The 72,089-nt window shown below is 43.6% G+C and overlaps 2 long non-coding RNA genes across 2 annotated transcripts; both read left to right on the top strand.

Annotated features, from left to right (window-relative positions):
• Positions 1 to 13,010: 13,010 nt before the first annotated feature.
• On the top strand, positions 13,011 to 45,018 carry LOC308593982. The gene is made up of 3 exons (XR_014011184.1): positions 13,011 to 13,116; positions 23,591 to 23,692; positions 44,824 to 45,018. It is a non-coding gene; the product is annotated as an uncharacterized lncRNA (long non-coding RNA).
• A 12,878-nt stretch (positions 45,019 to 57,896) lies between these two features.
• On the top strand, positions 57,897 to 59,563 carry LOC308594085. The gene is made up of 2 exons (XR_014011304.1): positions 57,897 to 57,932; positions 59,370 to 59,563. It is a non-coding gene; the product is annotated as an uncharacterized lncRNA (long non-coding RNA).
• Positions 59,564 to 72,089: the final 12,526 nt, after the last annotated feature.

The following is a 72,089-nucleotide window of genomic DNA, read 5'->3' as shown; positions in this document are numbered from 1 at the left end:
TCGCAAGACGAAAAGACTCGCGGAACGAATTCTTTTCGTCTTGCGAAGCACCACTGTATCTTTGCAGAGTATTGCCCCATCATATAATATACATAGAGGAAAGTCGGGGGGGTTGAAGTCTTCCCTCTGGTCCACTCCTCAGGTAATGTCCCCAAGCTGGCTACAATCACAGGGGAACGCCAGCAGTAAGTATGGCCAGTGGAAGAGGAAGTGGCATCCTCACCGTACCAAATCTGGATGTGTGCAAGAGCCCACACCAGAGCACAACCACCACCTGCCCAGAGCTGCAAGCAGGAGTGTCAGCTTGGCCCTGACTTGTTGGGAAACTGTGTATGTGCAGCTACTCACACAGAGTCAATTAAGGTTTGGCAGACAGCCAGAAGGCAATCTGAAGGAGTATGTCTGCCTGGTGATAACAGAAACATGGAGACCGCTCCCTAATTGGTCAAGCTCTCTCAAGGGAGTGATAATTAATGGCCTACTAACTGGAAAGTGTGAGTTCAGAGGTTCAGAGTTCTGTGTCAGTGTAGGAGTTGTGAGTCGTGTCAGAGAGAGCTAGCTAAAGATCTGTGTTCTGTTCCTGTAAATAGTTCACTGTATATACTAAACACCTAACTACAAGTTCCTGGTTCCTGCTTCATCTATCCTGTCTGCAGCCAAGTTGCCAATTGCTTCCGTGGATTCTGCATGTACTCTGCTAGGTCTGGCTAAGGTCCTGCAACTAGTCAGAAAGTTGCAAAACACCAAATAGGTTTTGCCAATATGACTGTGGGTTCCTGGGGCCATGGGTGCCATGCAGTGTGCATGGCCCTGGCGCTGAAATTTGTCGATGCCTGGTCCCTTCGTGGGAAATTTTGTGGGTGCTCAGGTGCCACAGGGAGCCAGCACCAATGGCCGCAAGCTTAGTGGCCATTCTCGCCTTGTTTCTTTCCTCTTGGACATGTAGTAATACAAAATGCTAAAAACAAAAGAAAGAAAGGTAGCGTGGGAACCAACTTTGCCTTGTAGCAGTACAGGGCGGATTAGACGATATCACAGTGGTGTGCTGATGGGGGAGCAATGCTTTTAAAATGAAAGTTTGCGGTATAATATACGGCAAACAACAGGGCCCCCGTCCGCCGCCAGCAGAACTGTTTGAATACCTCTGCAATTTAACTATACAAAGTTGATAAGGAAACAGCAGCATCACTGAGAGGGTTTTTTTTTTCCTTTTTGCACTTGCATGTTTCATGTTTGTTTGGAATCTTTTTAGAAATCTCCTTGCCTCTCGAAAGAGCAAAGGAAACCACACGGCGCTGGTCCCAGGCTGAGACTCTGAACTGCAAAGCATTCGCGGGGGAAGAGCTCAGCCGCTCCAATCTTTGATCTAACTACACACATCTATTGTAGAATGATAAAAAATCATTTCTGTCCTTAGGCAGGAGAACAATGTAGCCTTAGGAAGAGGCTCTGCCTTTTTCTTTCCCTCTTTCCCTGGGAGATGAAGCCTTGCATCTTTCAAGGTGAAAGAAGATTTCCCGTGCTTATCATGCATTATGAAAGCCACTGATGAAATACCCTTTTAAACTGTATTTGAAATTGGGTGTGGGGTTTGACAATGTGGATTGGATTTTTCTTCCTGATGCTATTTTTGTGCTCTGAAGGGTTTAACCAGCGGTTATCAATATCCAATCTATAGGGTCTAAGGGATGTATTATTTTTATGCTTACTCACAAATATTTTCCTACTAAATAAGGCTTCCTAGGACAACTCTTTGGAACATTTAAATTACAGGATTACAGTGGATTTAGTTGTTGTTGGCAAATTCCTTATCCCACACAGTTAAACTATTGAATTCAATTCCCCAACTAGTGATGGGGGAGAAATATGTTTTGATGTGCATTTAAAAGGCAAGTCTACCAAATTTCTAACATGATGTAAGAACCTAAACGCAGCCATCCTTCGAAAGTAACACAAATCCCAATTTTGCGATGTGTTCTCTGATGAAACCAAGTTTGACAAATTCTATACATCCCATAAAAGCGTGCATAAGAATTATATGCTAGTGAAAATAACATAAACGTGTGCATATTTTAGATGAAACTGTTTGCAGAAATGTGCACATTAATCCAAATTACATACAGAAATGTGTTTATTGGGAGAAATTCGCACCAAAGTGCTGAAGAATTTTATTTATTCATTTAGCAAGTTGCTTTAAAAATATGACCTGAATTTAAGATGGTATTCAACTCCGAGTAGGCTTGCTAAGATGTATAAGATGAATCAGATAAGTGCTGGAGATGCAAAGAGGTCAAGGGAACGTTCTTTCACGTGTGGTGGACTTGTAAAAGAGTAAAAGAGTATTGGGAAATAATCCATTATGAATTGGAAAAAAAAATGTTTAAAAGTACTTTCCCCAAAAAACCAGAGTCCTTTTTGTTGGGGATAATTCAGGCTGAAATTCCCAGGTGTCAAAAAAAGAAAAGAAAGGTTATTTATGTATGCTACTACTGCGGCCAATGTTTTGTTAGCCCCCAAAGGAAAAATGAGTGAGGTCCCAACCCAAGAGGAATGGCAACTTAAGCTGACAGAATATGCACAGAATAAGAGAACAAGAGGAACATACGTGTGTGATTCGAGGACCCGATCTCCACTTGGGGAATAAAGACACGTGGACATAGAATGTAAGGTTAATGGGTAAGGTAAAGGCCACAAGTTTATTGATTACAGCATGTGAGAAGGTATTGGCTTAGGCATTGGACCACGGAACATTAGACTCCACCCACTCGTAGAGGGGTGAGTCTGAGGAGGGGTTAACCACCAGTAGGGGAAGCCTGTTGATGCTAATCCAACTATAGGCTGTCTTCCTGATGTCACCGAGGGTCATGCCATGGCCCCCCGCCACACGGGCATCGGACAGGATCCACGACTGCCGGATTCCTTTAGCGGAATATCCCAAAATTGTTGGTGAAGGCGATGGCCACACCTTGCCCCCCGAAACACCAACAACACATTCCAATGCCTAACCGCCAAATACCACGAAAGTTGTGATGGTTGCTATGAGGTAGGCGAAAAAAACCAAGAGGCCGGGCCAATTTAGCCAATTGGAAAAACAGGGCGGCCAACCAGAGGTCCATAGCAAAGTCTCAGGAACAGCTAATCTGAAGGGAGTGGAGGGTGGGTGACTCGAAGAAAATGTGTGTGCAATGGTGGTGATGGCTGGCGTGGCTGCGTTTGAGCAGTAAGCCACGCCCCCACTGATCTTCCTTATTGGGTGTCCAACTGGGGAGGGGCGTGGCGCCAGCCCTGGAGTTGAAGCAGGGGGCGGAGCGCCCCCTGCATGACGTGGAAATCGTCTCCCGCTCACAACCCCTGCCCTCCTGGGAGGAGGAAAGGCTTCAGAGAAGATTGGAAAATGTTTATTGAATATATGGGGGAAAATTGTGTACAGCTGAAAACATTGGCAGCATTAAGATAAATTCAACAGTGCAAATAAGTTTCAATGGATGCAATAATGGAATACTGAATGGTATCGTTTTTGTAAAATATGCAGGGATTTATGATATGCAAAATGAACCATGGAACCATGGAAAGAGAAGAAGGGAAGTTATCAATATCTTAAGGATTGTAAAATGAGTATTTGAAATTGTAAAACAGAAAATTTAATAAATATGTATATATGACCTGAATTTAGTACTGGTAAAATGAGGAACTGAGAGAACTGGCACGGTCAGATCCTTCTACCGTACCACAAGAGGTAGTGATGGCCATGGACTTGGATGACTTTCAAAGAAGACTAGAGAAATTATTAGAGGATAAGGCCGTCAGTTGCTACTAGTCATGACGACTCTGTTCTGTCTTAATTGTCAGAGGCAGTATGTCTCTGAATGCCAGTTTCTGGCAACTACAAGTGGGAAAGAGTGTCGTGGCCCACAGATCTTGCTCTTGGACTTCCCCCATAAAACTGTTTATCCTTCCACAAATCTTACATTTCCCCTGAGCCTGCTAATATCTCCTTCTTCAGCACGGGTGGTTCTGTTTGGCTACAGAAGAAATGGGACTTGCACCCTGAACTTTGGAAACAGAGGCGATGTTTTTATCTATTAGACAATATTGTTCTTCCAAGAACAATTTCTGCATATTTCTCATATCTGGGCTGTTTACATGACCACGATCTACTTAGCTTCATCTGGTATGTGCCTTCGAACCATTTTCTGGGCCTTCTGTGCAAGAAAGTGCCCACTTGTCTGCCTTGAAATGAGAATTAAGTAAGTTGGTTAGCCTAAATTTATCTGGAAATCTATTTACTTCTTATGTACTCAAGTTTTAATAGCTTCACATAAGGGGGAGGGGGAGGACATGGAATCTAGAAAATACTTTCAAAGAAAATTTCTTGGGTCTTTTTATAGTCTCTTATTTTTAAAGAAAAGCCCTGCTATTGTCATTCAGAGGCAGTTCAGGAGGTCTGGAAACCTAATAGTTTTAGGGGTGTAAGATGGGAGTCTTATTCAGGAAGCAATAACAGAAGCAATGTAAAACCTGTTTCAGGACTCCAAACAGCCCTTAAAGCAATCATCATTTCAATGACTTATTGATTTCTGGGATGGTTAAAAGTGCAGTGCACATTCTTAGACTTGAGCAGCAAATCAACATAAAAGATGTCCCGTCTTTTGATTATGAACAAACACTAGATAGCCTAACAAGATAACTAATCTGCAATGAAGGCAATGGTCTGAAACAAGTTTGAACATGGCAAAGGAGAGCTTTTTCTGGACATTTTTAGATTATTTCATAGGTTTTCCAAACACCACACAGTTGAAGTCTGTGATGTGCCTTACGTACATAAAATGGGTTGTTGTCTGCATGCTTGTTCAAGCAGGACGGGCAGAAAATACCCAGAGAACCCTCAGGAAAAAAATAATCTGAACTTCCCATTCAACTGCTTGCTTTGTTGTTGTTGTTTAGTCATTTAGTTGTGTCCGACTCTTCGTGACCCCATGGACCAGAGCACGCCAGGCACTCCTGTCTTTCACTGCCTCCTGCAGATTGGTCAAACTCATGTTAGTAGCTTTGCGAACACTGTCCAACCATCTCGTCCTCTGTTGTCCCCTTCTCCTTGTGCCCTCCATCTTTCCCAACATCAGGTTCTTTTCCAGGGAGTCTTCTCTTCTCATGAGGTGGCCAAAGAATTGGAGTCTCAGCTTCAGGATCTGTCCTTCCAGTGAGCACTCAGGGCTGATTTCCTTAAGAATGGATAGGTTTGATCTTCTTGCAGTCCATGGGACTCTCAAGAGTCTCCTCCAGCACCATAATTCAAAAGCAACTGCTTGCTTAGTGCTGGCTAAACGCTTAGGACAGCTTTCACTAACCAGATGTTTTAGTCTGTATCTTCCATCAGCTCCAGCCAGAGTAGCCATTTTCTGTAATGTACTGAATTTCGGGTATGCTGTCCTCAGGGATATAAAAAGTCACCTGGTGTCATTGTGATATCAGATGGCTGACAGGTGGGTGCCAAACCTGGCCAGATCCAATTGCCCACTCCTGTTTAATCAGACACTGCCAGTTCAAACCCCATGATAATAATAATAATAATAATTTATTATTTGTACCCTGCCCATCTGGCTGGGTTTCCCCAGCCACTCTGGGCGGCTTCCACAAAGACAAAAAATACACTAAGATGCCACACATTAAAAACTTCCCTGAACATGTCTTCTGAATGTCAGGTAGTTGTTTATCTCTTTGACATTTGATGGGAGGGTGTTCCACAGGGCGGGCGCCACTACTGAGAAGGCCCTCTGCCTGGCTCCCTGTAACTTGGCTTCTCGCAGCGAGGGAACTGCCAGAAGGCCCTCGGCGCTGGACCTCAGTGTCCGGGCTGAACGATGGGGGTGGAGATGCTCCTTCAGGTATACAGGACCGAGGCTGTTTAGCGCTTTAAAGGTCAACACCAACACTTTGAATTGTGCTCAGAAACGTACTCGGAGCCAATGTAGGTCTTATTATGTGGTGTTATGTGGTCTCGGCGGCCGCCCCTCATAAGTGCATATGTGAAATTAAGGGATTTTATATGAATTTATATGTGGCCGATTTGCACATTAACAGCCATGAGCCACCCTTGGTGTTGGTCTTCCTAAACCTTTTGTCATTAAAATAACATTAAAATAAACAATTTTAATGTTTGGATCCCGTTTTTATCAGTAATAAATAAATACGAGCCAATTTTTTATTGATAACAATGGGATCCAAACATGCATTCAAAATTAACTCCCCCCCAAAGCAAATGAATAAATCATAGGTCTGCTTACTTAAATTTTAAGAAACCAGTGTGCAAAACCTTGATGTGCTCTTCAATCCACTTGTAGACAGTCAAACACAGAGGCAAACTTAGACCAGTCCAAGTAATGTTTGCTATCTAGGGAACTGTCTTCAGCTCCCGATAAAGATCCCCTGGGCACTCAGGGATCTTCTGTAGCCTGGGGCCTTTGTGCTGCCTGTCTCCAAAGGCAATCTCTTTCATCTTCATTCATAACAGTATTCAGTAATTGATCACAGGAAAATTCATAGCAAACATGCTGATTGTTTTATATTCAAAGTCTGCCTGTCAGACTTCTCCAAGAGATTTTCCTCTGCACCCATATTCCCCAAGTCCAGGGGTGAGGAAACTCAGGCCTGCAGGGGTCAAACACATCCCTCCAGCTCTATCTATTTGGACCCTGGGATTTTGTCAGGCCAAACCCCTCATCAGCTTCCTTGACTGTTCCCCCCCACCTGCTATAATGGGCTCTTGAATGCTGATAATCGTTCTTGTTTGCCTGGGTGGTGGATAGAGATGGTTGCAAAAAAGCAGTCTGCGTAAAAACTAGCCTACTGTGCAAAGGGAAAAATAATTTCATTGTCCTGCCCGCTTTTTACCTCTGGATCTGCTTACCATGAGCATGTGGTCCCTGAAAGGTTGCCTGGAATGGAATCTGGCCCTTCATTTGAAAAAGGCTCCCCACTCCTGCCCTACTTAAAATCCTATTTCTAGTTTTGCTATTCTATGATTCCCTAGTGCACAAAACCCAAGAGCAGGGCTGGGGGTAAATTCTTTTGAATGCCAGTGGGGTTAAATTTCTTAATTTGGCCAACCATTTCAGTGCCATCTCGTGTAAATAGGTCATTTGTTCTTTCTGACTGTTCTCCTTTTGGATCATTCTTGAACACAAGCAGTTAATCTCGAGGTAATACAGGACATTGATAGATTACTATTGCTTCTCAAAATGAGCATCTAAAACTGAGCTTGTGACTTGGACTCATGCTGTAAGTCAACCAAGATCAGCAGATGTTTCTCATCTTGATATTTCTAGTGTAATGAATCACTAGCCAATCGTAACAAAAGTTTGAGCTCCCCAAACATCTTCAGTCTGTAATCCTCAGATAATCATGGGGATCAGATTTGAAGGGAGGTCCCCCAATGGGTGAAGGTTCTGACGCAGTTGAGGTTGGAATGAAAACGGCACTTGAAGCATCAAAGAACGTGGAGCTTGTAGAGAAATTGATAAGTGAGGAAAGGGATCGACTGAAAATCCAGCATTTGGATCAGTGCTGAGGATCAGCTAGTATGTGTTAGTTTGGAATAACGTCTATGACATTTCCCTTGTATTGCCATTTCAAACTTCCCAATGCCCCTTTGGAATATGCCATTGAAATTCAGATAGTTGCTGTTGCGAGTGCTTTGTTAGTGTTTGATTTGTGATTTAGTGACCTTTCTCCCCTCCTGTTCCTAGAATCCCTTTGTAGCTTCATATCCGTCCTTTGTAAACAAGCTGCAATAAGAGCCTGGCTACATGTTACACTCACCATCCAAAAGGAAAGAGAGTCTTATGGCTTCTTAAAGGTTAACAAATTTATTATGACATCAGTTTTCCTAGACCAGACTTTTCATTGTTTTGGCTGCAGCAGACTAACATGGCTACCCTCCTAGAAATTGTCACAACTACAAAAGCGCCTTCACTTCTGTCAGTCAACACTGGGGGAAAGTTTGGTGGTATTCATCTTGGTGTCATGCTGGGAAGGAAGGAACAGCTGCTGGCCTATGGGCTTTTATCTACAGCTAACATGCATTGTTAATTTCCCCTGTTTCTCAATAGCTGGGGGAAATTAGCAGAGCGAGATAAGAGATAGGCCAGCAGCTTTTCCTTCTCTCTCAGTGTGACATCAAGGCAAACACCTCCAAGCTTTCCTCAAGAGCTGACTGTTCAGGGGGCACCTTTAGAATTCCAAACCGTCAAAGCCTGGAGATGCCAAATGTGATAGATGCCATGTGTAGCTAGGCTCCTCTATGGTTACCAGAGGTTCCACATCATAAGAATTGAGAAGGGGTGAGGGGGAGGGCTGAGATACGCAGGAGGGTGAAAAATGAGGCCGCGGGACCCCAAGCTGCTGAAAACCAGTGCTTAAATAGCTGGCAAGGTTCCTTCAACTACACCTTTCCATTAGAATTTAAATTGTTTTGCTCCAGTTCATGAAGCCATCCATTTCCGCCTGCAGAATGTTCTGGTCATTTAGGAAAAAAGGAGAAAGAAAGCAGACTCTAGAAAGGGGATTTGATCAGTTTCCAATTCGTTATATGTCAATCTTGATTGATTGGAAGAGTTGGGAATTTCCATTAAAACCGAGACACAAATTAGAAAGTGGCTCAGTATCACTGCAACTTCTGGATCTTCTGTGGTGTGGCCAAGTGGGCACATAATGTAGTGGGAGGTGGGATTTATCTTCTCTGATCGCTGTCCAAACGTGTAAATACAATGACCAATGACTGGTAGGGTTGTCAGGTAGCCACCTAGACTGCCCTATCTTCCCTTGGATGTTAGCAGCACAGCAAGAAAATTTATATAAGCATCACTGGCAGCCTTCTGGTTAATTCCTTTTCTGGTCCATCTCTATTGCTCTTCTCTTGCACCTAAAGCAGGCTGGGAAGGAAGGTGAGTAGATGGATTGGGGGAAGCATTAGGAGATATATGTGCAACCGATCTCAATCTTCTCTTCCATTGTTAAGGTCAGAGATAAACCTTCACTTGGGACGCGGGTGGCGCTGTGGGTTAAACCACAGAGCCTAGGACTTGCTGATCAGAAGGTCGGCGGTTCGAATCCCCGCGATGGGGTGAGCTCCCATTGCTCGGTCCCAGCTCCTGCCAACGTAGCAGTTCGAAAGCACATCAAAGTGCAAGTAGATAAATAGGTACTGCTCTGGCGGGAAGGTAAATGGTGTTTCCATGCGCTGTTCTGGTTCACCAGAAGTGGCTTAGTCATGCTGGCCACATGACCCGGAAGCTGTCTGCGGACAAACACCGGCTCCCTTGGCCAATAAAGCGAGATGAGTGCCGCAACCCCAGAGTCGGTGACAACTGGATATAATGGTCAGGGGTCCCTTTACCTTTACCCAAACCTTCACTTCCCAGGTCCCTTGGATGAATGTATCTGGACACAGTCCTTTAATCAATGGGAGGAATCCTATCATCCTGATGTTTGCCTGTCCATCCAGCTGTGGCACATTTCATAAAGGATCAGGAAATTTTCCACTGTCTAGTGGTTATTTCACTTTTACTGGGGAAAAATAGTATTTTTTAAAATATATGGTTTTTTTGCCCTGGATACACACAGACAGATTGCATTCGGCTTGTTTGGCTCTGACCTTTGTACACTGCAGCTGTTCTACCCGGGTTAGTTGAACTGTAAACAAGGGAGAGCATGGATGGTTCTCCAAATTACAGAATAATGAAAAGGTCAGAATCTCTTTTACAGACTGCCTTGCATTTCTCCAGCCAGAAGGCATTAAAAAGCCACAATGCTATGCCTCGTTTGGGTGTCTTAAGGGTTCTAATGAGAGCAGAAAATGGCTCTGCATGAATCTATGCTTCTGACAGAGACTGTAATGAGAAGAGCAAATGGTGATAAATGTAACCATTCATAGACCTTCTATGGCGGTTTTGCCGTGTAGCGTTTTTTTTGCTTGTCATGCAAGGAGGAAAGGGTTGCCTGGAAATACACCATTCTTTTTAGCTATCACTGGTTAACTAGTTCATACCAAATGATGTTTTCAGTTCACCGCAACATGTTTTTTAAGACGGACTCTGAGAGGAATTGTTAGAGAGGCCAGGAATTAGTTTTATGAGTCAATGTTGCAGGAATCCTGACTTCTGTGCTTAAGATCACTAATGGGATTTCATCCACACATAACTGTATACAGTGGTACCTCTGGTTAAGTACTTAATTCGTTCTGGAGGTCCGTTCTTAACCTGAAACTGTTCTTAACCTGATGTACCACTTTAGCTAATGGGGCTTCCTGATGCCGCCGCGCTGCCAAAGCACGATTTCTGTTCTCACCCTGAAGCAAAGTTCTTAACCTGAAGGACTATTTCTGGGTTAGCAGAGTCTGTAACCTGAAACGTATGTAACTTGAAGTGTATGTAACCTGAGGTACCACTGTATATTGAGAAGGAAGGGAAAATCATGTCACTTTTGCCACCTCTTTTTGTTCTCAGGATGGTTGAGAAATGGCTTCTTGGGTTAAAGGATCTAGATTATAAGTCCCTTGTATGCTCAAATATGAATTGCATCTGCATGAGACCAGAGGTTCTGTACATTCTCATATTATTTAAGATTATGCTCTTGGGTGCAGCTCCTAGATATCTGCATAGGAGAACATCCTGGTGGGTTGTGACTGGTGGGGACTGGTAAGTATGGTCTGTTTCCCATTACAGTAGCCTTAATAGCATCCCAGATCTGCCAGCAGAGGGGGCCTACCTATGTTTAGAGCTTCCAGAAGCACCACTGAAGATAGGTTCAGTTATCAGCCATGAGGATCTGTTTTTTTTCTCTTGGAAACAAGGAAGTTCGAGACTGGTAAATTCTAATCAGCCAATCATGTTTATTAAGTTCAAAACAGCTCACGGAACATTGTGGTCTAAGATAAAAAAATAATTATTGTAGCTTTTTCACATATAGAAAATGTACGATTGCATTGCTCTTCCTCCATCTGTACCAACACAATTGTTTTAAAATGGCGGTGGCAATCCATTCTACTCGAAGCTGTTTTTGTATCAAGACAGAAGGCCCTTATTTTGTTTTCCTTATGGAAAGTTTGTTTTTCAGTGAAATATTCTGAAATGAGGTTTTAATATCAAAGCATTGGGAAAATAGTTGAAGAAGATACTCCAATGATGAGATGAACTGCAGAGTCTACCACTCCTTCCTGCCTGCCTTCCTTCCTTTCATGTGAAATAAAGCAATTTCAGGTGTGCACCAGGATGTGAACAGTGCCATAGAGTTTCTCTTTGAAAACATTTTTTTAAATAACAATTTTTATTAAATTTTCAATTTTACAACTTCAAATAACATTTCATAAACTTTAAAATATCCAGTGACTTTCCTTCTTCTCTTTCCATGGTTCATTTTACATATCATAAAGGTAAAGGGACCCCTGACCGTTAGGTCCAGTCACGGATGACTCTGGGGTTGTGGCGCTCATCTGACTTTACTGGCTGAGGGAGCCTGCGTTTGTCCGCAGACAGCTTCCGGGTCATGTGGCCAGCATGACAAAGCTGCTTCTGGCTAACCAGAGCAGTGCACAGGAAATGCCATTAACCTTCCCACCGGAGGGGTACCCGTTTATCTACTTGCACTTGATGTGCTTTCGAACTGCTAGGTTGGCAGGAGCAGGGACCGAGCAACAGGAGCTCACCCCATCACGGGGTTTGAACTGCTAACCTTCTGATCGGCAAGCCCTAGGCTCTGTGGTTTAGACCACAACGCCACCTGTGTCCCACGTACATATCATACATCTCTGAATATTTTACTATAACCATTCGAATCATTTTTCCACTTTTACATCCATCAAAAATTATTTACTCTGTTGAATTTATCTTAATGCTACTGGCATTTTCAGCTGTATACAGTTACTTTCCATATATTCAATAAAAGTTTTCCAGTCTTCTTTAAATATATGCTTTTCTTGCTCTCTTATTCTATATGTTAAATGTGCAAGTTGTCCATATTCTGTCATCTTAAATTGCCAATCCTCTTTAGTTGGGACCTCGCTCACTTTCCATTTTGGGGCTAACAAAACATGGGCCACAGCTGTTGCATACATAAATAACTTTTTCTGAAAACTGGGAATTTCAGTCTGGGTTATCCCCAGCAAAAAGGACTCTGGGTTGTGTGTTTTTTTTTGGGGGGGGGAGTAGTTTTGAACATTTTTTTCAGTTCATTATAAATCGTTTCCCAACACTTTTACCTTTTTACATGTCCACCACATGTGGAAGAATGTTCCCTCCACTTCCTTACACTTCCAACACATATCTGATTCTGTTTCATAAATCTTAGCCACCTACTCGGAGTTAAATACCATCTACGAATCATTTTCAAACCACTTGTTACATATTTTACACTGCTAGATGTTCCTTAACCAATAGCCAGTCTTTGAGCCTTCTGTTTCATTCTTGGAGAGAACGAGCTTTTCAGTCCTACATTTGCCTGTTCAACATAAAACCCATGGGGCTTACTCCTAGGTGCATACAGGACAGAAGCCTAAAACTGTCAACACAATGCACTGAAAGTGAAACAAGACCAGTCAACTCTTTTTGCTCTGGGTGTCTTGAAATTCCTACTCAACCACACCAGGGGAACACCACCAAATTCCTTATTGCCTACAACAGATACTCTCCATCTTAGAACACAAAATCTTCCTCATAAATATCACTTATTTATTCTTTACCAAGGCAGGATGCTTTGCCATAGGGAAGTAATTTCCTCCACCATCCCAATGGCCTCCAAAACATGTGCTTTGTCTCATTTTATATTTCAGTTAATAATATATGACCATATACTGTTATACTGCTGCAGTTAAGGTGGGGCAGAGCTGAAAAGATGAGCCTTTGATTTTTCAATTGAGCACTGCTGAGATGAGGTCGCAGTGACCTCACAATGAGGCTATAGTGACCTCACAATAAGCCTAGCCTCAATGACACACACAGTGAAAGTGTTTATATGAACTATAACTCATACAGAGTTTTACAGATCTCAGTATCTACAGCTAAGATACTGGCAGATCTCAACAATGACAATTAAGAGAAGAATAATTCTGTTTACCTTGGGTAAGTGAGTTATATGATGGCGGCAATGGGATGGTTGTTGTCTAATAGCAATTGGACTCCATTAGATCTTATTTCCTTTCGGGAAATTGTCTGCATATACCGGTAATTTGTTTATTAAAAAACATTTCAAGGCTGCCTTTATGAGTAAAACTTACTCAAGACTGCTTATGTAAAAATAACAGATAAAATACAGCTCCAATGGTAAGAGAATACAATACAAAACCTCTCATAAAACTCGCATTAAGAAAACCAACAGTAAGAGCATATCAATTTCCCCATGGCTACCAATCCAAAAGACCTCAATAGCAGGATAGAGTCAGTGAAAATAAGTAGGTCTTCAGTACTGTTCTGAAAAGTTGTAGTAGCACTACACTTCAGTTACATGATCCAAACGAAGACAATCATTTGCACTCCTATTGAATTTAATTGGTTTTAGACACTGAGCTGTTCCCTTTCAGTGTGGATATGTCTTGGTATTACTGTCCATTACTATGACGCTCGTCAGACTAATTTAAGTCCATGGACAATAGCCATTGATTTCACTGGATCTATTCTCCCCATCCCCCAACTTTTATAGGTTTTATTTATTTTTCCCAATAAAAATAAGACCAAAAAACTCCAGGCTCCCAGGGGAGTCCCCCCTTTTTTAGTATCAACTACATTTTACACCTGACTATCTGCCACTAGGGACGTGGGTGGCGCTGTGGGTTAAACCACAGAGCCTAGGACTTGCCGACCAGAAGGTCGGCGGTTCGATTCCCCGCAACGGGGTGAGCTCCCGTTGCTCGGTCCCTGCTCCTGCCAACCTAGCAGTTTGAAAGCACGTCAAAGTGCAAGTAGATAAATAGGTACCACTCCGGTGGGAAGGGAAACGGCATTTCCGTGCACTGCTCTGGCTTGCCAGAAGCGGCTTAGTCATGCTGGCTACATGACCCGGAAGCTGTACACCGGCTCCCTCGGCCAATAAAGCAAGATGAGCACCACAACCCCAGAGTCGGTCACGACTGGACCTAATGGTCAGGGGTCCCTTTACTTTTACCTTACAAACAGCCCAGGGATCAATCAGTACCCCCTCCCTGCCTTCCTTGCACCAATCTGAACAAATGCCTTTTGGGGTGGGTCAGGAGTGAGAAGGCAAAAGATGCTTTGACAGATAGTACCAGCACAGGAATGTGTGTGTAGAATTCATCCATCCACGAAAGTGGGGTGGAAGGTCGACATGTGTCTAAAAAATGGGAGATTGCAACACTGTGCATCTGAGAAATCCATCATTTGAACCTAAAGGCAAGTCACTGGATCTATTCTGAGCAGCGCTTGGTTAGCTATCACCCTAATTCTGCTGAAATTTGTAATAGGAATAAATTCCTGCGTTGCAACTTGTGGATATCCTCATTTGTACATCTTGCAAGTATTAAACAGAGTAGCTAGAATAGGGATGGGGAACCCAACAACCCCCCTCCCCCCCACTTTGTTGGAGGCCATGTTTCACTGGCCCAGCCAACATGGTCAGGAGTGAGGAATTATGGGAGTTGCGTGTTGAGTTCCACAGTGCCACCCCCCAAATAATTACACACTTCACACATCAATTTTGTTTAAGGTTTTTGGCATAATTTTGGCCACAACTTTATTCAAATACAAAAAATGTGAGTGGTTGCTTAGGCATTGGTGACTATCTGTCCTTGCCCCCACAGGACAGAGCTGGCACTTCCGGACTCCACCGGAAGCCAGCGTGGGAAACAAGTATTGGGTGAGAAATGAGGCTGGGAATCAATCCAACACTTCTGACCCTCATGTTCCGGTGGGGCTTGCACGGCCCAAGCCCGGCTCCACGGACAGGACGAAAGAATGGCAAGCCCCTGGATTCCTTTAACGGAATTCCCTTTCCGCATCATTTGGAGGGGTAGGCACTTACCCCTCCAAGCACCAATTAACCAATGCCTAACCGCCAACCTTACAAGTTGTGACGATTTGCTACGCAGTAGGCAAAAACCAAATGGCACCAGCCAATCAGCCAGATGGCAAAATTCCTACCGTGCCCCCGCACCAAGGCGAACGACACCATGACAGGCATAGCAAGGTCAAGCGATCAGCTTAAATAAAAAACCCCCCTATTAAAGGGAGGGAGGGCGGGTGATCCGATGCAAAACGGCCAAGAGGACGTCCCTACGTCTGGCCCTTCTATTTATAACTTCTGACTCCTCCTCCAAACTGGTAACAATCATATTTCCCCAGCAACCCGATTAACCCTAAAGGCCAGGGTTGCAGATTAATTTGCCTAGTCATGGCTGGGCGGCCTGTTCCCCAACCGCAACACGTGCTCTCTGTTAGGGAGAACACGCTTTGCGTGTTGAGTTCCACAGTGCCACCCCCCAAATAATTACACACTTCACACATCAATTTTGTTTAAGGTTTTTGGCATAATTTTGGCCACAACTTTATTCAAATACAAAAAATGTGAGTGGTTGCTTAGGCATTGGTGACTATCTGTCCTTGCCCCCACAGGACAGAGCTGGCACTTCCGGACTCCACCGGAAGCCAGCGTGGGAAACAAGTATTGGGTGAGAAATGAGGCTGGGAATCAATCCAACACTTCTGACCCTCATGTTCCGGTGGGGCTTGCACGGCCCAAGCCCGGCTCCACGGACAGGACGAAAGAATGGCAAGCCCCTGGATTCCTTTAACGGAATTCCCTTTCCGCATCATTTGGAGGGGTAGGCACTTACCCCTCCAAGCACCAATTAACCAATGCCTAACCGCCATGGAGCCTCCAGCTCACCGCCAAACCACTCACAGCCCCAACCAAGACCTCAGCTTGGCAGCCACCGCACCTAACCAAGCCTCATTCCCTGAAGCAGAAAGGTGCACGCCATCATCTCGGAAAAAGGATGGCATCTTAAAAAGAATCGCAGGGTGAGAAATCACATCTCCACCCAGTTCAGCAATCCGGTGTGTCACAGCAGAATTGATGCGCTTTCTGGCCCTTTCTGTGGCGACTGGGCAACGACTGCCCCTCCAGACGCATCGTTGCAAAAGCTGAGACCAAAATATCATTGCTGTAGGCACCATTGCCCGCAATGTCCCCAAGTCCGTCCAAATTGCAGCACGCAGTGAAGAACGGCCCATAGCCACCAGGTCGTTCTCTCCCAGCTGTATTAAACCAAGACCTCAGCTTGGCCACCACCACACCAATCCAAGCCTCATTCCCTGAAGCAGAAAGGTGCACGCCATCAGCTCGGAAAAAGGATGGCCTCTCAAAAAGAATCTCGGGGTGGGAAATCACATCTCCACCCAGCTCAAAAATCTTTTTTGAAACAGCAGAATTGATGAGTTTTCTGGCCCTTTCAGTGGCAGCTGGGCAACGACTGCCCCTCCAAATGCGTCGTTGCAAAAGCTTTGACCAGAAATTTTTTTGCTGTTGGCACCATTGCCCACAGCGTCTCCAGGTCACCCAAAATCGCAGCACATAGCGAAAAACAGTCCATGGCCACACAGGTCATTCTCACCCAGCTGCACCCCAACAGCAGTGGGCGGCCCTTCCAGCAGCACCTGCCTCCGAATCAGCGGCAGGAATTCTGGCCGGTGCATTCCCCGTCTGGACAGCCAAGGCAACTGCACATGGAGGAAGGCCGAGACCCGGTCCCAATCCGGACTGCCGTGCACTGATGCCAGCCCAATGCATGATGCTGTGCCCCACCATCCAGATGCGGACAGCTGCTAAACCTAAGATAAAACAAGCAAAAATTGTAAGACACCAATAATGTTAACGAACATAACCCTTGAATGCATTCGATTTCCAACGACCTGTATTTTATTTCCACTGCCTTATTAACATGCTTTCCGGCCTTCTTGGTGGTAGTTTGTCTAGGCATTGGTTCCCGACTAGCTGCACCTGACCTCAGCAGGGCAGCACTGACGACTGGGCCCCACCATATCATCAGTACCAGCAACATTGTGGGGGAGCAATGAATCCCAAGGCAATCGCATCCCGCCTGGTGTTGTTCCCCATAGGGGAAAGATGCACCCCATCTGCCCTAAAGAGGGCAACAGCCTTGAAGAAAATTAGGAGGGTGCAATATTACAGAACCACCTAAAGCAAGGACCTATTTTATTTTATTTGTTATTTTATTAACTTTATTTATTTTCTTTATTTTATTCTATTATCCACCGCCTTATTAACATGCTTTCTGGCCTGCTCGGTGGTAGTTTGTCTAGGCATTGGGTCCCAACTAGCTGCACCTGACCTCAGCAGGGCAGCACTGACGACTGGGCCCCACCATATCGTCAGTTCCAGTAAACAGCATGGGGGAGCAATGAACCAGGATCAGACTCAAGCTCACCCCAAATGCTCCCAGGGACTCTTGCATGGCCCTACCCCTCAAAAGGGGTCGACAAAAGCATGGCGAATCCTTGGATTCCCTTAATGGAACATCTTTGCGCATTGGAGGGGACAGGTGCTCCAATCCCCCCTCCAGACCACCTTGAACCAATGCCTTAAATTATTTTGAGTCCAGGGAGAGCTGCCATCAACTCAATCCAAGCCCTCTTGCATGCAGGAATGCAAACTTATGCTGGAGGAAGACAGCAAACATTCTCGCCCAGCTGTACCACCAGCACTGCGGGAGGACCTGCACAGGTCACACTCGACCGCACCAAAGGAAGGATCTCCTCCCAAAGCATTCCCCATCTAGACATCCTGTATATGTTCACATGGGCAGGAAGACTGAGATGGCGCCCCAGTCCAAACTCGTCAACATGCTTGCCAGCCTAGTGTACAATGCTGTGGCCCAAATGTGCACAGCTGCTCCTATGAAAAAAGGAAATAACAGACAAGCATCAGCACAGACATCATTGTGACACTTCCTGATATAACCCTTGTCAGCGTCAGACTTCCAATGACCCGTATTCACAATCCTGTCTACTGGCAGGCCCCCAGTGTGCAGCCTTTGCAGCAGCACCTAATCGTAAGGAATGAGGAGTGTTCAGCGGTAAGCAAGCCGCAGGCTGTAATAACTGGTGCACGACGTAAGCACATTGATGCCTGGCTAACGGGAACCCATTTTCATGCACTAGGAGCGGGCAAGCCCCCAGGGAATAAAAAGCCAAATATTCTGTTATCCGGGCAAGGGCCCTCCTCACCTGTGGCGGGAAGCCTGATTGTGGCACTCCTGTCCACTAAGTCTGTTTTAGAGTTACCAACTCTAATGACAAGCTCCAAAGGATAAGGAAAAGTCCAGAAGCAATAAGCCTCCAGACTCTCAGCCCCGTGCTGGCTCCAACAACCATTTTCCCAACCCTCAGTGCGAAAATGCAATGGACTGCTGAAAGGAGTCTCACCTTGATCTTTAACCAGCAGACAAGTTTTAACTTGTTGCAGATACTGCATAGGTAAAAATTGACCGACTTCCCGCCCACTGTCCTATGAGGTTGGAGGTTCCAACCTTCCAAGGCCCTGCGCACTGCAAACTTTATACAAGGGTCTCTGAAAAATAAAGCTTCAATGTAACAGACATTGCAGCGGACTGAATTCGGATAGTTATAACTGCATGCCCAATCTGCAGCAGGTGGACCAAATACTGCAGGATCTGCTCAGAGGATGGGGGCCAATTCTTCTGAATGGCCGAGAACTGCCAGCTTAAGGCTAAGAAATCCATCCAGGCCTTCCCATAAGAGGTAAAAGCAAAAGGGGAAATGGAAACTGCCGCTCTCTGTAATTACTAATTGTTGTCAAAATGCCACAGGTGGTCTGGAAAAGTCTGGCAATAGCTGAGTCTGGAGCCCAGGATCTGAAGCGCTTCATCTGAAAATCGGATAGTGTTTCAGTGTAATTTGGAGCGTAGAAAGCACAATATTAAACCTTAAGTGGCGCAGCTTGAAAGCATGAGCGGAGGGGCGGAGACTGTGCTAGAGTGTGAGGACTGTTTAGCCAAGACCTCACCACTACCTGGTTATCAGACCAAAAGCAGATCCGATGGTCACTGAACTCCTCGGACCACATGTGAACTGCTACTACAATGGGGAAAACTCAAGAAAGTTATGTCACATGATTGCCTCACCACACCTGGCTTGAGGCCATAGCTTTGCACACCAGCAGCCCTTGAAATAAAAACCAAAGGGCAAAGATCCAGCAGCACCAGCATGAACCTGAAAATCCCTGTGCGGGTTCAAGGTATCCTGCCATGGCGAACTACTATTGCATACATTCAGGAATTGCTACCATCGCCTGATATCTGCCTTCACCATGCTTGGTAGGCATACACAAAGGTAAGGGGACCTCTGTCAGCATCGCCCTTGAGCCAGTGCCACCAACTGGACTCATCCACTTCAGCCCCAACTGGGCTAGGCGAGCTGGGTAGCACTTCCAGAGACCACCTTCTGCACAGGAACAGGTCAAAGTGCTATGGACTCACAGCTTAGAGTTGTGAGCACCGGATTCACTCCAACAAGACAGTCGTCGCACAGCAGAGTACAGCAGAACATATAAACAACTCGGAGAGCAGCTCTGTAGAATATCTTCTTTATTCTATCTACAACTATACAAACTATATACAGAGCTTAATAGGTCTAAGCATAAATAAATGCTGCACTGCACTGAGTGTCTGCAGCTGCCCTTAGCAGCAACCTTATCTCTACACATGATCTCTAGCACTCAGTCTCTCTCTCTCTCTGACACTGACTGACTGACTGACTGATTTTGGTGCTGGAGCAGAATAAGTAGAGACCAAAACACGCCTCCTCCTCTCTGGAAAATCAGCAGACTCCTCAGGAGATTCTTGGATATGGGAGGGGTGAAATCTAGGCAGCCTGGCCTAGTGGGAAGATTAGTTAAGTGACCCAGCAAGATCGGATCTGGTAAAGCATCACTTGCTACAGAGGAAGTATTACAAAATAACTTCCTTCAAGGCAGACAGCTTCTCCATAGGCAAGTGGTATGTTTTAGCAACGATATCCAACTGGATCCCTAAATAAAATGGGAATATGGGCAAAAGGTATTGAGCTATTGCTTGCCAGCTTCCAGCCCCCGCTTGGGCAGGGGGCATCTTGTGCTGCCATCATGATATGTAAATTTACAGGGCCGACGCTGGCCAGAACCCCTAAAGAAGTCCCAACCAAGCTGCCGCCAAGCCAGCTTCCTTTTCAGACACACACTCTGTGCAATGCAAAAAACACACTCCGTGCAGTGCACACACTCTCCATGCAATGCAACTACACACTCCGTGCAATGCAAAAAACACGCTCTGTGCAGTGCAACTACACACTCCGTGCAATGCACACACAAACCCTCCGTGCAATGCAACTACACACTCCGTTCAATGCAACTACACACTCCGTGCAATGCAAAACACACTCCCTGCAATGCACACACCCTTTATGCAATGCAACTACACTCCATGCAATGTAACTACACACTCCGTGCACTGCACACACCCTCCGTTCAATGCAACTACATACTCCGTGCAATGCACACACACTCCGTGCAATGCAAAAAACACACTCTGTGCAATGCAACAACACACTCCATGCAATGCAACTACACACTCCGTGCAATGCACACACACCCTCCATGCAATGCACACGCTCGGTGCAATGCAACTGCAAATCTCCTAGCAATGCAATGCAATTGCAGCCCGTGCTCTGCAACGCAAACTGCAATGCGGGCACGCAAGGTGCTTTCTCCCAGTTGCATATTGCAAACGTGGCGCCCGTTACATCCCTTGCAGTGAGGTAACCACCAAAAGGACCTAAGTGTCCAGGTAGAGCAATGGGGGAGCATGCAGCTGTCCCATACAGGGACCAATCCTGCAACCTAGGCATTACCGGCACTATCCGCTGACCCAGTGAAACCAATGCTTCATGGACCACATGGGGACACTATTGAGGCCGGAAACACTTCCAGGCCATCGAATTCTAGGGCAAAGCCCTAGGATCACCTGCTAGGCCAGGCATAAATGTTTCCAGTGAAATATCAGAGTTGAGGTAGCCCCCAGCTTGTCCAGGTACCCCTGCTTGCCCTTTTAGAGGGAAGCACCCCTTCAAGAAACCCAAAGTTCTTTTATCACAAATGGGCCGCTTAAGGAAAATAAACTTGTTCAGAAACAGCATAGTTCAAGAGCATATACAGAGTGCTCATAGTCCTTGGAGGCACAGAGAGCCATAAAGCCAACCTTCGGGGATACTATAAACGAAAGTGATACCAGCTAAGCTGGGAACAGCCCTGACTAGCCCCACAATTTCAACAAGAGAAATGGGGGAAACCTTTTTGCGAAAGAAAGCCCCTAACGGGGGGCTCTCTCACTATTGGGAAAGGCAAGCCACAGATACAGGGAGAATCTTCCCACAGGGCAGGGTAAGGGGTGGGGTGGGAAATCGAACAGGAAAAGGGGGGAATTAAATTATTTAAGGGACTAGAGAGGATTAAAAAGAAAGGGGAAATAAAGGGGGGAATTAAATTATTTAAGGGACTAGAGAGGATTAAAAGAAAGGGGAAATAAAAAATAAAGAAATGTAACCAGACAATGAGAAGATTGTCCAAGTGCTCCATGTGATCCGATGCAAAACGGCCAAGAGGACGTCCCTACGTCTGGCCCTTCTATTTATAACTTCTGACTCCTCCTCCAAATTGGTAACAATCATATTTCCCCAGCAACCCGATTAACCCTAAAGGCCAGGGTTGCAGATTAATTTGCCTAGTCATGGCTGGGCGGCCTGTTCCCCAACCGCAACACGTGCTCTCTGTTAGGGAGAACACGCTTTGTAGTCCAAAGATCACCTGTTTCCCCACCTTAATCTAGAAGACCCTGATAAAAGTATGTGCATATGCCTCTTTAATATTAGTCTTTGCATTTTTGTTTTTGCTCATAGGCCATGTAGAAGGTTGCTGGAGCTCCGGCCAGTGAGGTGGGCCCTTCCTCTCTAATCTTAGATGTGTTGGGATTGGTTGTACTCACTTTATAGCTGCAGGGGGAGAACTTGGCACATGCCCAGGAACAAGACAGACCTCTGGTACTGAAAAGGTGTTGTAGCACTGGGTTTGGGGATAAATTAAGCCATGAATGGTGTTTTTATAAACAAAAAACAAACAAAAAACCCCCAAAGAAAATTCTGAACTCAACTTGTAATTTTGAAAGAGAGCAAATTCTGCATTACCCGATGATATCACAGGAAACATATTTACTAGGCAGGTCTTTCCAGACCTGCGAGGACACCAGATGAAAATTTGATTGGTTTGAGCAAGGGCATAGGCACATATTTAGGATTACAATTTTTCATTTTTTCATTTTTATTTCAATGTATCTGGCTTCCTTTCATCAAGCAACTATAGCAAGCAGTGCCACTAATGGGATTCCAGGAAACTGAATGCAAGTTAATGTAAAATTACTCAGTTTGCTTGTTTACAACTGGATTTATTGTCCTGCCCACGGCTAATTTTTGTTACATTAAACAAGAAAGATACCATGGCATTGATGGAAATTCTAACGATAGTCACTACCTCGGCTGGGAAGCCTCAATTTGTTAGTAAACCCATCAGGATTTATAAACTGAAATACAAGGTTTTCTTTTAAAAACGCACACACACAATAGGCTATACGCCTCGCTTTTACAAGTAGTGACTTTAATTAATGCATTTAAATAATGCATTTGGAATAATGTATTGGAACTATCTGTATACTGAACAGCTGCCATGATGCATTCCCTGAAGAAGTGGGAAATTAAGTATTGCCTGTAGATCACATGGATGAGGAGTGCCTATGCAGGCACATGTGTATGTAGCTGAAGTGTGTCACACACACACACACACACACACACACACACACACACACACACACACGTTGGCTCGATGTATTGAAAAATGACTAAGAATTTGCTGTTTTTTCATGACACCTGAATAGCCACCTCAGTCTGCCCGAAAGTAGGGCCAGGACGTCACCTTACAGGCCCACTGCTGCAAATATATGCACACACACACACACAAACATGACACTGGTGGCACTGTGGTCTAAATCACTGAGCCTCCTGGGCTTGCCGATTGGAAGGTCAGCAGTTCGAATCCGTGCGATGGGGTGAGCTCCCGTTGCTCTGTCCCAGCTCCTGACAACCTAGCAGTTCCAAAGCACGCCAGCACAAGTAGATAAATAGGTACCACTGCGGTGGGAAGGTAAACGGCGTTTTCGTGAGCTCTGGTATCCGTCACAGTGTCCTGTTGTGCCAGAAGCTGTTTAGTCATACTGGCCACATGACCTGGAAAGCTGTCTGCGAATAAACACTGGCTCCCTCAGCCTGAAGCGAGATGAGTGCTGCAACCCCATAGTCACCTTTGACTGGACTTAACCGTCCAGGGTTCTTTAACCCATTTTTACACACACACACACACACACACACACACACACACACACACACACACACAATATTTCGTAATTCACACCTTCCCTTTGTCCTGGTCCCCCCCCCCTCAAGTGGGTTTTTCCTGTCTTTTATTCCAGTGATGAGCTCTTTAGGACCTGGGATCATGCCTCTTTTAAATTAAATGTCTCTGTCCTCCCCTGAGCTGTTCGGAAAAGGCTTTCAAGAAGACTGCACCCACGGTAACTGGCATGCAAAGTGGATCTGTCTCTTGGTGCCTTTTTAAGAAACAAAAAAACAAGACGCCATTAGACATCAAACTTCCCACTTAGCAGAGAAGTCTCCTGACAACTCTGTTTCAGATACCTGATGAATTAAAAGCCATGTCTTTAAAAGCTGCACAAATTCTTGGTATCCTTGAGCGGTTCAGCAAGGTTGGTGCACCAGAGACTGAAATAGATGATTACAGCCTTGAGGCCTTGCCACAAATTGAATAGAAAGTATTGCATTTTATTGTAATCTCTCTCTAGTCTTTCTTGGATTCGAAGCCCGTTGACCTTTCTTCAGCACATCTTTTTTATTTTATTTTTAAGAATACTGAAATAATATAATTCACAATTGCTGAGCTGATAGAGCCTGGGCTGGCTTCGATGGGCATCAGGGTGAAGCTGCCTCCCTTGGGAGGGGGGCACTGTGAATTAGGCATATATGAAGGTAGGAGAGAGAGGTTTGGAAGAGTCTTACTCTTTTGTTGCAGAGTTAGCACAATGACAATCCCTCTGAGCACATTTGCTTTGCAAATCAGTGAAGATTTTACTCACAGTTTCAGAAGTTACTGCAAATAAGTCTTCATCCGTAGGCAGAAAAATAAAGTGGGAAAGTGTTCCAAAAGAAAGAACTTGGTTTCCTTACAAAAGAATCATGCAATCTTAAGATGCAAGCAGCAAAAATATCTTTTAAGAGAGATTTTCCATTCATGAAATTTTTCTTGCAGCTGGCAGCTCCAGCTACTTTGAGGAAGGGCTGAGAGAGGGAGGGAAGGAGGAAGTAAAGGCTAGTCTAAGCCACCCATGGCAACTTGAGCTCAGGGCTCAAGTTAACCCTTCCATGCACACAAGTGTGAGTCAGTAACTGTATACTGCAACAAGAATTCGTATCTGAATGCTACAGCAAACATGTTGGATCTAGCAGGGTGTGGGGGGCTTTTGGGATCTGCTTCAGGTGGAAAAATGGTTGGGGCAGGCACTGGAAGGAGAATGAGAAGTGCTGGATTTTTATTTTAATGGCTAGCCTTATGGTGGCCAGATAATAGTTGCATGGGGTAAACCAGTTCTAGGCGAGACCAGCAGGAAAAGGAAGCTAAGAGGTATCTGACTAGTTTCCATTTTGTATATAGCTTTGGAGCAGCGCACTGCTAAGTAAAGTTTATTAGTTTAATTCAGTCTCTGTGGACCATTTGTAATCTTGCAAATACTACATGGTGTGAAAAGACAAAATGAAAATAAGGCAGTGAAAAATGGGCCAGCTGAAGCCTCTAATAAAGCTGCTATTTGAAGAAAATGCTGCAGAGAACTGGAGAATCTGGAAGCAAGGGTTTGAATTTTGCAGCACTGTAAGTAGAGAAGATAGGAAAAGAGAGCGATTCTAGTCATTTCTGCATGTGGCAGTTGAAGAAGCAAGAGATGTATGTAATGATTTCCAGTTTGGTGATGAAGTAAATAAGTAAAAAATCCGAGTTTTTATTAATACACTTGAAGTATGTTGCCTACCCAGAAGAGTTACTTATGAAAGGTACAAATGCTTCATCAGTATTCAGAACAGATCAACCAAGCCGTCAGTTCCCAAGACTAATGTATGAATTCATTAAACCTGGGCCTGTACTCACCTCTCACTGAACTGGCAAACCTGTGTCAGGGCAGTATCACTACAGAATGCAAATACTGCTCTCCAACAAAAAGATTTCCTTGCACCCAGAAAGCTAGCATGTTGGAGACAGGACTGGGCTCATTTCAAAAACTGCTGTTGTTATCTTGTTCCCATGCTGCCACGGTTGACTCAAGGACTGCCTGCTCTCATTGAGGGATGCTGTGTTAGAAAATAGAGTCATTCTGGCTAAGCAAAGAGGAACAATTAGTGAAGTGTAAAAAGCTAAACAGCATCTTAAAAAGCAGAGACATCACCTTGCCAACAAAGGTCCGTATAGTTAAAGCTATGGTTTTCTCAGTAGTGATGTATGGAAGTGAGAGCTGGACCATAAAGAAGGCTGATCGCCAAAGAATGGATGCTTTTGAATTATGGTGCTGGAGGAGACTCTTGAGAAGATCTGCAAGAAGATCAAACCTATCCATTCTGAAGGAAATCAGCCCTGAGTGTTCAATGGAAGGACAGATCCTGAAGCTGAGACTCCAATACTTTGGCCACCTCATGAGAAGAGAAGACTCCCTGGAAAAGACCCTGATGTTGGGAAAGATGGAGGGCACAAGGAGAAGGGGACGACAGAGGACGAGATGGTTGGACAGTGTTCTCGAAGCTACCAGCATGAGTTTGACAAAACTGCGGGAGGCAGTGGAAGACAGGAGTGCCTGGCATGCTCTGGTCCATGGAGTCACGAAGAGTCGAACACGACTAAACAACAACAACAAAAAGCTAAGTGCCCCGGGCTAATCCATCTCTGAGCACCTTGTTTGAGACAGCAATAGGGAACTCTCTTCACCACAAAGTAACAGATGAAGTTTGTGGTTAGGTGAGGTGTCAAAAGTCAAAGCTTCAAAGGCAAGGGTCAGCAGGAAAAAAATAGTCCAGCTAACCACAAATAGAAGAGGACAGGATATCAGGAAGGGCTTAGAGGCAACAGTAAGGGGTGGTTGAAACCCCCTCCCACAAATGCCTAGTTAAGGTTGCTTATCAAAGGTCATGATTAGCCTTGGCAACTGTGCAAAGGTGCAATAAGCTGGGAGGAAACAAGGCATCAAGCTGTTTATGTGAAATTATAAAGGCTTACGTGTAACCTGTAGGGATGTGGGTGGCACTGTGGGTTAAACCACAGAGCCTAGGACTTGCTGATCAGAAGGTTGGCAGTTCGAATCCCTGTGACGGGGTGAGCTCCTGTGGCTCGGTCCCTGCTCCTGCCACCTAGCAATTCGAAAGCACGTCAAAGTGCAAGTAGATAAATAGGTACCGCTCCAGTGGAAAGGTAAACGGCGTTTCCGTGTGCTGCTCTGGTTCACCAGAAGCGGCTTAGTCATGCTGGCCACATGACCCGGAAGCTGTATGCCGGCTCCCTCGGCCAATAAAGCGAGATGAGCACCGCAACCCCAGAGTCGGTCACAACTGGACCTAATGGTCAGGGATCCCTTTACCTTTATGTGCAACTTGTACAGGCAATCCTCATTTTGTGAGGGGGTTCCACTCACATTGGCAAAGCGCATGCATGCCCATTCTGCCCTGTTCCGCCTCCACTTAGCCCCTCTCTGCCCTTGCCCTGCCTCTGCCCTGCCCCTATTCATGATGCCTTTCTAACATTTGGGGGCCACTTCTGAGTTCGGCGCCGTGCCTAAATCGCTTGTTGCCTGTAATGGGGTCTCTTGTCTGCACCGCAAGGTGGATGAGGCACCATTCTTGTACAAGAAAAGAATCCTTTTTTGATTTGCTACTTGTCACCTGGTCATTGGTTTTTTGCTAGACATCGAAGCTCAAACTGGCTAAGTTCCACAACACTTCTAAGGTTAGAACTGGGTCTTTTCCATAGTGCCCTCCCCAGTTCTGTGCACCTTGCCCTACCCCCCTCTTTTTTAAAAAAATGAAATTAAATTTTACATAACAATTCTAAATTCAGACAGATTATTATTATTATTATTATTATTATTATTATTATTATTATTATTATTATTATTATTATTTTCTTTATTTACAACATAGTCCACAACAATTTATACATGCAAACAAACCCACCACCAATTTTATTTTATTTTAAAATTCAGACAGATCATTCACCTCTTCATTTAGGATTCTCTGAATCCCTTGATTTCCCTTCACCCTTTCATGGTTACCATTATCAATCTTTTCCCCCATCTGCTTATCTTATTTTCTCTAATTTGTTAAAAGAATAATAATTCATTTTTCGTACATTACAAACATTACTCAAATCCTGCCAAGGTTTTTAGTTCTTTACAGTGTTCTCTTAAGTACATTGTAATTCCCCCCCCCATTCCTTCTTAAAATCCTTCTCTTCCTGGTTTCTGATTTTCCCAGTCAGTTTCGCCATTTCGGCATGGTCCATCATTTTCATCAGCCATTCCTCTCGGGTTGGAACGTAGTCTTTCCATCTCTGGGCCAGTGGTATCCCCACTGCTGTCATTGCGTACATGAATAGTCGTTTCTGCTCCCTCTGAATCTCTGTACCTAAAATGCCTAACAAAAATAATAATAATAATAAATAATAAATTTTATTTATATCCCGCCCTCCCCAGCCGAAGCCGGGCTCAGGGCAGCTAACAACACTAAAATAGTGCAACATTATAAAAACATCATAAGAATTAATTAAAATCAAAATTGATGGCAACCATAAACTAAAGTATTGTAAAGATTGCCAAAGGAGGGAGTCAGGCTGTGCCCTAACCAAAGGCCTGGTGGAACAGCTCTGTCTTGCAGGCCCTGCGGAAAGATGTCAAGTCCTGCAGGGCCCTTGTCTCTTGTGACAGAGCGTTCCACCAGGTTGGAGCCTGTAGCAGGAACCCCCCCACCCCAATCATTCTGTTTGTACAAACTTCACACACACTCACACTCACACACTACATACGCCACATTTCTCTTATGAATTCATAGAAAATCAACCATACATCGGATTTGCACTGTTCCATTTTTATTTTAATATCAAAGGAGGGTGGCTTGGTTTCTGGTCAGCCATAATCTCTTCAGCATACCAGCACATCCACAGGAGCCCTGCCCAGTTGCTATGTCAACCCTGATAATCCCAGACAGAAGACAATCAAAAATCACAAAGAACAGTGGATTCACCACAGGCTGAAACAAAGGACAATGATCAGATTTTCCCTCTGGGGGCAGGAAACTGCAAACTCCCCATTGTCACCTGGAAAGTACTCATGGGGAGGGGGAAAGGAGGAACCAGCCAGGTGACAGGACACTCAGGTTACCACCACAACTCCTCCCTCAACCCCTCCTTTCTGTAATGTATGCATGATGTCAACCCCTTCTGTAATGTATGCATGATGTCAACCCCTCCTTTCTGTAATGTATGCATGATGTTTCTGGGGGTGGGCTTGACCTAGAGGAGGGGAATTTCAAAAGTTTTTATAAGGTCTTGCAGCCCATTGTTCTGGGTCTTTCCTCTCTCTTGCTAGTGAGGGAAACACCCTGTTGCAACAGATCAATAAAGGCCAAGCCTACAGGCTGCTGTTTTGCTCCAAGTTATCCTGGTTGGTGTCTTTACTTTTTGTCCAAGAGAGCCCTCAGATTTTTCCGTTAACAGTTGGCGACCGCGACTCAGGGACACTTGGTTCTCCTGTAAAGGTGAGAGGGGAGATAGAAGGGATCGGGCGCCACTGGGCAACCTTAGCCCAGGGATCCTTCTTCCTCGCCCTGCCTCCTCTTTGCGGGCGGTAATCAATCGTCACCAAAAGCTCAACCAGGGGAGCAAAGGCGAGGTCAAGCCGGCTAAAAAGAAAAGGATCCTGGGATTTGCGGGGGACATCTTCGAACGTGAGTATGGTTTGAAGTAAATGCATTGGGAGGGGGGTGGAAAAGTAACGACCCCACGACAGCCAGACTTTCCTTCTCTCATTTCTGGCGTAGCCCCTCGGAGTCGGCCGGGTGCGCTCTAACTTTACCCTTTTCTAACCCGATTCTCCCCTTCGGAAAGTGGCCAGGGAGATCGCGGAACTTTACTGTGTGGCGCATACCTCTCGGAGTCGTCTGGGTACGCCAAAACCTTTCTCTTTCTCTCCCCTCAATTTCTTACACGGTGTGTGGCCGGGGAAATTGTGGTACCTTTTGCTGTTTTCCGATGTTCCCCCCCGGGGTCGTCCAGGAACATCTTAATCTCTCTATCTCTTTTCTCCCCCGTTTTCCGTCTTGGAATTGAGTCCGGGAAAGCGTGGCTCTTTTACTGTTTCTCTGACATCCCTCTCTCGGAGTCGTCCAGAGGAGTCTTTCAAGTATTCTCTTACTCTCCACCTACCCTAACTCTGCAAATGAAGCTGCCCCTCCTGCCTGGCGACCTTTGTTAGGGATGACCCGGGTATGTGAGAACGCAAGGTCGTTTGCTCCCCTTTCAAAACTTTGTTTTCTCGGACCCCCAATCTGGCACTGCACAGCGCAGGCGTCCAGTAGGGAGCCCAAACTTAGTCTCAAAGGCTAGGCAGGAGGCTGTTGTGGAGGGTAGAAGGGGCAGTTCACGAAGTGGGGCCCCACACTAGGGTTAGTCTTGTAAACAGCGCTGAGGTAAAGGAAGTCCGGGCTGAGAGACCCGTGGTTTGAGTTTCCGGGCTGAGAGACCCGTGGTTTTGTTTCAGGTTCAGGTTTGAGATTTTCAGAAATTAATTCGTGGTTTATAGATAAGTAGGAATTGTGTTAGTCAAGGGTGCTTTGAGTACTGAAAGGATTTTTTTTTCTGTTCACCCTTTCTTTCCCATTGCCTTTCCTCCCTTGTGTGTGTGTTTCCACTCTTTCTGTCTTTAGCGTACTTTGTTAACGAAAAAAAATAAAATAAAGCCCAATAATAACATATGAGAGAATGGGAGCTCACTAAACACCCTAGCTGGACTCCTCCTGGCAACAAAGCTTCCATGAAGCCTTTTTGCCCCAGAGAGGATTCTAATATGCCCCTCCAGCTTGTCATCTCCAATTAGAGAAAAAATAGAAATAAAATAAAGGGGCAAAAATGGTCAAGTTTGTGTTGTTAAACTGTAGCCTAGAGCTGGAACGTGGAACTGTAAACTTAATGGTGCACAGAAGGCAGTAGATATAATAACAGCCCATGTTCTAAAATGCACATAGTTTTAAATTGCAAGCTTGCTTCAAAAATCTTAAATCTAAGGAAGCCATGTTGCGCCTTATCAATCTTAAAACAAAACAAAATGGAGAATGGAGTGTGCAAATGTTTGTTATTTGAGAGAGGCTCTAAAAGAGAGTTTCCCTCCCAAGTGGTGAAATCCTGTATACGTGCTACTTGTGTTCTGAAAGGGGGATTACCCCACCTCTTTCTTCTAGTTTTAAGTGAGGAGGGTGATTCTAAGTCTAATGGCAAATGATGTTTGTTGTAACTTTTGAGTTTGTGAGAAGGAGAAGTTAACCTAATGTTTCTGCTGCAAAAGCCTAGTTGAGCACAACTGCTCTCTCAAGCTAAAATGCAGTGTATGTATTTCATTAAGCGTATGCCTATAAAAGTATGGTGTTCATTCTAAGAAAAAATATTTGAGTCCAGTTTTAACTTCGATTTGATTGGACAGAAGAGTTATTGTAAGGCTCCTGATACCAGTCTCTATAAGACTTCATGGCCTCTTTTGTTAGAAAATGCCCCCCCTCCCCCTTGTTTCACTCTGCCTCTTTCAGTTGGTTTCTCCCTTCTTACTTCTGTGCTTTGGTGAATACTTAAATTGCTGAGTTTCTCTTTTTGGTTTAAAATCAAACCCTGTTTTCAAAATCTACTCCTTACCCTTCCCTTCCCTTATTCAAATGGTAATTTAGCCAAAGGATGCAACATTTTCAATAGTATAAAAGGTTTGCTGAGACATGAATTCTGCACATGCACAGAGGCTAGATCAGCTAAAGAAGAGAGAGAGAGGAAGGGGGGAACTGTAAGGGGGGAGAGGAGGTTTCTTCCAAATGTAAAAGAAAACTCGGAACCATTGAGGAACCATTGAGGGAAATCACCCTTAATCTGTCTTTGCTCCAGGGGCTACTTAAGACAAAAGGCTAAAAAAAACAAAACAAAACAAAACAAAACAAAACAAAGCAACAACTAGCCCATCAAAAGTCAAGAGCTTTCCAAGTTCCAAATCTTAACATGCCAAATTCTTTTCACAGGTAAATATCAAAGCATTCCCCCCTCAATGGGAATTTTAGGAACAGCATTTCCTGACAGGCTTCTCACATGAAATAATTTTCCCTTTTAACAGGATATGTGAACCCCGATAACAAAGTGTTTGTCCCTTTTTCCTCCCACAGCAACTTTCTTTCTGTTCTGTGAAACAAGTCTGAATCCCTGACTTCCATCTCTTTATGGCTTTGACACTTTTTTTAAAGTTACAAATAATCTGTTTTCATTTATTTAATCTGTTTCTCCATGATGTCTATGAAGTTAATCGAAGCACAACCAAACATTGTTTGGTGAATGGTATTTGTTTACCTTTTTGCCTGAGCATTTCTTATTAATTCTGTCATTTTGGCTAGTGCAAGGTACCTGCACAACTTTAAATTGCCATTCATTTTTCTTGGTATTAACTCATTTCCCGTATTAACATTACAGTTGATGTTGTCACATCAAGAAACACTATTTTATTTTCATTTGGGATGTTAGAATGCCAAAACAGATTACTTCAGGTTACTTATTAATTGTGTGTTTTAGCATTTATTTATTTGGTTCCTCATAGGTCATTTTGTGTGTGTGTGTTTTACTTTGGGGACATGTTCATCACATGTTGAAAGTCAGTTTCATGAAGTTCTTTTATCAAATAGCACATGGTGAATTTAAAGTTTTTCCCCATGGTTTTCCCATTTTTTTTCAGTCTAGTAGTAATCTGTGTGGTTTTGATAATATATATAATAATAATTCTTTTCTAAATCTGATGTCTTTGTGTCAAGTTTGTTTCCATCTGACTGGTAATCTAATTTTTTGCTTTCTTTTGCATTTCTTAACCTTTGTATTTTTTACAGTTCTCTTTCTCTCCAAAGTGAAGGAAAGCAAACGAATTTGGCAGATAATAACAGTAGTTATAGGAAAATGTGATAATAATATTGGAATGAATGAAACGCTTAATTCGCTAAGATTTTTATTATTTGCAGCTTCCAACAGAAACCGAAGGACATCCTTTTTGCCTTTTGCCCCCTCCCTTTTCTAACTGTCTTTAAGCCCCCAAACCCTGCCCCTTACAGGATATCACCTATACAGATGTGCAATGATGAAAAGCAGCAACAACCCCTCAACTCAGTTCTTCCGTCATCACAAGACACCAGAGTTTTCAAGTGCCCACAGCTATCTCTTTCAAAGGATATAGACTGCCAGGGGAGTGGGCCTGACAAAGGGGGGTGGAGTTGACTTGCAAGGACATCTTTTCACTTGAACCTCAAGCCTCTGTGCTCCAGGATTCAAAAGATACATGCGTAAAAGATCACAATTGTGTCAAGATATGCAACTGATATTTAATTAGTTTGTTTTGTATTAAGTGTTATTATGTAGGAATGTTGAAATGTGTCTGACAGTGTGTTATTTCCACAAGGGGGGTATTTTTGTGTGTAATTTTTATGTTTAATGTCTTATTGCTTACACACCAATGGAGAATTCTCATGCATTTTATACTTTCTAATAGCTCACACTATTGTGTAGTCCAATGTTTAGCTCAATTTATAACCACATTTCATTGTTCCACCTGGCACTCTGCCAACTTTCCCTATCCATTTTAAAATGTGCTAAAACTTGCTTTACCAAGGAGAAGCTTCTAAGAAACAGGAAGGTGGATATGCTTTGGTTTAGCAGGAATGATCCCTTATAGACTTAAATTGACTTATTTGGACAACTGCCCTTGTTAAGAATGGTTTTCTTTTAACAGATTGGTTTGAAGACTTGAGAACCATGGGGCAAGATAAATTCAAATTGGACTCAGTTTGAATTGGGCAAGTGTATCCAGGCTGCAATTAGCTTTTTGGTCCTTTAAGTGCAAGTGAGCAACTTCTCATGAGCCCAAGACCACAGCCTATAATAAAATCCCATAGCTAAAGGCCAAGGCGAAGACCTCTCCCTCACGAGATGCCCAAACCTGTGCCAGCTATGGTGAATGCCAGGCGACATGGTTAAATGAAAGCCCTGAGGGGATTCAACAGACAGGATGTGTTGCTGTAGCACTGTCGGTGTGAGACCACAAAACAGCTAGCTTGACACCTGAGAACACAAAAATGGCGGGGGGGAAGCAAACTGCACTTTTCAGTCATTAGTGGACCTTCCTGCCTAAATGTAAAGCATAGATCACTATTGAGAAAATATTTCTTCCAAGGTGCTAGAATACCACAAGTAACTGAGCAACAAATTATTAATTTACGTGATATCCTATGTCTAACTATGTGCACTGTTACACCATTATATTTCTATGCAAATATCCTTAAAGTAGCATGATACCCAAGTCCCTTTCAGGTTCACATGGACACACACATCTGGGACGGAGAATACCAGGTTATTATTTACCACCTTAAATTGTGCGGAGAAAAGGATTGCAAAGTAGCCACCTTTGCAATCTTATCTCCGAAGGGGGGAACTGTAGCAGGAACCCCCCCACCCCAATCATTCTGTTTGTACAAACTTCACACACACTCACACTCACACACTACATACGCCACATTTCTCTTATGAATTCATAGAAAATCAACCATACATCGGATTTGCACTGTTCCATTTTTATTTTAATATCAAAGGAGGGTGGCTTGGTTTCTGGTCAGCCATAATCTCTTCAGCATACCAGCACATCCACAGGAGCCCTGCCCAGTTGCTATGTCAACCCTGATAATCCCAGACAGAAGACAATCAAAAATCACAAAGAACAGTGGATTCACCACAGGCTGAAACAAAGGACAATGATCAGATTTTCCCTCTGGGGGCAGGAAACTGCAAACTCCCCATTGTCACCTGGAAAGTACTCATGGGGAGGGGGAAAGGAGGAACCAGCCAGGTGACAGGACACTCAGGTTACCACCACAACTCCTCCCTCAACCCCTCCTTTCTGTAATGTATGCATGATGTCAACCCCTTCTGTAATGTATGCATGATGTCAACCCCTCCTTTCTGTAATGTATGCATGATGTTTCTGGGGGTGGGCTTGACCTAGAGGAGGGGAATTTCAAAAGTTTTTATAAGGTCTTGCAGCCCATTGTTCTGGGTCTTTCCTCTCTCTTGCTAGTGAGGGAAACACCCTGTTTCAACAGATCAATAAAGGCCAAGCCTACAGGCTGCTGTTTTGCTCCAAGTTATCCTGGTTGGTGTCTTTACTTTTTGTCCAAGAGAGCCCTCAGATTTTTCCGTTAACAAGCCGCAGCCGAAAAAGCCCTGGCTCTAGTTGAGGCCAGCCTAACCTCTCTGTGGCCTGGGACCTTCAAGATGTTTTTATTTGAGGACCGTAAGTTCCTCTGTGGGGCATACCAGGAGAGGCGGTCCCATAGATACGAGGGTCCTAGGCCGTGTAGGGCTTTGAAGGTTAAAACCAGCACCTTAAACCTGATCCTGTACTCCACCGGGAGCCAGTGCAGCTGGTATAGCACCGGATGAATGTGATCCCGCAGCGAAGACCCCGTAAGGAGTCTCGCTGCGGCATTCTGCACCCGCTGGAGTTTCTGGGTCAGTCTCAAGGGCAGCCCCACGTAGAGCGAGTTACAATAATCCAGTCTGGAGGTGACCGTCGCATGGATCACAGTGGCTAGGTCAGGGCGAGAGAGGTAAGGAGCCAACTGCTTAGCTTGGCGGAGATGAAAAAATGCCGCCTTTGTTATAGCTGCAATCTGCGCCTCCATGGAGAGGGAGGTATCGAAGATTACACCCAAACTCTTAACGGACGGTGCTGGCACTAATTGCACTCCCGCAAGAGATGGGAGTTGCCCCCTCAATCCCATATCGTCCCGTCCCAGCCAGAGGACCTCTGTCTTCGAAGGATTTAACTTCAACTGGCTCCCACGTAACCATCCAGCCACAGCTTCCAAGCATCTGATCAGTGTGTCTGGGGCCGAGTCAGGATGGCCATCCATCAACAGATAGAGTTGGGTGTCATCAGCATACTGATGGCAGCCCAGCCCAAAACTCCGGACAAGCTGGGCGAGGGGGCGCATAAAGATGTTAAAAAGCATCGGGGAGAGAATCGCACCCTGAGGCACTCCACACACCAAGGAGTGGCGGGATGACAGTTCCCCCCCCCAAGCGCCAGAGTCCCCCCCAAGACTCTGTTTCCCCCCGCAAATGCTATTTTAAACCTTTTTTTCAACTCATTGTAAATCCTTTCCCAGCATGCTTTAGTTATCTTGCATGTCCACCACATATGGTAGAATGTGCCTTCTTTCTCCTTACATTTCCTGCAAACATTGGAAGCAGTTCTATACATTTTTGCTAGTTTTACAGGTGTTAAATATCACCGGCACATCATTTTCATCTAGTTGTCCTTCAATGTACAGCACGCTGTAAAGTCCATAATTTCCCCCAAGATGAAAATTGAATATTGTGCCCAATGTCTTATGTCCAGTTTATCATTACTGATTTGATTTCTTCGTCCTTAGTATGCCACTCTAGAAACAATTTATACATTTTAGATAGTAACTTCACATTATTTTCCAATAATCCCTTTTCAATCCATGAAATTTCTATACTAAATCCATTTTTTCTTATCTGTTTTAAACACACAATTTACCTTGCACCTCTCTTTATGTGTTCTAGCAACCAGGAGTTTTATCCAGGCCTTTAAAATTCCAAATATTACGGTTTTATTTTGAAGCTGCTTTAAAGTAAATTTGGTTTTATGCTCCCACTAAAAAGCTTTTGCATGTTCTCATTTTATTATTAATTTTTAAAATGTTTATTTTTTATTGTTAAAATTATAAAAGCCATCTTGAAATAATGTTATGGATAAGGTGGGATACAAATATGTTAAGTATCACTAAAGTACTTTATATCCTTTTCTAATTGTTGTTTTTTATTTTAAAATGAAGGGTGTTGTAGGTTGTGTGGGGTTGTAGAACTTGGCTGTGCTTTGATCCAAAATCTGGGCACCAGTTGGTACCTATTAAATAATGGATATTATTCCACCCATTACACTTTATTCATAGAGAAACAATCCAAACCATTTTACAGGAAAGAATTTTTAGGCTAGTCATACTGCCAACTATGAACAACAGTCCAATTTACTCGGCTCCTTCTTTTCTGCTTATAAGAAACAGTAAAAATGTTCATTGTGCACATTCAAATGAGTTTTTAGCTTTGCCAAATCCAAATTATAATGTAAATGATTGACCTATTCAAATATTCATAGTTGTCTATTTGCACATCATTATCATTAGTTGCTGTCTTCCCTGATTAAATCTTAGCCTGAGCTTTGTACGTGAATATGAATCCGTTTCATGTGTATTGTATCAGTTTCTTTCGCTCCAGATGATGTCTTCGTTAGACTGGATGCAAAGCCGTGTCCTTATTCAAAATGGTAGCCTATCTCGTGACTGTGGTTTCATTGCATCTGCAAAATTCAAAGTAGGAGAAGGATTAGGAACTATGAATCAGGAATAAGCCACAAGCTTACGGTGCACAAGCTCTATGCTGCCTTTTTTTTTTTTTTTTGTCTACTGATTTGCAGGGGTTAAATAAAACAGCTTCTCCAAGGTAGTATTGTATAAGGGGAGGCTGGGGGCCATAACTCTGCTGGCAGATAATTGGATACAACTCTGTGTCTAAGATGGTGCCTGTAGTATATAGTGATATAGTATCACTATAATATAATTAATTCAATTGCACACAATTGCACTGCATAATTCTATATATATAGATAAAGGTAGGAATTGCTGAAGAGAGAGGTTTGGAAGAGTCTTACTCTTTTGTAGCAGAGTTGGAACAATGGCAATCACTCTGAACGCATTAAAACTTGGTTAGATTTAAATATTCCCTCATCCACCTTTATACAAATGTTCCCAACAAAAATACCTAGGCTAGAATAAATCAAAGTCACTTTGCTTTGCAAATCAGCGAAGATTTTACTCACAGCTAACACACACAATATGGCTTTTTTCACTGCCATATATTTAGCATATTTGTTACCCATAGTCTTGGAACAGAGAACCTCAGTCCCAAGGACCTAATGTAGTTTCTCTGTCTCACTCCTCAGACTCTTCCCCAACCCGGATCCCACACTGACCTTGCTCTGCACCTTCGTTGATGGCTCTTGCGTGGCTGGGATGTGTTTTTGAACTGTGATCATGTCTCTTGCTTGCTTGGATGTTATTTGTTGGCATCTGTCTGTCTTGAGAGACAATGGAGTGTGCATCCAGGGCTGAAGTCAGACCAGCAGCACTGAAGTGACCTGGATGGAGAGAGCTGCATTCATGTGGGGAGTAGGGTGCAGTGAGTGAAGCTAGGATGCAGCCTACTGTGCAAGGGTGAGAGTCCCATCTACAGCATTGCACATGTTCGCACCTAACAGCTCTAGAGATCGGCAAATCTCACAACTGGGTTTCCCTCTGTTTCAATTTCTTTTAATATTTATGTTCTCTACTGTTTCTGATGGTCTTCCTGACAGTCTGCATTTCAGTGCAAATTTCTCTTAACATACACCGTTGTTTATGCAATTTCCCCAACATAGACATTCTGCAATGCAGTTTGCCCTAATGCAATGCATTTCTTTATGGTACTTTCACTAATATATACATTTATTAATAATTTTATTTACATCCTATGCCCTTTTAAAACATGTGTGTGTGTGTTTGGGGGGCTATTGGGTTGTTGTTTTTATTTTTATTAGGTATTTTGTGGTTTTATATCTTGATTTTATTCTGTGAACCACCCTGTGACCCCTGTGTTTAGGGTGGTATAACAACAACAACAACAACAACAACAACAATAATAATTTGTGCACACACTCTATCCAACTCTATGCATATTTGTACACATTCTTGACTGGAGAAATACATTGCAAAATTCAGAGCAGTGTCTGATGATAGATTGGGCAACAGATGTTGGACATAATATAATGTTTGAAGACTGGGAAAGGTTGTGGAGGAAAGGGGTCAAGTTCACCGCATGTACGGTGTTAAAGGAAAATGTTATGAAAATGATGTGTAGGTGGTACTTAACCCCTGTAAAACTAGCAAAGATCTACAGTGGTGCCTCGCAAGACGAAAAGAATCCGTTCTGTGATTCTCTTCGTCTAGCGGTTTTTTCGTCTTGCGAAGCAAGCCCATTGACGGATTAGCGGATTAGCGCTATTAGCGGCTTTTAGCGGCTTTTAGCAGCTTTTAGCGGCTTATCTGCTGATCGGATCAGCTGATAAGCGGCTTAGCGGCTTAGAAAAAGGGGGGAGGAAAAAAAACAGCAGGAACTTGCAATGACCGCTCCCCGCTTAAAATGGGGGGTGCCCTTTGCGTGGGCGCGTGCAGCCCCTAGATCTGGAGCGGCCCCAACAGCATAGGCTTGGCTTTGCCTTCCCTCAGTTGGGATACCTGGAGGTCTCCACCTACCTCAGTCAGTTGTCCAATCCCACCTGGGGGAAGCGTTGCCAAGGAGACCAGGCCAGGTAGGGGAGGGATTTCCTGCCCACACAATAGAGGGAGGATCTTACCTAGGAATCCTCACTTGGCTCCAGAGCTTCTCCCACCCTACCCACCCTCAGTTAATGTCTTATTTTGCAGGTTAACTTTTCTTCACAGGTTTTCCAGGTTAACTTTTCTTCACAGGTATGCGGGCGCTGCTACGTTAAGGTCGCTGTTAAAGGGCCGGAAAGGAATTTCCCTGCATTGGCAGGTTTCCCATAGCAAAAGTCACAACTTTGGCGGTATCAGGCCTTGGGCGGAATCCTTTTGTCCATCTTCCTCTTGCGGCGGCAATACCAGGGTTCCCCGTTAAAGGGGTTTTCTGAAGGGAGGCTTTGGCCGTACACCAAAAGGTCGTCATTGCTCTCCCCTGCGGCGGCGTTACGGGGGCGGCCATCTCTGCTTGAACATATGTTCTCCAGAGCCGGCCCATTCCCCCCCCCCCACACTGGATAACCCTGATGCTCCCTAGGTCCCCGGCTGGGGACCGGGGAGGGAGAACGCCCAATGCCTGAGCCAAGGTCTACCCACATTTGAAATTTAATAAAGTTGTGGCCAATTTAATCCCATAGCACGTTTTCTTGAGTCGTTATTCCACATGACGGGGGGGACCGTGCAGGATCTGGGGACTCTGCCTGTCCACGCAAGACATTGTCGTCTTGCAAAGCAAGCCCATAGGAAATTTGTTTTGTGAAGCACCTCCAAAACAGAAAACTCTTTCGTCTAGTGAGTTTTCTGTCTTGTGAGGCATTCGTCTTGCGGGGCACCACTGTACCACAAGAGTGATAACCTATGTTGGAAATGTAAAGAAAAAGAAGGTACGTTTTACCATATTTGGTGGACGTGTCCCAAGGTGAAAGACTTCTGGGAAAAGATTTATAATGAATTGAAAAAAATGTTGAAATATACATTTATTAAGAAACTAGAAGCCTTTCTACTTGGAATAATCGGTTAGGAAGTGCCCAAGAAAGATGTTAGATTGTTTTTGTATGCCACAACTGCAGCTAGAATTTTGTTGGCCAAAAATTGGAAACTACAAGAAGTACCAACAGTGGAAGAATGGCAGATGAAGATGATGGACTTTTGGGAGCTAGCCAATCTGACCGGAAGAGTCTGCAACCAGAAGGAGGAGGAGTACCAAAAGGAATGGAAGAAATTCAAAGATTACTTAGCTAAATATGTCAAGATAGCTTAAATAGCATTACTTGCGAGTATCAGATAGGACTAGGATTTAAATATGTGATGTTGTAAAATACGATGATAAAAGTTAAAATGAAAAGAAAGAAAGATGCAAAGTAAATTTTATGTGAAAATAGTTTTGGAAAACTGCTACAATGATTTATATGGAAACTCAGCTAGGGGGATTTGAGGAAGTCACTCAATAATGTTAACAAACGTGGAACTAACATAAGTAAGGATAAATGTCTGTCTGTCTGTCTGTTTGTTTGTTTTTGATGTTTTTTGTTTGTTATAAATTTAGAAAACCAATAATTTTTTTGGGGGAAAATAATAATAATTCAGAGCAGTGTGCATTTTGAAAGGAAACCATTTTTTGTTTTGCATATTGTTCTGGAAAGTGTGGAGCAAGTACCTGACAGATTTGCGCTTAAGAGTCTAACCATCTTAAAGATACAGTAGCATATATCAGCATGGGGTGGGTGCACAAAGGGGCTGTAGAACAGGAGAGAGGGGGAGGCATGGAAATGCGGGTGGTGGTCTGTGTGCAAGGGCCAGTTTAAAAAAGGTGGAAGGGGGAGGCAGGGTGAAGATGATAATGGTGTTTGTGAACATAGGAGCTGCGCAATAGGAGAGAGGGCAAGGCATGCAAAATGGCATGATCTGTGTGCAAGGGAGAGTTGAGAAAAGTAAGGAGGTGGATGGAGCAGAAAAGGGGTGCAAAGGAATGTATGCAGCCACTGCTGTCTGGATATTATTAGCCCAGAGATGGAAAGAAGGCAAAGTCCCTACCAGAGAAGAGTAGCCGATTAAGTTGATGGACTGTGCCGAATTGGAAAAAATGACCGGAAGAATCAGAAACCAGGAAGACCAACATTTTAATAAGGAATGGGGAAAATATGTAATTTACCTTAAAAACCATTGTAAACAATTGTAAACAATTACGTTAGTAGGAATAACACTTGCATCCTAAGGTTGAATTTTGGGTATACTGGAGGTTTAAAAGATTCAAATTTATTTATTTTTACAATAATTTTTATTCATCTTCAATTACAATAATCCAATGGTAGCCTCATTACAACAATGCCAAATTACAATACAATTACTAATCTCAGTCAGTCAGATGCCAAATTAGATTTGCATATTTTTTGATTTGCATATTTTTCTTGTGTGGTGATGATGATGATTGTGTTGAATGTAAAATTGTAAAATTTAATAAAATCTATTAAAAAAAGAAAAAACGATGGTTAATATGGGGCGAATGGCAAGGGGGGTTGTGAGTGGAGCAAGCAGATGTGTGGCCCCTAGTCAACATACAGTATGCTTTTCCCTGGGTTTATGTGATGCTTATTTATCTGGGTTTCAGAAAAGAGCCATAGAACTGGAAATCAACTTTGCTTCTGCTAAAAGGCTGTAGCGCAATTCAGCCATATCTGGCCGCAACATAATCCGTATTTGCCTGTTGATCCTTCAGAATAAGATAGTAAGAATGGGAAGCCACTGAGACAGATCAGAGACTGTATGATTAATAGGAAACAAAACCTAGGAGCTTCTTTCATTTACAGTCCTGGAAACACATCCTTGTTTTAAACAAGCAAGCCCACGGTCTAATTGGATTGATGACTTCTGGCATTTGCATATATGTGTGTGGATGTACATGCTGCAGGAGCTGTCGTAGTTTTGCTAATTGCAGACAGAAAAAGGAGAGCCCTAAGTTAGGAAGAGGAGGGAAGACCAATTAGTCCTCCAAAATTATTGGCTTCAAAGGAATTAAGAGAAGAAAGCCATTCCACAGCAATCTAATAGGCTTGCCTAGTTTTTGCTTTGGCTCTTATATTCCAAGTTACTCCTACACATTAAAGTATTTATCATGGCACTAGAATGCTGCATTAGGAAGGATGAAGAGCATCATAACACGAAATCCCTTGTTCAGAGCTAAATTAAGTTTAAAAACAGGAATGAGGAGCTTGCTTTCCTTCATCAAATCTGAAGGCGAAGCTCTCTTCAGCAACAGAATCTAAAGCTGTAAGTTTAGTCCTAAGTAACAAGGCATCTGAAACATGATCCAATGTTATATAAGATCATATTGTACCAACTACACCATATTAGCAGAACTTGAGTGATACGTGTAAACACAACAAATACCATTTGTGGAGTAGACGGGAACAATATTAAAGAATATAAAACTGCGGAAAAAACAATGACAGTATAAACAGTACAATGAGAATGATTGGAAGACTTGTTTTGTCAAAAGTCTTTTTTTATTTAAGTGTTTATTTAAGTATTAATTAGGAAGATTAAGTTTTTTTATGCACGTAAATCTGCTTTTTCTTCTTTCTTTTTTCTGTATTTTCTTCTTTTCTTTTTTCTTAATTCTTTTTTCTTTAATTTTCTTTTTGTAGAATGAGATTGTAAATTCTTTGTATATGTGTGTAATTTAAAATAATAAAGATTATTTTTTTTTTAAAAGAAAGAAACATGATCCAATGAGGTAGAGAGGGTGAATTCCTTTTCAGATTTTCCTGTTCTTGCTGGGGTTATACTCCCTCTGAAGGAGCAGGTACGTAGCTTGGGGTTTCTTCTGCTTCCATTGTCATCACCTGAAGCTCAGGTGGCCACAACGGTGCAGAGTGTTCATCAAAACTTACTTTTTGTGCCACGTTTCTTAGCACAGGTCTGGGCTTCCAAGCTCTGTGTCTGAGCAGTTCTTTTCCCCTGTCCTGGTGCTTTCCCTGGGAAAACTCGCAAATAGCAACCAGAGCTTCAAAATGTGGGTGCACACCTGGAAAGTGCAGAACAAAAAGTAGTCTGTATGAGCCCTGAAGTAAGGGATCAATGGGACCAGCGTCTGAGGAAACTCAGAAAATATGGGACAGCAGTCCTTCCCAAAGAGTAGAAAGCACCAAAACTATGACTACATTTTGCCAACACCGCTACAAATTAACAAAATTAACACTTAAATTTCATTGCTAAGCCATCTTTAAAATACTGTGCAATTCAATAAAACAACTAACGTAATTTCTATTTACTTATTCTATCACCTCTTTAGTTCCTGCTCAGACACTTGATTATGTTGATTGTTTACAATGATCATTAGCCTGTATCTATAAACGTGCAGCACTTTGAACTTCTCTTAGGAAGCAGGGACTCCTTATTCTTTGCCATTATACATTTTTTAAAGTGCTATATAAATGCTAAGTACTACTGGTTGAATGAATGAGGCCTTGGGTTTAACTTGCCTTCTTGGCATTCTCTTTATAACATCATGATAAGCAGTAGGTAAGGAGAGAGATCTTTAGAATCTGTCTGGATTTGGTTGATGTAAAAAATATCTTTGTCAGGCTCTGCTCTTCAATGACCCTGCATAGTATTGCAAATCAGAGCTGTGGAACATGAACAGATTTGTTGGAATGAGTTTCTTTAACAAAGACACATGGTTACATAAATGGCAAAATAAGCCCTGCAGGAACGCATAACGAATCTTTCGTTTTCTTTCCTGTGGATGCTTGCTAACGTTCTTGGAAGCAGCCACAGATGCAAAAGCATTTGGAAAAGAGAAAATGAAAGGACAAGAAGGAGCTTTCATAAAGGAAATGTTTGAGACAGATGCTTAAAATTTCCAGGGGAAGGGGAGACTTTGTAGGCAACATATTCAGGTTGGCTCATGCATGTGGTAGTTGTTGTTCTCTTTGACATCTGGTGGGAGGGCGTTCCACAGGGAGGGTGCCACTACCGAGAAGGCCCACTGCCTGGTTCCCTGTAACTTGGCTTCTCACGTTGAGGGAACCGCCAGAAGGCCCTCGGTGCTGGACCTCAGTGTCCTGGTAGAATGATGGGGGTGGAGACGCTCCTTCAGATATACTGGACCGAGCCGGTTTAGGGTTTTAAAGGTCAGCACCAATACTTTGAATTGTGCTCGGAAACATACTGGGAGCCAATGTAGGTCTTTCAGGACTGGTGTTATGTGGTCTCGGCGGCCACTCCCAGTCACCAGTCTGGCTGCCGCATTCTGGACTAGTAGTAGTTTCCAGGTCACCTTCAAAGGTAGCCCCACGTAGAGCGTATTGCAGTAGTCCAAGTGGGAGATAACCAGAGCATGCACCACTCTGGCGAGACAGTCCACGGGCAGATAGGGTCTTTGCTCCAGCTGGCTGCTGGAAAACTTAAAACAGCAAATTAGTTCCTCCCTTTCTGTATTTTACACTTGAGAACTTTGTTATCTACATCCTGAAAGTCACACCTTTGAAAGCCTTATTTATAATTTCTGTTACTTTGACCCATCCTCATTGTGAGATACACATAATTGTAACTCAAGCAAGACCACCTCCATCTTTGTTATAACTGAAGCAAGATTAATGTCATCTTCTATGGAATGTTGGGATTAAGTTCACTGCATGTAGGGCTTTGAAAGAAAATATAATGAAAATGATGTACAGATGGTACTTAACCCCAACTAAATGAGCTAAAATGTATAGAATGAAAAATAGAAAATGTTGGAAATGTAATAAAAAAGAAGGAGATTTTTACTATATGTGGTGGACCTGTGATAAAGTTAAAGCATTTTGGGAGAATATATATCATGAGTTAAAGAAAATGTTACAATATACTTTCCCTAAGAAACCCAAAGCATTCATGTTGGGAATGGTAGGAGATGTAATACATAGATCTGATCAGAAACTATTTATGTATGCCATTACGACAGAAGGACTTTAATTGCCCCAAAATGGAAACAACAAGAAATACCGACAATACAACATTGGCAGACGAAGATGATGGACTCTGTGGAACTGGCAAAGCTGATGCGGAAAATCCGACACCAGAGTGTGATCAAGTGTTCCAGAGAGATTGGAGTAAATTTATTTATTATATAGAAAATCAGTGTATACAATTAAAAACGCTAGCAGGATTGAGATAAAGCTCGCAATGTTTACAAGAAGAATTTTTCTACCTGTATTTTAAAAATTTGAATAATTTGAAAAATGTAGAATTGTGATGATATAGATGTGTGGATTTAAGATAAGTCTTAGAAAACCATAAGATGGGTGGAGGGAAGTGGCTAGCTCAGCAGAGCTAATAAATAAGTTATAAGATATTGTATTATTGTTAAACATTTGGAAATCTCTCTCTCTCTCTCTCTCCATCTCTCTCTCTCTCTCTCTCTGTGCCATCTTGTTGCAGGCTGATGTCATAATCGTATATTCTCATCATGCTGAAATGCAAGCTTCAGAAAGGGGAAAGGGAAAGTGGAAACACAAAAGGGAAAGTTTAGAACGAGGATATAAAAAGGATGGGGGGGAGGGAGAGATGAAATAGACAATGCCACCATTTCATCCTTGATGTAAAAATTGTATCAGAACATTCAAGGAATGTGAAAGCTGGTGGATGAGCAGAATTCAGTATGCACATCAGTTGATGCCGTGCAGACTGGGTCAGTTGGTATTAGGATTTGCAAATACCAAATTCCTAAAGTGCCTCTAACTTTCAACATGCTTGGCACTCTTAGGATACCTGCTGACCCCCTCCTCAAATTTCTTTGACTATCAGAGCTTTGGCTGGTTGTGACAATGAGCTGGGCGTTTTTAGCTACAGCTCCACATTCTCACCACAGCCCTATCGAGGGAGGAAGGCATCTTTAAAGTTATTTAAGCTCACTTTGCTTCAACAATTTCACTTTCAAAACTAGCATTCTAATGCGCACCTTCAGCTAAACGTCCCATTTGCCCTACTCCTCACTCTGCACGAAGGCTCCAAACAGCTTCCTCTTTCAAAAGGGATTTCTGTTGGCTGGATGAGCTTTTATCATCTTTAAGGGCAATTTCTTGCACAGTATCTACCTGTCACCAGCGGTGTATGTTTAATGCTTACTGTTCCAAAATTGCTTTTGATTTCTACAGGGGTTTTTTAATGGTTTTGAACAACTTGAGGGAACCAACCTTTGGATCCAGAACCAAACGAAAAATAATTTTAAAACTTATGTATTCACAATATCTATACAGTCATACCTTGGGTTACAGACGCTTTGGGTTGTGCGCTTTCGGGTTGCGCACAGCGCTGAACCTGGAAGTACCGGAATGGGTTACTTCTGGGTTCCGGCGCTTGCGCATGTGCAGAAGTACTAAATCGCGGTTTGCGCATGCACAGAAGCACCGAATCACAACCCACACGTGTGCAGACACGGCGCTGTGGATTGCAAACGCTACAGGTTGTGAACGTGCTTCCCACACGGATCACGTTCACAACCTGAGCGTCCACTGTATAAGGACAAGAATTCCCCCATTTTCTGCTATCAAGGTTGTGTCATCTGCATATCTGAGGTTGTTGATATTTCTTCTGCCAATCTTAATTCTGGCTTGGGATTCATCCAGTTCAGCCTTTTGCATGATGAATTCTGGGAGTTCTTGGTCCACTTACTGCTTAAGCCTGCCTTGTAAAATTTTAAGTATAACCCTGCTAGCGTGTGAAATGAGCGCAATTGTGCGGTAGTTGGAGCATTTTTTGGCACTGCCCTTCTTTGGGATTGGGATGTAGACTGATCTTCTCCAATCCTCTGGCCACTGCTGAGTTTTCCAAACTTGCTGGAATATTGAGTGTAGCACCTTAACAGCATCATCTTTTAAAATTTTAAATAGTTCAGCTGGAATACCATCACTTCCACTGGCCTTGTTATTAGCAGTGCTTTCTAAGGCCCATTTGACTTCACTCTCCAGGATGCCTGGCTCAAGGTCAGTAACCACACTACCTGGGGTGTACGAGCCATCCATATCTTTCTGGTATAATTCCTCTGTGTATTCTTGCCACCTCTTCTTGATGTCTTCTGCTTCTGTTAGGTCCTTTCCAGATTTGTCTTTTATTATGGTAATCTTTGTATGAAATGTTCCTTTTATATCTCCAATTTTCTTGAACAGATCTCTGGTTTTTCCCATTCTGTTGTTTTCCTCTATTTCTTTTCATTGCTTGTTTAAGAAGGCCCTCTTGTCTCTCCTTGCTATTTTTTGGAAATCTGCTTTCAGTTTCCTGTATTTTTCACTTTCTCCCTCAAATTTTGCTTGCCTTCATGGATCACTGCCTTGTCATGGCGAAGGGGCTTGAATAACTCAGAGAAGTTATGAGCTATGCCGTGGAGGGCCACCCAAGATGGACAGGTCACAGTGGAGAGTTTTGATTAAACGTGATCCACCTGGAGCAGGAACTGGCAAGCCACTCCAGTATCCCTGCCAAGAAAACTCCATGGACAAAGTTGCATTTACATGCATTGAATATTTATGGTCTTTTGGCAGCGTGCTTCTTTTCAGCCAGAGGGCAGTAGAATATAGATTATGCCGTGTCTCCCTTACATAGGAAATGGGATGTTTAGTTGATGGTGCATGTTAAAATGCTAATTTTTAAATTGAAATCATTGAAGCAAAGTGAACCTTAAATAACTTTAAAGAGGTGTTTCCCTCCCTAACATGATTTAATGTGTGATCAGTAATAGCAACATTAACCAAAGATGCATCAGAATCCCTCAGGAGACTTACACTTTATTAAATTGCATCCCCATTCAGCACATTTTTTTGGGCCTTTGTTGCTACAAACACTTCAGGGGTAGATGGGATACTGCTGATTAAGATTTGCTCTGCAAAGTGCAAGGAGAAATGAGCTGTGTGGATTGACTGTCAGGCTACGAGAGTGAAGACCCTTAGTTTATTGCCAACAAAACAACAAACACCCATGTAAGTTCTACCATTTCACCCACAATAATAAACTAAAGTGGATCTCCTGAAGGTCCAGTTCCTGGAAATCACAAGCAAGGAGAGGGCTGTTACTCTCAGGTCCTGCTTCCAGGCTTCTCATAGCCATCTGGAAGCCACCTGTCAGAATGGGAATCTAGACAAGATGGACCATTGGCCTGATGCAACAGACTTTTCTTATGTTGAAATGCTCTTTGACTAGGTGGCTGTGTCTACTTTGTTGTTGTTTAGTCGCTTATTCGTGTCCAACTCTTCGTGACCCCATGGACCAGAGCATACCAGGCACTCCTGTCTTCCACTGCCTGCCGCAGTTTGGTCAAACTCATGCTGGTAGCTTCGAGAACACTGTCCAACCATCTCATCCTCTGTCATCCCCTTCTCCTTGTGCCCTACATCTTTCCCAACATCAGGGTCTTTTCCAGGCAGTCTTCTCTTCTCATGAGGTGACCAAAGTATTGGAGTCTCAACTTCAGGATCTGTCCTTCCAGTGAACACTCAGGGCTGATTTCCTTCAGAATGGATAGGTTTGATCTTCTTGCAGTCTATGGGACTCTCAAGAGTCTCCTCCAGCACCATAATTCAAAAGCATCAATTCTTCGGCGATCAGCCTTCTTTATGGTCCAGCTCTCACTTCCATACATCACTACTGGGAAAACCATAGCTTTAACTATACGGCACTTTGTTGGCAAGGTGATGTCTCTGCTTTTTAAGATGTTGTCTAGGTTTGTCATTGCTTTTCTCCGAAGAAGCAGGCATCTTTTAATTTCGTGGCTGCTGTCACCATCTGCAGTGATCATGGAGCCCAAGAAAGTAAAATCTCTCACTGCCTCCATTTCTTCCCCTTCTATTTGCCAGGAGGTGATGGGCCCAGTGGCCATGATCTTCGTTTTTTTGATGTTAAGCTTCAGACCATATTTTGCGCTCTCCTCTTTCACCCTCATTAAAAGGTTTTTTAATTCCTCCTCACTTTCTGCCATTAAGGTTGTGTCATCTGCTGTGTCTACTAGCCTAAAGCTATTCCTTACTTTCAAAAATTGGATCTTTGCAGAGCTTTCTAAATTTCTCCATCAGGCGCTAGAAGAAAATGGCTTTCAGAGTGGGCACATTCTATCTGGCCTGAGCTTGTAAACAATAATTATTATTATTTTCTGAGCGTAGGTGTTCCTAAATACCTTAACTCTTAATATCGGTGGCTGGCTCACCTTAGCAATACGTTTGATGACTTGCTCTTTGGGAGCCCTCTATCAGTGTTTGCCTGTGGCTGCAAATTTTGTTAATAAGTTATTGACAGCTTGTTTTGCCTTCTGGATCATGCTCTGCCTCTGTTGTAAATAATGTAGCATTAGGAATCAAGCTTCCCAATTCCAACTAGGCAAGAAGAGATATGCTGACCCCCAAAGCTTTAACGTGAAAAACAGGAAATCGATTCGTTGACATTTTCAATCTTCTGCATCTGCACAATCTATTAATAATGTTGCATTTGCAAAAGAGGGTTCCTAACCCCCTCCCTCCCATTTTTATATAACACCATGCACGCAGCAGCAGCACACAGTGGTTTGAGAGAGCATATGAGCGTATTTTTGAAGAACTAACCAACTAAATCCAACTTGAAGCCTCATGTTTTCCATGCTCTTCTTCTAGTAGAAAGAGGGTCTTGGCAAACCTGGACTCATAGAATCATAGAATCATAGAGTTGGAAGAGACCACAAGGGCCATCGAGTCCAACCCCCTGCCAAGCAGGAAACACCATCAGAGCACTCCTGACATATGGTTGTCAAGCCTCTGCTTAAAGACCTCCAAAGTAGGAGACTGCACCACACTCCTTGGCAGCAAATTCCACTGTCGAACAGCTCCTACTGTCAGGAAGTTCTTCCTAATGTTTAGGTGGAATCTTCTTTCTTGTAGTTTGGATCCATTGCTCCGTGTCCGCTTCTCTGGAGCAGCAGAAAACAACCTTTCTCCCTCCTCTATGTGACATCCTTATATATATTTGAACATGGCTATCATATCACCCCTTAACCTCCTCTTCTCCAGGCTAAACATGCCCAGCTCCCTTAGCCGTTCCTCATAAGGCATTGTTTCCAGGCCTTTGACCATTTTGGTTGCCCTTCTCTGGACACGTTCCAGTTTGTCAGTGTCCTTCTTGAACTGTGGTGCCCAGAACTGGACACAGTACTCCAGGTGAGGTCTGACCAGAGCAGAATACAGTGGCACTATTACTTCCCTTGATCTAGATGCTATACTCCTATTGATGCAGCCCAGAATTGCATTGGCTTTTTTAGCTGCCGCGTCACACTGTTGGCTCATGTCAAGTTTGTGGTCAACCAAGACTCCTAGATCCTTTTCACATGTACTGCTCTCAAGCCAGGTGTGGTGTCACCCATCTCACAGCTGTCCATGGAGGCGCAGGTTAATTCTGTGTCCAGGGCGGCTGTCTACCAGCTCCATTTGGTACGCAGGCTGAGACCCTACCTGCCTGCAGACTGTCTCGCCAGAGTGGTGCATGCTCTAGTTATCTCCCGCTTAGACTACTGCAACACGCTCTATGTGGGGCTACCTTTGAAGGTTAGCCGGAAACTGCAATTAATCCAGAATGCGGCAGCTAGACTGGTGACTGGGAGTGGCCGCCGGGACCACATAACAGAGATCTGCATTGGCTCCCAGTACATTTCTGAGCACAATTCAAAGTGTTGGTACTGACCTTTAAAGCCCTAAACGGCCTCAGTCCTGTATACCTGAAGGAGCGTCTCCACCCCCATCGTTCAGCCTGGAAACTGAGATCCAGCGCCGAGGGCCCTCTGGCGGTTCCCTCATTGCGAGAAGCAAAGCTACAGGGAACCAGGCAGAGGGCCTCCTCGGTAGTGGCGCCCGCCCTGTGGATGTGAAGGAAATAAGCAGCTATCTTCTTTTTAAAAGATATCTGAAGGCAGCCCTGTTTAGGGAAGCTTTTAATGTTTAATGCTGTATTGTTTTTAACACTTGATTGGAAGCTGCCCAGAGTGGCTGGGGAAACTCAGCCGGATGGGCGGGGTATAAATAAATTATTATTATTATTATTATTATTATTATTATTATTATTATTATTATTATTATTATTATTATTATTATTTCCTTAATCACGTTTTTCTGCCTGTTGTAGTAATTGTAATTTCCCAGTGGGAAAACTGCTTTTGGCTCACCTGGGCATGGTGGAGTCCTTTCTCAGGAGGTTGGGATTGCACTAGAAAATCCTTATTCCTTTACGGCAATTAAATTATTATAACTTGCTTTTGATACTTTTGAAAGCATCAGTATTGCCTTATATGTTACCATTCCTTTCTCCAGCTGCCTTAAAATCAGTTTTCAGTCTTTTTAATTTGAACTAACTTGTTTTTTTGTTTCGTTTTGTAAAATTCTCCACAAGACTTGCTCAAGTTTGTTTCCCTGTCTTTGCCCATCAGTCCTGGGAATCTGCTATATCCAGCCAACACTAGAACAGATACAGACTTATTCACAATAATATCTTGCAACAAGTGTATAAAGCTCTACATCTCATCATTTGTCTGCAATGCCTAATGAGCTGAACATAATACGTTCACTCCATAATTGGAGCTCCATGTCACTGTAGCCAATTATGAATCGCAATCCTTGTTCCTTTGAACTTCTTACCTGAAATTTGTTTTTTCTTTGCTTTTAATTCAAGCCACTATGATCATAGCCTTTCAGAGAATCCTAGAGAATTTATTTATTTGTGGCATTCAGTGACTATTGCCTGACTTAATTTGCTTTGTGCCTTGAAATATATTACTTGTTAACATATATTTAATATCAACATCCCCATTCTCATACTGAGCATTGAACGGCTAAATTTCCTATTGGTCTCCATATCTGAGAGACCAGGGACACTTCCAGATTGAATTGCACTCCAAAATAGCAATAGTCACTTTTTTGGGCAAATTCAGATTGTGAAATTAAGTTCAGATTGTGAAATTAAGCCCTTGCACACAACCCCCCCCACCCCCTCCACTTTTATGATAATGAATGTGATAGAAAACTGTGCTGGAAAGTGAGGGAAAAAGTTTTCTGAATGTAACACCATCTAACCTCTCTGCAAACCAACCAAAATGAATGTGAAGTAAATAGTCGATATCCCCATGAACTTTGTGCAAACAAATCCAGGTAAATGCTCAAGAAGGGAGACTGTCTGGAAGCAACCTGGTGTCACGAGCCTGAGTCAAGAGTAGGTCAGTAACAAAACACCAGTTTCAGTGAAGTTAACCTTTTATTCAGAGAAACCAACACAGTGCGGCCTAGTATAGTGAACACACAGCAACTCTTCCCAGTAGGTCTTGCCCAAAATGAGGCAAGACTGAAGGTTCCTGCCTTTCCACAGCTCTCTAAGGCTCCTTCCCTGGTTCCTTCCCCAGCAGCTTAAGGCTCTGTTGTCTTGTCTCTCTTTGCTCCGCCCTCTTCATTTCTATGCGTATTCTGGGAGATCAGGGGCGGGGGACTGGTTATAGCAGGAAGGGGAGACTCCCTGGATTCCTCAGCAGTCTGCCTTGTCTCTGTCTCCTGGCCCCCACCTCTCCTGCCTCTGATTCAGGACTGCTCTCTGCCTCAGCCTCTTCCTGTTCGCTAAACCCTGCTGCCTCTTCAGCTTCCGACACGTCCTCGTCCCAGTCTGCCTCCTCTTCTCCTTCTGACCACTCATCGCCATCCCACCACCAATCCCTTGGCTGTGAGCCTTCTTCTCCTGGGGTTCCCTTGGGGGTTCCCCAGCCAGAGCCTTCCACCACTCCTCTGCATTCTGCCAGTCTATGACACCTGGGTTGAGATTTGTAGAGCCCAGTGAATTAGAAAATATCACTTTAAAGTCTTAGATTGGTTTGAAGGCCATTCCTAGCTTGGTTCCTTTTAAATCATTCATTAACTATGTGAAACTTGTTTTGTTTTTTAAGTTTGTGTTTTAAGAGAGCTTACGTGATACCTCAAGACAAAGCACCAAAACATAAAGATTATTCAAATGAAGAAAATACAAACTAGGCTAGTAACCATTTAATTAATTTGGCCATGTTTATTTCTGCATGCATAACATTGTTTAATATTGTTGCTTATGACTACCGTCATTACATTTTGTGCCTTTATATTATTATAATATTGTTATGGGCCAGTTTTGAGAAAAAATGCACCCTTAAGTTTAGAATTCTGTGAAGGCTAAAGGAAAGGAGCATTTAAATTGTGAATGTGTGTGTGTTTTCCTGTGAAATGACCTTGCCCTTGGTATTTCAGTGATTTTCAGGGAGAAGGATTCACTCTGCAGGTTTGGGCTCTAACCAATTGCACACCTATCTCCTGAGTGTTACACCATTGTATGTTTCCAAAATGAGTGCTTGGAAGCATAAACATACCTTTTTATGACTGAACAGAAGCATGTCCTCTCTAGTTCCACCTAGGACTACATAGCTACTATTGAAATTATGCTTGTTGATTTCTCACACCAAGCAGTTCAATTGAAATATGTAAAATCAATTACCTAAATTGGTTTGAAATATCCTGTTCACATTCAGTGGAAACCAGTGCATGTTTTTGCATTCTCCTAGTAGCATGGGTCCAGTTGAATATAATTGGAAAGATTACTAAAGCACAGTGTCATGAATTCAAGTGGTAGAGGAGAATGTTTTATCATAGCAAAACATTTTTATGGGTTCGTAGGTACAAGGGGTGGGCGATAAAGGCTGGAGCAAATAGGAAAAGGGTGAGACTGAAAAATCAGGACAGAGCCCAGCCTTGAATTCAGGGAACCTGAGAACAGTAATCAGAGAGTTATTTTATGGCTAATATAGGAATAAAATTAGCTAGGAGGATCTCAGAGGTTTATTCTGTAAGTTTCAGTAAGCAGATGTTTGTTTGTTTGTTTGTTTGTTTGTTAAGCATATCTCACCCTTTCAGTTTGATAAATTTTTTCATAAAAGCTTACATACCACAAATATTAAATTGCACGCTGGTTAACTTAACATCTATTCTGGGTAAACCAATTCTCAGAATTTCATGAAGCCTATAGAGCAGGCTTCAGGACATGGGTGGTGCTGTGGGTTAAACCGCAGAGCCTAGGACTTGCAGATCAGAAGGTTGGCGGTTCGAATCCCTGCGACGGGGTGAGCTCCCATTGCTTAGTCCCTGCTCCTGCCAACCTAGCAGTTCGAAAGCACATCAAAGTGCAAGTAGATAAATAGGTACCACTCCATCGGGAAGGTAAACAGCGTTTCCGTGCGCTGCTCTGGTTCACCAGAAGCAGCTTAGTCATGCTGGCCACATGACCCGGAAGCTGTACGCCGGCTCCCTCAGCCAATAAAGCGAGATGAGCGCCGCAACCCCAGAGTCGGCCATGACTGGACCTAATGGTCAGGGGTCCCTTTACCTTTATAGAGCAGGAGTGGTGAACCTTTGGCCCTCCAGATGTTGCTGAACTATACAGTATTCCCATCAGCTTCAATAATCCTGGTTCAGTAGCTATGGGTGGTGGAAGTTGTAGTTCCACAACATTTGGAGGGCCAAAGTTCCTCACACCTGATACAGAAGAACAAGTTCTGCAGCAGAAGAATCAGCATGACTTCCATGAAGGTAAGTTCTGCCTTACTAAGCTTGCAAAGTTCTTGGGGAACATATCAAATATATGCAGAAGAGAAGCAATGAAGGAAGATATTGTCCACCAGAGCAGCAACTTATTTATTTATCAATTGTCTCATTTGGGTTTTGCTTCCTGAATTTCAAATAAATCATGCTAAGGTCAGTCGAGAGGGATGCCCGACTATTTAGTTCATAGTGTTTTTGCTTTGATTCCCTCTGGGCAGGAGTAAATAAAAGTTGTGTTAACTTGTACCCCCCCACCGGGAAAACTGTATGGGAAGAAATGAATTGGTTGCTAGTCAGGCAGCAAGTCATTTTACTGAAGTCTTGTTCCTGAAGTCAAATACGCCTTAGTTTAATTTTGATGGGATTTAATTTTAGAGCCATGTTTAACAATTCTATTTTATGTACTGTGTCTGATGTCTTTCTAGTTCTTGTTTCTCCTGTTCTGATTAATTTGTGTGACTGTGTGGGTGCTGTGTAGCATCTATAGGCATCCTCCGCATAGCTTATTTTCCATTCTCAGTAACTACCAAGTGGCTTATTAAAGTAATGCAAGATCTCGTTCTCAATTCCCAAAGGAACCTCTAATGCTATGGGAATAGAGGGATGTAACACAGGGGATGTTTACAATCCCCCAAGACATGTGTGGAAGGGAATTAAATGGTAGAATGCTTTGGAAAACTTACAGTAGTGGGGACTTGTTGAAATTTGTGAGCACAGCAACAAAAGAAGAAGAGTTTGGATCTGATATCCCGCTTTATCACTACCCGAAGGAGTCTCAAAGCGGCTAACATTCTCCTTTCCCTTCCTCCCCCACAATAAACACTCTGTGAGGTGAGTGGGGCTGAGAGACTTCAGAGAAGTGTGACTGGCCCAAGGTCACCCAGCAGCTGCATGTGGAGGAGCAGGGAAGCGAACCCGGTTCCCCAGATTACGAGTCTACCGCTCTTAACCACTACACCACACAGAAGAAAGCCAACCAATCCTGCTGGCATGCCATGTATACCCAGGCTACCGAGACACGGGTGGTGCTGTGGTCTAAACCACTGAGCCTCTTGGGCTTGCCGATCAGAAGGCCGGTGGTTCGAATCCCTGAGAAGGGATAAGCTCCTGTTGCTCTGCCCCAGCTCCTGACAACCTAGCTGTTTGAAAGCACACCAGTGCAAGTACAAAAATAGGTAAATGGAGTGAAGGTAAATGGAGTTTCCATGCACTCTGGTTTCCATCACAGTGTCCCGTTACAGAAGCAGTTTAGTCATGCTGGCCACATGACCCGGAAAGCTGACTGCAGACAAACGCCAGCTCCGTCGGCCTGAAAGCGAGATGAGTGCTGCAACCCCATAGTCACCTTTGACGGGACTTAACCATCCAAGGGCCAGTGGCGCAATGGATAATGTGTCTGACTATGGATCAGAAGATTCTAGGTTCGACTCCCGGCTGGCTCGGAAGGGGCGTAATTTTAAGGGACGCGGGTGGCGCTGTAAGCATAGGACTTGCCGATCAGAAGGTTGGCGGTTCAAATCCCTGCGACGGGGTGAGCTCCTGTTGCTCGGACCCTGCTCCTGCCAACCTAGCAGTTCGAAAGCACATCAAAGTGCAAGTAGATAAATAGGTACCGCTCCGGCGGCAAGGTAAACGGTGTTTCCGTGCACTGCTCTGGTTCACCAGAAGCGACTTAGTCATGCTGGCCACATGACGCGGAAGCTGTACACCGGCTCCCTCGGCCAATAAAGTGAGATGAGCGCCGCAACCCCAGAGTCAGCCATGACTGGACCTAATGGTCAGGGGTCCCTTTACCTTTACCTTTAACCATCGAGGGGTCCGTTACCTTTTTACGTTTTGCTCAGGTTACCCATCATGTCCAAAAGACAGGATGCTTCCTAAAGGATTATTGAAGGCTGATAGAAATCTTAACACCTTCAGATGAAGACAGCCTCAAAAGTGCTTCCTCAAATGTGTGTATACAAGATGAAACCACACACACACATACGCATGCAACTAAGAGTCTTGTAGCTCCTTAAGATTTACTAACAAAAACAATGTAGCAAAAAATTTGTGGACTTGAATCCACTTCTTCAGATGCAAGAAGTGGTGATCTTCACTTGGCGGGTATAGATGATACAAGGGGGGAGCACAAAGAGGAAGGGAGGTGAATGGCAATGCAATGCAAAAAAGGTAGAGTCATTGACAATTAAATGTAATGTTTGAGATGACCATTAACAACAGAAATTGCTGGTAATACCATCACCACAGTTTTACTATGTTAATTAGCAGGTGTTGTGGAGCAGGAAACCAATGGGTGGCCTTCCACAAAGTTTTACTCAGAGAATAGACATAGTAATGAATTTGGCTAATTTAGGCCCATTAAATAGTCTTACTCTGAGTAAAGCTTAGTTGAAGACCATCCATATTTCCTATTCAAGCCTAATCAGCTATATTCAAGCTTCTGGAATAGTTCTAGCTCAGCAATTTCATGCTATGGTTGCCTTTTGGTATTCCTTTGCTGGAGAATGACAACCTTTTGGTCAGCAGCAGAGTGTCCTGGAAGATGAACGGAGCAGTTTCTGAATGTTGCAGCTTCTGATATTGTATTTGCTAAGCTTTATGTAGAATTATCACAGACTATACAAATGGGGATAACGTTTCAAGTACCTGATGAAGTGGGCTTTTGCCCGTGAAAGCTTATGCTGCAGTCTTTAAGGTGCTGCAAGACACTCTGTTGGTTTTGCTACAACAGATGGACATGCTACCATCTGCAGGTTGTACCCCAAATTTCACCTGTGGGCTGCAATATCAATTATCCCTGAGGCCTTTCTACATGTTCAGAAAAAGCTTGTGGTACAGCTCTTCTAGGACTGTACCACTTAATATAAATGTCTGGGGGGGGGCAATGTCAGCCTCCCCATTCTCCCTCAAAAGTTGGCGCCTCTGACTCTGATCCTCAATTTCATCCAGAACTACGGTTCTTATGAATTGCTATTGTGAGCTTCTGGGGAGTGAGAGTCATAAGATTATGCACGAAGGTGCTATTACCCGACTGCTCGAAAAACAGCAAAAACCTGTTTTCCAAAGACCGAAGTTGTGTTGTCTCACATCCTTTTGCAGCCTGTTGTGTGGTTTGATTTGTTCACACCACCTATTCCAGCACCGCAATGTGAGTAAACATATCTGAGCGGCTCGAGACATTTCAACAAAAATGCTGTGGATTTATAATGGAAACCTGAGGCAGGATGAATGGGGTGTAAAATGCTACAAAATGAACCCATCTTCATGTCAATGTCAGGCTAACCATTGGATAATATAGCACAAAATTTCCCCTTGCATAGATCTGAAATTGGGCATTTGAAGTATAAACTCCTTTTCAGTGCTCTGTTCAAGTCCTATCTTCTCCAGCAGTTGTGCCTAATTTAGCAATATAGTTTCCATTTGTCTTTTAGATAGAAGACTTGAGGGCGGATTACGTGGAGTTCATGTAAGAGCTATCTTAGCTTATTTCTGCATGTGCAGCTATTAAAACTGATGCTACCTGCACGATTCTAGATCTGCTACTGAAGGTAGCCGCCTCACTCCGTCTAAGGATAGGGCCGGCTCTGCAAGTGTGCTCTCAGGAAAGCCTCTCTACCTCCTTTCCACAACATGCAATATGGGGATAATTCATAATACCTTACAGGATTGTTGTAAAGCTGATGCACATAATATACGTAAGTGTTTTGCAAACTCTGAAAGTCTAATAAGAGCACATCTACAATTCCTCTATGTCAGATGAGTATGATGGCAAAAATCTGCAATGATAAGCAGCTCAGAGTTTCAAACACCAACCTTGTATACAAGGAAAATGAAACTTTTATAATATTGAGGGGGAGGCCGGGCAACAACAAAGCCACTTGGATCACAGCTTGTTGTTGGGATTGTCAGACAGGTCGCCGCTGAAACATGTTCTTAGCTTGAAAGATAGGTTTCATTAACCGAATTGACTGGGAATGTTTTGTTTCAGCGGGCAGAGAGTAGTAAGAGATTTCATTATGCTGTTTTGCTCTGTCAGCCCCAAATGGAATGTTTCAATATGCCCAAAATGAGCTATTTCATTTCAGCTTGTCAAAGTGAACTCTCTCTCTCTCTTTCTCTCTCTGGAAATATTTTACCTTCTTATTAAAATATGCTGTTGAGTTTTGTTTTCTTTTTCAACCGAGTTGTTGGAAAAGGTCCACGGAACTTCAGAAGAGATTGGTTTCTCTGGTTGTGATGTAAGTTGTGCTTTAAAAAAAAAATCAAATCGGAGAAATCTTAATTACCAACATCGTTCAGTCAGGGCAACAGAGACATTAGTGGTCCTCTAAGCAGGAGTAAGGGGATGTGGGTGACGCTGTGGGTTAAACCACAGAGCCTAGGACTTGCCGATCAGAAGGTTGGTGGTTCGAATCCCCGCGACAGGGTGAGCTCCCATTGCTCAGTCCCTGCTCCTGCCCACCTAGCAGTTCGAAAGCACGTCAAAGTGCAAGTAGATAAATAGGTACCGCTCTGGCAGGAAGGTAAACAGCGTTTCCGTGCGCTGCTCTGGTTCGCCAGAAGTGGCTTAGTCATGCTGGCCACATGACCCAGAAGCTGTACGCTGGTTCCCTCGGCCAATAAAGTGAGATGAGCGCCGCAACCCCAGAATCGGCCACGACTGGACCTAATGGTCAGGGGTCCCTTTACCTTTAAGCAGGAGTAATGTCTAAAGCTTGAATGGGCAATCTTCAACTACCACCATCCCTGGCTGTTGTCAGTGCTGGCAGGGGTTGATGAGAATTGGAATCTAGCAAGATCTACACAGTCACAGATTCTCTAGCCCAGGTCTAAACAATGAAATACTTGAGCATATATCACTGAAGAACTGCCTCTCATCACACGATTCTGCCTTCCCACCCAGGTCTTCAGTGGAGACCATGATCCACATCCCACCATCAACCGGGAGTCTTCTCCACTATGATTTTGGAGCTCTGCTCCAGGAGGACAGAACAGGAAACCTATGACGCTTTTTCAGTGCCGTGTGATAAGTTTTATTCGGCCATGATTTGAATTTCACTTTCCCTCCTGTTGTACTTAAAGCTGTTGTTTTGTTGATTTCATGCCGTTTTATTATGAACTGTTTTTTATCTTCCATTTCGGGGGGGGGGAATGAATTGTCACAAGCCTTGGAGATCCCATTATTGAGCAGGAAAGCGCAGGGTGATATGTCAGCAAATAAACAAAACACACAAAATAATGAAGCCAGGATTAGTCAGTATCGGATAATTCCAGCAGCAATTGCTTTTTGTTCCCTGCTATAGCTCAGTCCACTTTAAAATTGTGTTTCCATAGGTCTGCCATTGGTAGGAGCCGAGGAAGCAATTTAAAGTTGAAGCATATTCTGTGCTGCCCTTGAGTAGGAATTAATATCATTTCTGTGGATCCCAATTTCTTCCTGGCTTGCTAACTGCCATTTTTCACAGCTTAATGCTTCCCTCGTAGTTGGCCAATTTCCTGGAAGGCCTTGGAAGAAATTCCATAATGTGGAGACTTCAGCATGTCTGAAGTGGTTGTTACCTATGCCAGCGAACCATTCAAACATTTCATATTATTTCAGCATTCTCCCCCCCCCCAATCAAAACCCCAACGTCGCCTACAGAGGCATGTATCTGTCTTGTAAGATATGTCAGGCACTCTTGCTATTCTTCTGCTGCCTACTGGGTAATGTTGGCTGCAGCTCTGACAACTGTGACAAACAAGAAATGAAAAAACATTAGCATCATGTGTGAGAGAGATATACTTCAGCTAACGTTGCTGATGAAGTATGGCAGAGCTGTTCAAAAGGCTCATAATATTTCTCTGCTGTTTTCCCTTCTAAAACGGAAAGCTTCTGAGGGCTCATCCACATGCCCACTTGCCCCATGTCTAGAAAGCACGGGGTCCAAGTGGTTTTCTGCTTCTCCCACTGCCTCCCCCAGGAAAAGCCACTCTTTAGTGCTGAATCAGAGCAAATGTCAATCCTTTCGCCCCCTCAGCCATTTAGGTGAGATGTGAAGCAAAATTCTCATCCATTTCAGTTGCCTATACTAAACCAACTTTCTGCTACTCTTAGCATAGCTGTCAACTTTTCCCTTTTCTTATGAGGAATCCTATTCGGAATAAGGGAATTTCCCTTTAAAAAGGGGAATGTTGATAGCTATGACTCTTGGGCATTAGTTTCCTGATAGGAGGGTGTTCCTTACCAATTTGATTATCTCTATTTATAGGGGGAGTTTAACTCTGTGTTGGTTAGACATTATTTCCATAATTTGATCCGTGATTGTATTGGCTTTCTCTGGAGGCCGAAGGTGAATAAGGGTGTCTCGTAAGGAAGTCATTCTGCTGATGATTTCTTCTTGTGACTGGTAGTAGTAGTTGTTGTTTAGTCATTTAGTCATATCCGACGCTTCGTGACCCCATGGACCAGAGCATGCCAGGCACGCCTGTCTTCCACTGCCTCCCGCAGTTTGGTCAAACTCATGTTCGTAGCTTCGAGAACACTGTCCAACCACCTCGTCCTCTGTCGTCCCCTTCTCCTTGTGCCCTCCATCTTTCCCAACATCAGGGTCTTTTCCAGGGAATCTGCTCTTCTCATGAGGTGGTGAAATTATTGAAGCCTCAGCTTCAGGATCTATCCTTCCAGTGAGCACTCAGGGCTGATTTCCTTAAGAATGGATCAGTTTGATAAAAGAATTTTAAAGTCTCTTTTCATTGAAGGCAAGGGAATTGTCAAACTCATTTTTTGAATGTTGTACTTCTTGGTTTAGACTGGGCTGCTTTCCTCCGTCACACTGGTAATAACTATGTGGATTCTCCAAGATGATCAGATTTCTGTCTGTGCTATCTTTTTGCTGATGTTTCATTTTTCTACTTACCAGGGCCATAAGTGTTTTGTTTTCAAAATATCTGTTTACCTCTATGCCGACTTCCAAAAGTTTGAGTTGCCCCCCATATACTCTATTAGTATTGTTCCAAGTTCTAAAGGTTACCACTGAGCATAGTGTGGTAATCATAGAAAAGTTACTATGTTTGATATATCCTCTATACTGAGAGATGATGGAATTATTGCTTCTACTAGCTGCAAAAAAATAAAATAAAAATGTATCTTATGTTGGGTCTGAGTAAGCATACCTCTAGGCTTAGGAAAATTTGAGAAGACCAATTTTAGGAGATTTAGAACCAAAATCCATTTTGGAGTTGATGTTAAATTAATCTCATATTGGTCAAGAAGTGGTTGCTTAAGTGTATATTATTGTCCTCTGTTGAGGATGTGTTCGTTTCCTTCAACTCAGATACTTGGAAGTGAACTTGACACGATCTTTTTTGCATAAGCTCAAGAATCCTATGGAGAGCAGTACAGGCGAAGAAAAGCAGAAATATTCAGTAACATAAACCCAAGATTCTTAAATGAAAATAAAAATGAGTACGAACAAGCATCCTAGAGTCTCCTGTTTATGCTAAAATAAAACCTGGTGCCTTGAACTGCATACTGGCAGTGCCTGAAATTTAGCGCAAGGCAGAATGCTCTGTAATCCCAAAGCCATGCTAAATGGCCATGGCTTTTTAAGAGTCTTCAGACACAAACCAACATAGAATCTACAGCAGTTAATCTGAAGTGTGAGAGGCTTTGAGTGGCTCGGAGGCTGCTTGTGTAATGAAAGTTGACAGAACGCTGGCCAGATGCTCATATGAAAAAAAAGAAAGAAGCCACAGTATTGAAGATGCCCTCCTAAGATTTAACATCCAAATGTCTCTGGAGTTTTGCTATTTGATCAAGCAAAACAAGAGTCGGTTGAATACTGCATATTGAAAATATCTGATGGCTAAGTATAATACTGGCAGCTTGCTTCTGTTTGTGGCTGCTTGGAGGGTAGTTTCATGTCCTATGATGGCTGCCGCAGAGCTAGCAAGACTGCAACACCAGCTAGAGAGAGGGAGGAATACTTAGCCATCCCCTTGTGCCTTCAAGAGTTCAGAGTTCAGAGTTCTGAGGGCTTAGGGGAACTGATAGCAACTGCCTTGGAACAGCTGAAATAATGGCACCACACGATCAAGATTTAACAATAAACTAGTTGCTTCTCTTTGTTGTTGTTGTTGTTTAGTCGTGTCCAACTCTTCATGACCCCATGGACCAGAGCACGCCAGGCACTCCTGTCTTCTACTGCATCCCGCAGTTTGGTCAAACTCATGCTGGTAGCTTCGAGAACACTGTCCAGCCGTCTTGTCCTCTGTCATCCTCTTCTCCTTGTGCCCTCCATCTTTCCCAACATCAGGGTCTTTTCCAGGGAGTCTTCTCTTCTCATGAGGTGGCCAAAGTATTGGAGCCTCAGCTTCACGATCTGTCCTTCCAGTGAGCACTCAGGGCTGCTTTCCTTAAGAATGGATCGGTTTGATCTTTCTTGAGAGTCCCATGGACTCTTGAGTCTCCTCCAGCACCATAATTCAAAAGCATCAACTTTGCCTAAACTTGGGGTTGGGAACCTCAGGGGGGCAAATGTGGACTCCAGGTCTGCGTCTGTCCCTTGGGCTTGCTTGCCTGGATAGAGGATAGAGAGTGCTGTGAGAGATGGTTGGCATCCCTTTGTCTCAGGAGACAATGAAGGAGCTGGAGTCAAACTGTTGGAAGGTTACAGTGCCTGCTGTAGAGACTAATATGGGAGAGACATGTTTTGTTCAGCTGGGGTAGATGAAGGTATCTGGCTGTGCTGATGCAAGTGTACCATGGCATTTCTTCTTTGTGTGCTCCTCCCAGTGTCCCTTCCTCCTCTGGTCCCTGCTGTGGATACACAACCTTACTGCCTCTCTCCAGGCACTGTGGTCGTCTGCAAGGGATTCCCACATGGCAGGCTTGATGTTGCCAGCCTTCATGTCTCGTATGCAGACATCTTTGTAAAGCAGAGTTGGACTGCCAACAGGCCTGGTGTCTGAAGGCAGCTCCCCACAGAGCACATCCTTGGGGATCTTGCCATCCTGTATTCACCCCACTGACTAATAGTAGGGCTGGATCTGGAACTAGGGGGCCTGGAAACTGCAATTTGTTAAGAGCACTCAGAATTGTAGCTCTCTGAAGGATAAACTACAGTTCTCAGGATTCTATGGGGGAAGCCATGTGCCTGTAAATGTATGGTATGGATGTGACCTTACTAGCAAGCATAATGTATAGCTGAAGGAGCATCTCCACGCCATCGTTCAGCCTGGACATTAAGATCTAGCACCAAATGCCTTCTGGTGGTTCCTTCAGTGCGAGAAGAGAAGCTACAGGGAACCAGGCAGAGGGCCTTCTCGGTAGTAGCACCCACCCTGTGGAACGTCCCCCCATCAGATGTCAAGGAGTTGAGCAACTATATAACTTTTAGAAGACACCTGAAGGCAGCCCTTTATTATATCTTAATTCAGGCACATCCAAAGTCCGTTTCAGGGGCCTAATCCAGCCCGGTGGTCCATTTAATCTGCCCCCTGGGGCATTTCCTGGGGCAAAATCCTAAAAAAATCTCAACAACTTTGTCAGCCCTTTGGTTGGCCCTTCACTTCATCAAATCTGGCCCTCTTTGAAAAGTTTGGACACCACTGCTTAATTCATAGAGTTTATGACTATAGTATCAGTATACCAGGCTCAGTTTATTTTGGAGAGTTCCTAAAAGTAAGGGGTTGAGGGTTGAGAAACAGGAAAATTCAATTTATTTTCAGCATTCCTCAGAGCAGCTGTCACTCGGTTAGTTTCAGCACCCCTTTTTAAAGGTGCTGCAAATCAGGAGGTGATGAAGCTCCTGAAGGGAGAATTTCAAGCGTGCAATTCCCTCTATCCTTACACACCTGACTAGAGCCAGCTTTAAAGTTGTTCAAAAACATCCCTCTGAGTAGAAGGGAGAAACACTGGCTTTTTGAATGTTGCATATATATATATCCAAAGGAATAAAGAGGGACTTCCTACTGCTGCTGGCATCTAGCACAAGGCAGTCTGGAAATCGAATGAAAGTCTGTTGACGGAAGGCTGTGTGAGCAATGCAACTAAAAGAAAAGGGGAAAAAAAAGGAAGCAAACCCATAACGGAAAGAGCGACTGTTTTCCTGTTCATTAGTGTTTGAAATGGGCAGTTTGAACCTAATAGGGAACGTGAAACAGTTCTGATAGACATGCTGCTATCATTGCTGTTAGACATTCACTGAGCACCAGGTGAATATGCAGTACCCATAAATAATGTTGACAGCAAAGGCTAGGGATAGGCTGGGTGGTGTTTTATGGATTGGGGAGGGCTTGAACATTTTCTCCTGCCCTTCTTTATGAGTTTCTGGCTCTTACCCCATCCTCCACTCGTGATGCCTGTTCTATCTGTGATACAATGGCTGTGTTTGCATTTCACCCTAAACCGCAGTCCGGTGTGACATGGGCATGTAGAAATGAGCAAGCATCATGCTCTCCTCTTTCCACAGTGGCTTCCACTTCTGACAGTTTGCCTTGTCATCCAGACCAGGGATTGCAATTCATCCTAACTCCAGTAACTGTGGTTTGAAGATGACTTGTTTGACGTTGCCCCTCTGTATGCCCTGCAAGTCGGCTGCCTTGGTCTGGTGGTGTTGTGGCTCTAGGATGCTGAAGGGGTGATACTGCACTGGCTTTGGGCTTAAAAGCCTTGGCCACACAAGCTTCCCACCCAGTCACCTTCAGTGACAGCACTCATCCAGACTTCTCCTTGTCCCACCACTTTCCTCTGGGAAAACTCGCTCTTGACCATGGAATAGGGTTTTCAGCAGGTTGCTGTTCACTCCGATTCAGCACTAAAGAATGGGTTTCACCTGGGAATGTGGCAGAACAAGCAGAAAACCACTCAGATCCATGCTTTCTAAGCACTGGACAAGTGTGGACAAGCCCTTAATGTTTCGCTAGGCTCTTTTGGTCACCAGTAAACAAGGCCAGAAAGGAATTTTACTCCAATTGGCTCCAATCCCTCGGTGGCTGGCATCAATTTTGTTAGGTGTTCTCAAGTCTTTGACACAAATCTGTGCACAAATGGTATTGGGCAGGATCAAACCAGTAAGAGGGAGCATAAGGGACCTGGGGGAAGATAGTGGATCAAGGCATGTCCCTAGCTTCTGTGGTGCCCAGCCTTGCTTAAACCTTTCTCCTGGTTTCCCAGTGGTATGCTGGATACTTGGCTTGCCTCAAGTCAGGTTCCAGCACTGGTCAGCTCCCAAGGGTGCACTGAGGGCTTCCCAAACAATTGGCCAGAATGCCATTCCGGCAGCAAAGGCAGATTGTAATGACAACCCTATCTTTGTTCCATTGCCACGCCAACTTGTGGGTGATTTTCACCCAACAACGGTGCCAGGGCTGTCTTAAGCATATGCGGCACTGGGGTGCAAAGCTCTGCCCGGCGGTGCCCCCCCCCAGGTTGCCCAGAGTTATCAACATTTGGGGGGGACCCCAAAGTTGCTGACCTCTTTTAAGGAAAGGTTCCCCAGAGTTGTTGACCAAGGCCCTACACCAATCCCAGGCACGCAGGAGGGTGGAACAGGCCGGCTGCCTCAGCACCTCGCTAACTTGCTTGCTCCCAAACTCACAGCACAGAGCCACCCGGAGCAGAAGAGCCCGCCATGGCACTCCAACCGATGGGCGGGTTCTTCCCTGGATTCCAACTCTCGGGCCCTGGACTCTCAGCCTGGTGCCCCTGAGAGCCCGGCGCCTGGGTGCTCTGCACCCCTGGTACCTATGGTTAAGACGACCATGAATGGTGCCTACTGTGTATCATTCCTACTATACCCACAAGCCACACAAACATAACCATAAGTGAGATTAGCCAAAGTCTGTTGTTCTAGATGAGGCATGTCCAACCAGTTGATCACGATCAACTGGTTGATCACGGGGTGATGGGGCGTCTGTAGTTGACTCCAAAAAAGCTCAACAATTTTGCTGAACCTCCCCCAAAAAAGCTCAACAACTCTGGTCAATCCAGATCACTGCCAGTTTATTTATAGTGGGAGTAGATTGCAGTCTCTTGGAAGTTGGACGTCCCTGTTCTAGATGACATGACAAACCATGGGAAGCCATGGGAAGTGGAATGCCCTCCTTTTTGAGGTCCACCTAGTACCATCATTAACCTCCATTTGGTGCCACATTAAAGCTTATCTCTTTTCTCAGGTTTTTAATGGATTATTATTATTATTTCTGTTGCCCAGTGCTCATATTTTTTGCTGCTGTATTATTGGGTTTGTTTTATAGGTTATTGTATGACTTTTATAGTAAGACATTATTCTTTTTTTCTGATTTTATGTCATGCTTTCTGATTTTAAAATTTTGCTAAGTCCCTTGGAGATTCCTGATGTGTCAAGTGCCTATAAACTGAATAAATAATAATAATAATAATAATCTATGGCTGTTCCCCTCCATCAAACCAGCTCTGTCTCTTTGCTGTGTTCTTGAATGTGACAAAAAGATAATATATTGGGAACTGGCTATTTTATATGCATTTTTTTTCCCAACACTTCAGATTATAAATTTCCCCTTAGGGTCAACATTTCAAATTAACAATGGTAAAGAAACGTGCAGTAATAATATCTTAAATCAAGTCACAGAGCATCTCATAAGTATTTTCATACTTGAAATCTTTCTTTCTTGTAAAGTAATAAACATACAAACTCGGCCTTGACTGATCTGGGGCAACTAAATTGAAAGGCAGGATGAGGCCAATCCATAGGATAATCATCTTCAAATATCTAAAGGGGAAGATGGAGAGAGCTTATTTTCTCCTGTTCTGGAGGGAAGGACCCAAACCAGTGTTTTCAAGTTACAAGAAAGGGGATTTCAACTAAACATCTGGAAGATTGTTCTGATGGTGGGAGCTGTTAGAAAGTGGAACAGACTCCTTTGGAAGATGGACTCTCCTTCCTTGGATGTTTTCAGGCAGAGGATGGATGGCCACCTATCTGTTAGAATTCCTGCTCCGTGATTGCAGTCATGGGATTCTTATCTTTCACATGACGGTGTATGTTTTGACTCCACAGAGTGGGAAGTGACGGAGACAGGATGTTTGTGTTACTGTGTTCCGTGAAGTGGGACTATTGTCCTTTGTTCTTTCTCTCTTTGCTGTCTGATGCTAGAGAGAGGGGGAGCCATGTTGCAGTGCTCCGTGTGTGCTTATATGTAAATAAAGTAGATTAGCCAAAATGCTGAGTTCTGTTACGCAAGCTGCGAAGACTTTGCGGATCCCTAAGTGTGCTGGTGTCTGTTGGCATCAGTCGCTGTGATGTTCGGGAAGAAGAAAGCTTTTGAAACCCCCGAATGGAAGACCAGGAGGGAGGGAACTTGGCAGTCGGGCATGTTTCTCTGCCAGTCTCCCACTCGAGTGTAGGAAGAGCTCTTGACACTATCACGGGTGCTTTAGTTGAGATTCCTGCCTTGCAGGGAGCTGTATTAGATGACTTTCCAACTACAGTGTACCTCGGGTTAAGAACTTAATTCGTTCTGGAGGTCCGTTCTTAACCCGAAACTGTTCTTAACCTGAGGTGCGCTTTCGCTAATGGGACCTCCCGCTGCTGCTGTACCACCGCCGTGCGATTTCCATTCTCATCCTGGGACAAAGTTTGTAACCCAAAGTACTGCTTCTGGATTCGTGGAGTTCATAATCTGAAGTGTTTGTAACCCGAGGTACCACTGTATATGATTCTATATCAGCTGTTCTAAATAAGGCTAACAAGTTTGATGCTTTTCTCCTTATTTTGTATCTTTGGAATAAACTTTCTCATTAGCCAACTCCCTCCCTCTCCCTCTCCCTCTCTCTCTCTCAACGAAAAGCATTAAAATTCACAGTGATCAGGTTTTTTCTTCAACCCTTCCCCCTCTAATCATTCCCCTCTATTTTCTCTATCTAGAGCTCCCCCAGCTTTCTCTTTCCACCTGTCATGGACATTACCGTAGCCTTCCTTTCCCACCGTGACTTTCCCGCCGCAGATGACAGACTGGGATGTAATTTGCATGAACTGCTTTCAATATTGCCTTGTAAACATGACAGTGTGCCCAAGCACTGTCACAGGGAGCTTATTAATATCATTCCCCATTAACTTGACAAACTGGCAGAGAAATGTGCACATGTGAGAGAGGGTACAAGGGCAGTGTGGCAGACCCATGTGCCTCGCACACTCCATCAACAAGAGAAGGATGCTGCAGCAAACAGAGTTGCTAGACAGAAGTGAGCAGAACCTGGAATAATTGCTCTGGGGAAGTTTCTATGACAGAGGAGGACTTTCCTTTGATCTGCGTATTTCATAGAAGATGGAGCAAGATTCCCTGGCACAGAATATATTACTTGAATACAGAATATATCCAGACAGATTGTGAAAGGAATTTTGAAGAAGGGTCTTCCATGACCGGTGGGTGGAAATGGTGTGAAGGGGTGAAATCTTCAGGGAGGAACGTGATCTTTGCAAATTATTGGTTCATTGCTTTTCTTATTTTTATATATATTTGTGTGATTTTTATGTTGTAATTTTGTGTTGCGGACCACCCTGAAATCTATGGATGAAGAGCAGTAAACACAATCAATAAATATTAAATATTAAATATAAATAATATAAATATTAAATATAAATAATATAAATATAAATAATATAAATATAAATAATATAAATAATATAAATATAAATATAAATAATATAAATACATAAATACACACTTACTTGAGCTACATTGCCCAGAGCTCTGAGGGCCTTCTGGTTGTTCCCTCCCTGCAAGAAGTGAGGTTACAGAGAACCAGGCAGAGGGCCTTCTCGATACAGTGGTACCTTGATTCTCAAACCTAATCCGTTTCGGCAGTCCATTCCAAACCAAAGCTTTCCAAAACCAAGGCACGCTTTCCCATGGAAAGTAATGCAAAATGGATTCATCCATTATAGATTTTTAAAAACAACCCCTAAAATAGCAATTTAATATGAATTTTACTATCTAATGAGACCATTGATCGAAAAAATGAAAACAATAATCAATGCACTGTACTATAAAATAAATAAGACAGTATTGTAGGTGATAAAAATTAAAATTACTTTTTTTCTTACCTGCACCAATGAAATTCATTGTTTGGGTGGGGGAACTTTTATCCATTTCCGCAGTCACATAATCAGTCAATCAGTAGCTAAACTGGGTTCCACACAGTCACAAAAACAAATTAACCAAAAAAGCCACAAAAATGCAGAATAAATAGCAAAAACAAAAGTGTCAAGCTTAATCCATTCCAGAAGTTTGTTTGACTTCCAAAATGTTCAAAAACCAAGGCATAGCTTCTGATTGGTGCGGGTGCCCTGGAAACAACAGCAGACACATAGGACTTTCGGCTTCTGAAAAATGTTTAAAAACGAGAACACTTACTTCCAGGTTTTCGGTGTTTAAGAACCAAGGCATTTGAGAACCAAGGCGTTTGCCTGCCCTGTGGAATGCCCTCCCATCAGATGTCAAGGAAATAAACAACTACCTGACTTTTAGAAGACATCTGAAGACAGCCCTGTTTAGGGAAGTTTGTAATGTTTGATATTTTATTGTGTTTTTAATATTCTGTTGGGAGCTGCCCAAAGTGGCCGGGGAAAGCCAGCCAAATGGGCGGGGTAATAATAATAATAATAATAATAATAATAATAATAATAATAATAGCTTTCCAGAACCTTCTGCCCTCCAGATGTGGCCATGCTGTTTGGGCTTGATGCGAGTTGGAGTTAAAAACATTTTAGGGAAGGTTGGTCTACAAAATTAGATATCCTCTGGCTTTTGCGTATCCTGAATGTTAACCTTCATCACTTTCCTATTTGTCCAGAGAACATTCTGGAATCCTACACCCATTTTGGGCAGGAGAGCAGAAGGATGTTAAAAACTAACAGTTAACAAGACAGTTGTTAGTTTTGCTAGGTAGGCAAGTTGCCCTATTTGAATTTGGAACTTTCTGACCCTTCTCAAGCTACCTCATTATTTTAGTATAAACAAAGATGAGATAAATTCTGAGTATGACTTTGATCAGTTCCTGAGAGCCTTCATCTGACTAAAACAAGGAAACAAACCTTTTTAACTTTTCTACCTTTTGACTTTCTCCCCATAAGCCTCTTTTAGTACTTTTAATTTTCAGTTGAAAGCCACCTTGGAACTATCCAAGTTCATGAAATTAGAGGAGAAACTTCACCTCAACAATTAGTGAAGCCATCTTTCTTTTTCATGCCTCTATTAACCCAGATCCATTGCAGTCCCACCCATTACTACTAATTCCCTAAAAGCTGTCCAGCCCCATAGCGTCTAGGAAGCTCAACCTCTAGGGATGTCTTTATTTTTCATTCTGCTTTGTAATCTGCCCCTAATCTTATCTATGGGCTTGATTACCTGTTACTTCTTAAATTATCCTTCCAGTTCTCAGGCAGGCAATCCAGAAGACATGTCTTGAGTTCAGTATCAACTCAGGAGCTCCTGAAATTAAGGTCTCTGAAGCATCCTTTATATATCTCCATCTCCATGGAGACTAGACTTTCATTATGACATAAGAGACAGAGGAGAAACTCAAACACCGTTGGCTTGAAAACTCCTTGGCGGCTGCTGGATAAAATATTGAGGTGAACAGAAGGGCCTTGCTAGGCTGGAGAAAGAGAGAAAAAATAGGAATGGAATGAACTTTAAAAACAAGACAGTAACTTATCTGACATTAGAATGAGGTGAGGTCTTGTCCTTATTTATCTAGGTTCAGTGATATTTTAAAGTTCTTCGACTCAAGTCTTCTTGGTGAAAGAATGTATAAACTTTCATAATTCTTCTTTAGGTAGCACAGAAAGGAAGCTCCTTCTAAAATGTATTAAATCTGCTATTTCTAATCTAAGTAACCATCAGCTGGATTTTTATGCACTCTTCACCATCACTTGAATATTTTGCAGAGGTATTTAACAGTTTTCTTTAAGCAAGGAGTATTGGTAGGCTGTCAGCCCTGGTAATTTCCCTGCATGCAGGCTTACCCAGAAAAGTTACTGCAAGGATACTTTACTGCCACACGGCAGTGGCAATAACCCACCCTCACCCCAACCCTCATAGAAAAATATGCTGGTGTGAAAAATCCTCATGTGATCCAAGCAGCCATTGGCTACCAATGTGATGTGAAAGGCAGCCAGAGAGGAAGCTTGCTGGTAGCAGCCACACAGCCAAGTTAAGCCTTCAAGGTGCCATCCTGTGCATTCTCATCTGGGAGTTGTTGTTGTTTAGTCATTTAGTCATGTCCGACTCTTCGTGACCCCATGGACCAGAGCACGCCAGGCACTTCTGTCTTCCACTGCCTTCCGCAGTTTGGTCAAACTCATGCTGGTAGCTTTGAGAACACTGTCCAACCATCTCGTCCTCTGTCGTCCCCTTCTCCTTGTGCCCTCCATCTTTCCCAACATCAGGGTCTTTTCCAGGGAGTCGTCTCTTCTCATGAGGTGGCCAAAGTACTGGAGCCTCAGCTTCAGGATCTGTCCTTCCAGTGAGCACTCAGGGCTGATTTCCTTCAGAATGGAGAGGTTTGATCTTCTTGCAGCCCATGGGACTCTCAAGAGTCTCCTTCAGCACCATAATTCAAAAGCATCAATTCTTCGGTGATCAGCCTTCTTTATGGTCC

This window comes from Podarcis bocagei (assembly GCF_964188305.1).
Source record: "Podarcis bocagei genome assembly, chromosome: 8".
Taxonomy (NCBI): Eukaryota; Metazoa; Chordata; class Lepidosauria; order Squamata; family Lacertidae; genus Podarcis; species Podarcis bocagei.
Note: the sequence above shows the minus strand (reverse complement) of the source record. Positions and strands in the feature narration are given on the sequence as shown.